At 41.5% G+C, this 72089-nt stretch overlaps 3 protein-coding genes and 1 pseudogene across 5 annotated transcripts in view; 2 read left to right on the top strand and 2 right to left on the bottom strand.

Annotated features, from left to right (window-relative positions):
- Nucleotides 1-7381, top strand: part of pank1b (pantothenate kinase 1b) — a 16288-nt gene extending 8907 nt beyond the window's left edge. For both annotated transcript variants that reach the window (XM_056253068.1, XM_056253069.1), the window contains exon 7: nt 4352-7381. In XM_056253068.1, coding sequence (XP_056109043.1) covers nt 4352-4411 — 60 coding nt within the window. In that variant the 3' untranslated portion in view covers nt 4412-7381. The remainder of the gene's footprint in view (nt 1-4351) is intronic.
- Nucleotides 7382-12294: 4913 nt separating this feature from the next.
- Nucleotides 12295-22012, top strand: slc16a12b (solute carrier family 16 member 12b). 2 transcript variants are annotated; one of them, XM_056253065.1, is made up of 7 exons: nt 12295-12453; nt 13941-14189; nt 15812-15915; nt 19030-19173; nt 19284-19878; nt 21014-21273; nt 21502-22012. In XM_056253065.1, exons 2-7 carry the CDS (start codon nt 14080-14082, stop codon nt 21732-21734), a joined length of 1446 nt encoding a protein of 481 aa, XP_056109040.1. In that variant the 5' UTR covers nt 12295-12453; nt 13941-14079; the 3' UTR covers nt 21735-22012. The 2 variants fall into 2 exon arrangements, with proteins under 2 accessions (XP_056109040.1, XP_056109039.1); XM_056253064.1 differs by having other exon boundaries at nt 12984-14189.
- A 3367-nt stretch (nt 22013-25379) lies between these two features.
- LOC130086873 (interferon-induced protein with tetratricopeptide repeats 5-like) lies at nt 25380-43196 on the bottom strand (annotated as a pseudogene).
- A 3711-nt stretch (nt 43197-46907) lies between these two features.
- LOC130086848 (interferon-induced protein with tetratricopeptide repeats 5-like) lies at nt 46908-52534 on the bottom strand. Its single transcript, XM_056253066.1, has 2 exons — nt 52413-52534; nt 46908-48722 (listed from the first exon to the last, which is right to left on the bottom strand). Exons 1-2 carry the CDS (start codon nt 52424-52426, stop codon nt 47291-47293), a joined length of 1446 nt encoding a protein of 481 aa, XP_056109041.1. The 5' UTR covers nt 52427-52534; the 3' UTR covers nt 46908-47290.
- Nucleotides 52535-72089: the final 19555 nt, after the last annotated feature.

Below are 72089 nucleotides of genomic sequence, written 5' to 3'. Positions count from 1 at the left end.
CCTTCAAGAACCACTGCCAGGTCCCATGTGGGAACACTGGTACGAGCCGCAGGTCTCATCCTCCATGCCCCACGGAGGAAACGTACGACCAACTGGTGTCTCCCCAGAGGCCCATCACTCAGAGGAGCGTGGAAAGCCGCAATGGCAGCCACGTATACCTTGAGTGTGGACGGGGTAAGACCAGTGGAGAAGCGATCTTGGAGGAACTCCAGCACTGAAGCCACTGGGCAGTTAACTGGGTCCACCTCACGCTCCCTACACCAAACGGTGAAGACGTTCCACTTTAAGCCGTACAATTTCCTCGTGGAGGGAGCTCTAGAGCTGAGTATGGTCTCCACTACTCCAGCTGATAGGCCGGCCTCTAGGTACTGTGCCCCCTCAGGGGCCAGACCCACAGTTTCCATAACTCGGGCCGAGGGTGAAATATTGAGCCCTCTGCCTGTGTCAGCAGGTCCCTCCTGAGGGGAATCTCCCAAGGAGGGCCGTCCAGGAGCAAAATTATGTCGGAGAACCATACTCGGGCCGGCCACAACGGGGCTACCAACAGTAGACTAATCCCGTCGCGACGGACTCTCTCTAGAACTCCCGGGAGCAGAGCGATCGGGGGAAATGCGTACAGACGTAGCCTCGGCCACGTCTGCACCATGCAATCCAACCCCAGCGGGGCTGGATGGGTGAGGGAAAACCACAGTGGACAGTGGGTCGTCTCTCGAGACGCGAACAGGTCCACTTCCACCGGGCCGAACCTCTGAGATATTGACTCCACGGGGTGGAGTCTCCATTCCCCGGGCCTCAGCCCCTGTCTCGACAGGATGTCTGCTCCCTGATTTTGACTCCCCGGGATGTATGTTGCTCTTAGAGACAACAGTTTTCCCTGGGACCACAGGAGGATCTGATGCGCCAGTCTGCATAGAGGGCGAGACCTCAGACCCCCCTGATGGTTTATATAGGCCACTACCGACATGTTGCCTGACCTCACAAGGACATGATAACCTTTGAGGTCCGGCAGGAAGCTCCTCAGAGCTCGGAACACCGCCAACATCTTCAGGCAGTTTATGTGCCAGGAGGCATGATGGTCCTGCCATAGGCCTGTCATAAAGCGGTCGTCCATGACCGCGCCCCAGCCCGTGAGGGAGGCGTCTGTCGAAACGGTTCTCCGGCGACATGACGCTCCCAACACTGGACCTTGGGACAGAAACCAAGCTTTCTTCCACATAGATAGGGAACGAAGGCATCTGTGCGTAACCCTGATCATGCGGAACGGGTTTCCCCTCGGGGAGAATCCCTTGGTTTTTAACCACCACTGAAGGGCCCTCATGTGCAGCAGGCCGAATGGAATGATATTGGACGCTGCTGCCATGAGCCCCAACACTCTCTGGAAGTGCTTTACGGTGATGGCTTGGCCTAGCTTTATCCCGGACACTGTGGTCAGGATGGACTCGATCCGTGCAGGAGACAATTGTGCCCGCATCGTGACCGAGTCCCACACCACTCCCAGAAACGTAGTTCTCTGGGCTGGTGTCAACACGCTCCTTTTCGTGTTGAGTCTCAACCCCAGGCTTTGGATGTGGGCGAGGACGACATCTCGATGCCGAACCGCCAGCTCTTGTGACTGTGCTAAAATCAGCCAGTCGTCGATATAATTGAGCACCCTGATGCCCTGAAGCCTCAGCGGTGCCAGAGCTGCATCCATACATTTGGTAAATGTGCGAGGGGAGAGAGCTAGGCCGAACGGAAGAACCCGATATTGGTACGCTCCGCCCCTGAAAGCGAACCTCAGGAACTTCCTGTGAGATGGAAGGATGGATACGTGGAAGTATGCGTCCTTTAGATCTATCGTGACAAACCAATCCTCGGATTGAATTTGACTCACGATAATGGGAATAGTGAGCATCTTGAACCTGAATCTCCTCAGAGAACGGTTCAGGTGCCTGAGATCTATTATTGGACGCAACCCCCCATCCTTCTTGGGAACTATGAAGTAGCGGCTGTAAATCCCGGACTCCCTGTCTGGCGGAGGAATACGTTCTATAGCCTCCTTTACCAGCAGGGAGTTTACTTCTTGTTCCAATACCCGACCCTGCTTTGGGTCAACTACAGTCCAGACCACCCCGTTGAACTTTGGTGGGTGGAAACTGAACTGTAGTCTGTACCCCAAGGGAACCAGCCTCTCGACACTGGCTTCGGGTATCGTTCGAGATTCGTTCTTGATCCCCTGAAGCGGCTCTCCGGCAGGGTTTGGTCGAAACGATTCTCGATGTGCGGACGCAAGTGCTGCCTGGCCGCAAGCCTGTGGGGCAGACAGAGCAGCGTGCGTTCGCTGGAAACCGATGTGTCCCGAAGCGCACTTACGGCGGGATACAGACAACGATTTCCTGAGGGCTCCCCAGATGGGAGGCTCTTTCGGTTTCGTTCTCGACACCCTGAAGCGGAAGACCGGCAGGGAATAATCGAAAACAGTTTCCGATGTGCGGATGCGCACACTGCCTGGCCGCAAGCCCTTGTGGCGGACAGTGCAGCCTGCATTCGCTGGAAATCGATGCGTCCCGAAACGTGTTTAACGGCGGGAGAGCAACATCGATTTCCTGCCTTGAGGAGGGGCTCTAGAAGCGGTACTCTTTCACCAAAAAATACTGTTTTAATATTATTACAGTCTCGTAATCTACACGCTGCCTCGGCAAACACGAGAATCGAGCCGTAACAATATATTTGGCTTTCATCCCTCGAGAAGAAAGTCAACAGGTGTGAGGCTGAAACATCCGACAGCGCATGGTTTATTTTGTAGGCCTACGCGTCGAGATATTTCTCAATGAACACTGTCTGCCAGCACCCTCAGGAGCTGACTGTGAATGCCTCGCACAAAACAGTATTATTTCCCATGATTGTGTGTCCCTATTGTAGACTCGTAATCTACGCGCTGCCTCGGCAATGGCGAGATTCGAGTCATTCACAATATATTTGGCTTTCATCTCTCGAAAAGAAAGTCAATGGGCGCGAGGCTGAAACACCCGAACACACGGCTGTGTGTGCGTCGAGATATTTCTCAATGAACACAGCCAGCGCCCTCAGGAGCTGACTGTGTATGCCTCGCACGTTGCACCCACACAGAATCTTTATTGCAGAGTAGACCGAATCTACGCGCTGCCTCGACAACGCGAGATCCGAGTCACTTTAGATTCTTTATTGCAATGCAGACCTCAAATCTACGCGCTGCCTTGGCAAACGCGAGATCCCAGTCACAGAATCTTTATTGCAGAGTAGACCGAATCTACGCGCTGCCTCAACAAACGCGAGATCCGTCACTAGATTCTTTATTGCAATGCAGACCTTAAATCTACGCGCTGCCTCGGCAAACGCGCGATCCCAGTCACAGAATCTAATTGCAAAGTAGACTCGTAATCTACACGCTGCCTCGGCAAACGCGAGATCCGAGCCACTATAGATTCTGTATTGCAATGCAGACCTTAAATCTACGCGCTGCCTCGGCAAACGCGCGATCCCAGTCACAGAATCTTTATTGCAAAAGTAGACCCGTCTACACGCTGCTTTGGCAAACGCGAGATCCGAGCCACTAGATTCTGAATTGCAATGCAGACCTTTAATCTACGCGCTGCCTCGGCAAACGCTAGATCCCAGTCACAGAATCTTTATTGCTGAGTAGACCCGTAATCTACACGCTGCCTCGGCAAACGCGAGATCCGAGCCACTAGATTCCATATTGCAATAATTTAGGACAATTCTTTTGGGACAAACAACACCAAATAGGACAGACAGTTTGACACAGAGCGCTTGCTGAAGAACAAAAAGCTGACATCATGTGTGTGCCGGTTCCTTATATAGCTTCCGCCTATGTGTCGTCACACATTACGTCATGACGCATCACCAATCGGAGATTGGCTTAGTTTCATTCATACTTCAGAGACGCTACGCTGAGGGGCGTTCCCCCAAAGTGTCATTCGACGCAGTTGGAGTTCCCTCGAAAGGGAACTTGCTAATTTGGTGCTCAAAAAGCTTTTCTTATCAATGTTGATTTTTATTTTTGTAGAAACCATGATACCTTTATTCAGGAATATTTCATAAAAAAAGAGAAGTATTGATGTCATATAGAAATCTTTATTCACATTATATAAATGTCTTCACTGTCACTTTTCATCAATTCAATGTATCCTTGCTGAAATAAACTTTTAATTTCTTTCCAAACAAAATTACTTTCCCCAAATGTTTGAATGTACTTTATATACAGTATGTCAAAATATCAGCCATCAATTGATCACAGGCCTTAACAGATGCCACATCATATGAAATGAGCATATATGGAAATATAATAGAATGCTCTGCTTCTGTTCCACAGGGATATTTTGGAGCTGTTGGTGCCTTCCTAGAGCTACTGAAGATGACTGAAGACTCCTGAGACACTGAAGAAACCCCAACCTTCAAACCAGAAGCTGCTGTAAGATTTCAGGAAAGCCACATCCCCTAATAAGAAAAAGCCATTTAATAATATGATTGAGTTTCCCTTCAAATCATCGACACATTGGCCTGTTGGCCTGACACGTTGGCTGGTGACAGAAGCAGGTGACCAAGAGGAAATGATGCACAACGAAAAACGCACTTTCAGTGTGTGAAATCACTTAATGTTAAGTGTGCCTCATTTCCGCTTCTATAAATCCAGCACAGCTTTGGCTTTGCCATGTATTGATATTTTGATTGGATGATGATTTAGGACACTAAATATAATGCCTGTATACTCCCTCTACACCCAGTTTGTGAGCTTTATGAAAATAATTGTAACGTATGAAAAGGGTTTGGAGGTGAGTGTTATGTTTATTAGTGGGACATTATAAAAAACAACCTTCCCCTCTAAACAAATCATGCTTTGAACTGCAAATCAGATTTATCATTAATTGACTGTCCTTAAGAGTAATTTACATGGGACTTTTCTCCCCCTGTTTTAGTCACATATGAGCATTCATCATATCTGTATTACATTAAAATGCTAAGTTGTATTATTAACCGTAGAATCATTTTGGACACTAAAGCGTGAGTCCAAGTTAAAAATTCTAACATCTTTTTAATACAGTCAGCAAATGACAATTGAATTTCAGTACTTTTTCAATTACTTACAGAATTAGCAAAAAATCGTCAGGTAGACCTGTTTTATCTTCATTGGGCCTTGTACGATTAGTGGATTGTTGACATGAGTAGCTGTAGTTTCTAAGATATCTTTACCTCCTTTTAACTGGTCTGTCTAATGAACAGTGGACATATGCACCTGAGCTGACACTGATTGTGTTGGGACCAAATTGTCAATATTGACTGGAAAACTCAGTATCTTCATCAGATGGAGAATTCTCATAGTTCACTACATAGTAAGTCCTTTCTTACCGTGATGAATTTTATTTGGTTTTACAGTCCCTAATGCCAATATTTCTCCGATCTGAATGTGTTAACAGTTTACCCTGTGTATATACACTGTAGTATATGTTTTGTTTTGTTTTTTTATTTAATTTAACATTTGCACAAACCATCTCTTGTCATATTCATGCCATTATGCAAGTTTCATTAGAGACTGCTAACCAAGACTTATATTTACTGTCAAACCTCCTCGCAAATGCCTTCATCCTTTAAACATTTTCAGCCTAAACGTTGTCTATTAATGAAAATATTTTGCCTTTTTTTCCTCATGTATCAACATGAGCATCTCTAACTTTATGCCTAAACACCTTTTAACTCTCTGTATTAATACTGTACTGCTGGGTCTGACTGTGAACTGTAAAGATTGTTGTTCAGAACCAGATGTATGTTAAATACATGCTCCTAAAGCTGGAATCATAAATTCCAAAATAGTTATTGCAGTCATTATAATCTGTCTAAATATGTATGATCAGAAACATAAGCACTTCCAAGAGAAAAAGATATTGTCTTTCCCTCACTTTGAGCCACAGTATGACAGCAATTATTTTTCTACCAATTGCATTTTCTCATTTGGCTTCAGCAGTGTAAATATGTAGTCAAGACATTAAATCCTTTATTTTTTACAGCACTGATAAAATAAGCAGTTTTCGAGCTTGTAATTTGCTGTTTTTTTTGCTGATCACCATGAATGCAAGCAAGACCAAAACTTCTTAGAGGAAGTAAAATGTACATTAAGAATAATTTCATAATGCATTTTTTATTGGAGGATTGACTGTAAAAAATATTCACCTATTGTGCATGTACTGAATCTACTACATGTTCAACAACAGACCTGTGCTGACATTAAAGTGTCTTCTATCTGCTTGTGACAACATCTGTAGCACATTACGTGCACTGCCTCTATATCTTTTCCTTCTATCTGTTGATTCATGCTTTACTTCCTCTGCTCAGTCCTTAGAATTGCCTTATGCAGTGGGGTGCCATTTTTTCTTTGGATGTCTGGATTATGCACAATGGCACCCCAACATCTCTCTGAGCCACAAAAGTAACTTCCAAGTGTTGTGGGGTGCCTTTTACTGATGGAGACAAGGCTTTATCTCTGTATCATCGCAAATGCTAAATCCAGATATCACTGTATACATCAATCCTTAACAGTATATTTGAGGTGTTTTGAATTTCTTGAGGGTGGAGGGAGGAGGGAGGAGGGTGGGGGGATTGAATGCATGTGTCGGTACATTGTATTTTTACTTGGGTAATACAAAGCATGTAAGCGATTTCTCAACATGGGTGACATTTCATTAGGCACTTGGATGGATCGCTCCATCTAATGTAGTCAAATTGTCTTTTTATCAGGTTTTGTTCTTGTAAACCAGATCTAATGTCAATGCATGTTCATTCCTTGCGCTATATGTTAAATTGTACAAAACGTTTCTGCCCTTTCATAAATATATTCTGTATCTTCCAAACTATACATGTTCGATGCCCAGTTTTCAGAAAGCATGTTCTAAATTGTAAATGCTGAGTCGCCATTACAGCTGAATTATAAGCTTTTTCTAGAGCTAAATTGTGTATTTATAAATCGTATAATTTTAGATAATTAGATGTTAATATTTCATGCTAATAATAACCCTCATCAATGACCTCAATCTCCTGACAAACTTGTCTGATGTATGTGATCTGAATGAGTGTTTAATTATATATTAAACATTATTTTAACTTCAGTTTCAGTGCACATATGAATCTCAAATAGAATCACTACACAAATTTTAAGTGTATTTCTTATGATATAACATTTGATGTTGATCGTATATGGACCCTTAATTTACTTGCTCCTCGTAAGGAATGAAATTCATGTCACTAAGAGATTTTTATATTGGTTTTGAGTTGTATCATGTGAAAACCTAACTTCATTTGTCAATAAACTATTTTGTAAATATCTAATAAATGTGTTAATTGTGGAAAATGGTTTGCTCTAATGGCTTTTCATTCATTTTCTTTCATTTAATCCAAATATCAACCCTTTACAGGATTACAGTATATTCACAAACATGCATCAGAATCAGCTTTATTGGCCAAGTATGCCTGAGCATACAAGGAATTTGTTGCCTGTTTAGAGCAAACCAACAGTGCTCATTTACACATACAGGCACGGCACAGCAGTGTTGGACTTAATGAGATATAAACTAATACAACATGATGGCAGATACTACATGACAGTCGAAGTGCAAACATCTAAGAACCGCGCATAAAGCAGTTCGGTACAGAGACTGCACACATTAACAGTGTACAACTCTATACAATGCAGGCAAGAACACAACAAAATGACAGAAACACAATACCCTGCAAACAAAACAATTAAATGACCAAGCATAGAAAGCAGTACACATGGCCTGTGACAAAGTGACATTATAGTGCAATGATTGTCCTGTTGGTTAAAAAAAAAAAAACATATGGCACAAAGTGAAAGAAATAAATGTACATTAGTCGTAAAATAAAATGTAAAAAGTCCAGTATATATTGAGGTTATGGGAGGGTGTTTGGGATCTTTGTGGCTGCCAGGAAAAAGCTATTTTGGTGTCTGGTAGTCCTTGTTTTAATCAGTTATATCGCCTGCCAAAGGGAAGGAGTCTGAACAGGCTGCACGCGGGGTGTGAGTGGTCTCTTTACATGCTTCCTTACCTGGTGGAGAAAGTACGGAGAAAGCCGGTCCACCTTCTGTCTGTATGCTCACTCGTCGCTGTCCTGGATTATTGAGTCCAATGATTGTGGATTGTATACTGAGGGTTCTCTTTCATTATATACTAGTATTTTTATTTTTTTCGTTATATAGGCTACTAATACTTCCACTTATATCAATTTAAGTCACTACTTGTTCATTTAATATAGTACTTTTTCCTTTACTACAAGTATCCAAATAGGGACATGCAACAATCGTTACTGGTAATACATTACAACTCTATGGGGATACTGTAAATAGGTAGGCCCTAGTGGTTTTTAAATTATGACAAGAAATACTAGTCATTGAAATTGATACTAGTAACTGTTTATTACTAAATTAAATAAAAATACATGCAATTTGTTAAGATTAAAAATAGTTACTTGTCACTATTGGATGGTTAGTAGCAAAGCAAATGTATGGTAGTGACAAATTTAATTTATATAGACAATGTTTGAAATAGGTACTATAAGCTGTCTAGAATACTTAAAGCGATAGTTCACCCAAAAATTACATTTCTGTCACCATCCTGTCGTTCTAAACCCATAGGACTTTCCTTTATCAAAAACAAATGCAGACATTTCTTGCTTGACGTGTGAGAACAAACCTCACTTGTGTTTGAGCTTCCACTGACCATATTTAATGTGCCATTGATCAGTGTTTATGTGTGAATAAAAGCCTAAATTAAAAATAATAACAAAAGTCTTAGTCTTATGAGTTTGAAAAGTAAATGCTAACAAATTTTTTCATTTTTGGGTGGATTAACCCTTTATTTCTGATTGGTCAGCCAGGGAATCCAGCTGTCTGATATTGTCTAATATTCCCCGTTTTCCGTGGAAAAGCTTTACCACAGCGCTCATCTGGGAAACTGAAACATTCATTTGAAGTCGACATGAAATGGAAATTGCGGAAAGTGTCTTCCCTATAGAGTGGTGCAGGTATGACATCACTTTGTAGGCCAAAACGCGGAAGTGAGTTATCATTTTAGGATTTCCGGTTCCATCGTCCCAAAGTCAATGGGTGTTTGCTTAAATGGCTGAAATAAGCTCTGCAGTGAACACAAGCTCAAGATACTTTCATATTTTATTCTGCCATATAAAATACATCAGTATCATTACCCCACTGATGATTTTTTGAAGCTTTAAGGTGTCTTGAAAAAGGCGGTTGCTAAGTGGCAAAAAATGGGACTAAGAGGCTGTTGAGGAGACTAAAGGTCATCACGCCGAACAGGTAAGCTTTTACAGCAGCATTGTTATGCTTGTAATTGTGCTCTTATAAACTATTCTAACTCAAACTGAACTCTTTCTGAAATAGCTGTCCGAAGCTTAGTGATGGTGACTTTGAATTCGTGGGACTGTGGTGTGGTTCGTTTCATAGCCTACCTTTAGCTTTTTGCTTCTGGCAACTGTATTTAGGCTTCAAAATGCATAAAAGTTGTGTTCATCTTGTGATAATTACCTTGATGGACAAAATGGACGAGTATCATAAACTTTTGTTGATCACAGAGCTTGTTTTTAACGATAATCCAAAGGCCTATGGGGAAATCCTATTGGGTTTTTGTTGAGGGAACCAGTGTGATGCTAACTGCTGATTGGCCTACAAAGTGACGTCATACCTGCACCACTCTATGTGATGTGTATAAGGCCCTGTCCCGAATGGCAACCTAAACACTTGCGGTCTTCCTCTGAGTCTGCACTTTTGTGACGTAACGCCACTTTGACTGTCAGGAAGAAGTCTGCTGCAGAGCTCGCATCAGTGTGTGGTGGCAAAAGTGCACATATTGACCGCAAAGGGGGTGCTCGCGAGCACCCTTCTGTAACCTAAAATGACAAATGGGACACCCTACGGTCTCATGGACTTAACGGACACACGCACATGGCAGCCATTGTAAGTCCACAAGACCAAAAGTGCATATGAAGTGTGCCATTTGGGACAGGGCCTATGTGACTGTGAAATGGCTTCTTGACTTGAACAAGAAAAATGTTGGCAGGGACTTAATTTTGTCCATAGGGAATTGATTAGATCATTGGATGGTGCTATTGCTGCAATCTCGTGACTGACATGTAATGTGGCTGATGGTCACATGACCGCCTTTGCGCCAGTAAACAGGCTTCATGCAGCACTACACAGACCAATGGGCGACTGACTTGAAACAGTGCATGCAGTTTGTAAATGTTGTCTGACTTGAGGCAGCAGCGCGGCATCAAAGTACTGTGAGAGCGATTCAAAAGCAGATGGCTGACTCAGCCAGCGCTAGGGATGGGAATCGAAAACCGGTTCCACTCGAGAACCGGTTCTAAATTTTACGATCCATCGATATTGTATGCCCTCGACGTTAACGAGTCCTCTTATCGATGCTCCTGCTCTGTCCCTTTTGTCCTTTATCAAGCACCATAGCACCGCGTCCAAAGCTAATCTTTGTCCTGCAAAGTCTTATTTGATCAGTGAGTAAAATTGTCTCTCTCTGGTAATGTAGATGAACCGCTGCGCTTGTGACAGGGCGCATGTTAAACTGATCGAGCAGAGAGAGAGAGAGAGAGAGAGCGAGAGAGAGCCCCGGTCGCGCGCACGCACTCTCTCTCTTCGGAGCAAGGCGAAAGTAGGCTTCACCGTCTCAAAACTAAGCGCTGTCTTCCTCTCTCCCTCGCACATATTAATCAAAATAAACGACACGATGGTAAGGTAGGGAGACTAAAGTTTTTTGTGGAGCATTCGGAGATTTGTTTTTCCTGAATTGCCGCTGGGTGTGAATTGTGCTAAAATACGTTGCCTTATCTTCTCTGAAAAGTGTTCCGCACATTCAGCTGACATAATCACACTTCAAATAAACGAAAAAAAACGATCCAGTGATGAAATGTTTTCTGTGATGACACACATCTTGTGGGATGTCCCAACTGCCGGGATAATCACACAACGAGCACACGTCCGATAATGACACGTCCAATTCGCGAACTAATTACTCATTTGAACCGATTCGTTTTAATGAATGGTTAAAACAACTGATCTTTCCAACACTGAACTCACGGGGCGTTTAATCGGTGTATAACTAATCGGTAACACTTTACAATAAGGTTCCATTTATTACATAAAAAGTACAGTTTGCTTAGTCAAGTGTAAGCTTTAAAACAAATAAAACAACTTGTTTTTTCCCCCGAAAAAGACTACTTTTTCCCTCACAGTGCTATCAGGAATCGATAAGAGAGTCGTTAAAGAATTGGATCGATAAGCAGAATCGTTAGTGGCATTGATATTGATAAAATCTTATCAATTCCCATCCCTAGCCAGCGCAGTTTCTCGAGAGCAGCTGCACAAGCTCTGATGACGACACAGCTGTTCCATGATTGGCCGAATTCACTGCATGACAATAATTAAGTGTGTTACTGTGTTTATTCTGACAACTTCAGTTCCACTAATGCTCACAAATCTGCATTTTTACAACAGTAAAAGCTCTTTTCCTGTAGTCGCGATGTTATTATTGTGTCATGTTTATCAAAACTGATAAAACCGGACCACACTTCATTGGTATTTAAATAGTAGGCCTGCAATAGGCATATGAACTTTATTCATGTACAAACAGACAGTTTGAAGTATAGAATGAAAATGTACATTTATTTACTTCAGCTGTGATAAAACAGCGAGTCACTACAGGAACCAGAAAGTGTCCGACTTCACGTCTCCGTTTTCAGCTCCTCTCCGCCGATCGGTTACGTCCAGCCGCAGCTTAAAATAATGATGTGCAAGGATAAATCATTTGTAATGAAAAGTGGAATTTACCATATAAATATAAGAGTGACCCATTTCAATTGGTAACTTTAATTTATTTATCACCTGCGATGATGAATGCACTTATCTTTTATGTGTCTATTGAATCATTTATTTAACGGTAATCAAAACAACATAAAAATAGACTGTAGACCTATTAAATGGTAGCCTATGTGAGCATGTTTGTAAACAGTGGCGTTGTTCCCCCACAACCAGTAGGGTTAACTCCCAAACAGCCAGTATTTCAAGTGAGAGTAGGAAATCCTCACGAGACCCTGCCATGCATACTTGCATAATTTTCTTTTCACGTGTAAGGGGGAGTGGAAACTGAGGTAAGTACAGCTCGCACGCTTAAACAAGTTGAAGTACCGTGGCCGTGACGTTACCGGCCGCAGCTGCAAACTTGTTCAATGGTGGAAGCCGCAGCATGATGAACATGCTGCACCAACCCAATTAAATTAATGTACAGAAGAGTTTCAGACGTCAGGACCAGTTCATGTGATTGCAGAAGAGTTGAATGGGGACCGTTTGGACCGTGTCTGCGGTTGTTCTATGAAATGGTAAGTGCCTCAATTTCCCCACTTAAGAAGTTTTTCCAAACATCTGGTTTCAACACGCGAATGATGTTGCAGTTGTGAACTTATATTCAGCTGTTCAAAGAAAAACTAAATATTAATCTTTTTCTCAGTTTTCTTTCATTATTATTATTATTATTATTATTATTATTATTAATTTTTTATCATTTGTTGTATTCTTTTAAAGACAAACGATTATTTAGCTAAATGTTAACAAATGTCAAGAATAAACCTCTAAAAAATAGTAATAATATGTTGTGTGCCAGATGCAATGTATTTGCAACTACTTTTAGATTTTCAAAAAAAAAAAAAAAAAAAAATCTCACACTAAACCCTCTAAGGTTTAACCTATTTGATAATTAGGCAAATGTATAACAAATGTTCTTTAAAACTTGCAGGGGCAAAATTAAATGAAATTATAATAATAAAATTAATGCAAATTTAAAAAACAAAACAAAAAATAAAATGCTCTCCAGTGACTCCCATATTGGTTGTTTTTTCCACCTCTCTTGTAGACAACTTCTGAAGGGAACCACTTTAAATCCACCAATGCGGTTCTTTGCAAGTCCTAGCATGTGACTTGACTTGTATGTCAAAGATCAGATTTGAGACACAGTCAGGCACATATAATTAGCAAAATACTGACAAGGCATACTTTGACTAGAGGGAGAAGAGGAGTGTATACGCCCAGAAAGCATCAGTTGTCACAATTAGACAAGCCTAATTTCAAAGAAATCTATTGAGCTGACGTGTGTTTTTCATGCTGCAGTGAAACAATGTGGAATTGGGACTGTTCCCACTTCCCACAGTCAGTTGATATCTAGACTAGAAGACTCATAAACTACAAGTTCAGTTGCATAATAAGGGAAAACAACTGGAATCATCTTATCCTGACAGTGTTGTGTATGACAAAGCACATTGCACATGACACAATTGATTGTTTTTAGCTCTTAATGGCTTGTTTGCATCAAATTTTCCACACCGGTGTCACTGATTTTAATAGATTAAAAGTAAGTAGTGTCAACATCTATTTTTTTTTTCAGACACCAAAAACATGTGGATTCCACACGTACCTAATTTGGGCCGGATCTGGGCGAATTCTATATTGCTGTCTGGGAAAGAGCTAGGCCTATGTCAAAATGATTTAAAAATCATTTTAAAAAAATAGATCAGCTTTTCAATTGGGCCAAAAGAGTCTGAAGGGTCAGGAAGACAAACTGCAAGGTCTCAAGTTAAGATGGCAACCCATCAGTTAGAATGGGCTCAGAAACACTCATGAATGCAGTCATGCAAAATTTAACTTTTCTCTGTGAATCATTTGTAAGACCAAAAAGCAGCCCCAAACCTGGAAGATGTCAAATTTTATGCGTATTTACAGAAGACGTGCATCACCCATCGTGCCTGTTAATCATTTTAGCTGAGCTTGTTACTTATTCCTGCCTGTTTTGCTGTGTGTGTCATCTTGCGCTCAGCGGACTCACTGACCGGGCCTCACATCTGCAGAAGGAATTCCATGACCAGTGAGTGTGGCGGCAGAGAGGTGCAGCGTGTGTTTGGGACTGGGAGTTTTGGAGTTTGAAGGAAATAAAAGTGGTGGGAAGGACAGACTCCATGGCTCAGGAAAGGAAGAAAGGTGGGGTCCTTCCTCCGGATGGAGGGTGGGGATGGATGATCGTGGCTGGCTGCTTTGTGGTAACTGTTTGCACAAGAGCTGTTACGAGGTAAGGTTTTTTTTTTTGGAGAGTGTATTTAGACTTTTTCTAAATAGAACTAGAACATGTTGATATAGGGATAGGTGTTTTGTTTTCAGCTATAATTAAACCACAGGTTTTAACCTGCCCGGTTTCTTAATAAAAATTAATTGCTGAAGAATATTGTTGCTCTTAAACTTTCTTTTTTTAGTGACCAAAAATTTCTATTGAATTTAAATCTAAGAAATAAACAACCTAATAATGCAAATATAAAGGAAACATACAATAAGAACAAACAGTCTCGTAAACCTTCTGTCCCTAATAATGTCTGGATTTGTTCCTCAAATGGGTTTAACCTGTCAAATAGTACATACTCTTGTATAGTACAGTACATGTGGCACAACAAAACGCTATATTTAGTTCACACTGAGAATTGCCTAGAATGAGTCATTGGTTCACAAAGTGACAAGCGCTATCTGGTGTTTCTGCTGCAGCCTTCGAGGTCAGGTTACATTTGACTGACTTGTAAACAACTTTCAGGCGTTCGCACTTGGATATAGATAACACAGTGTTGTTTTAACATCTATTAGCCTCTTAGAAGTGTTTTTTACTGCTTTGACTGGTTATGTTAACACATTTGTGTGTTTATTTTGTAATGTGCTGTTGTAAGTGTCATTTGTTGCTACAATCGAAGTTTTTTCTATATACAGTACTATGTGGCGAGAGGTAAAGTTTTCCTTTTACACTGCTTTAGACAAGCTGTTCCATTTAGCAGTATTTTGACATTACCCCTGGGGTGGTGAATGTATTCTGCCGACTATGCTGTTTAAACCCTGTAATTATTTCATCATTAAATTTAAATGTGCAGGTACATCATCTGACATATAAAGGTGTGAAACACGAGAACCTGAAGAACAGGTCTGCAAAGCTGCTTGACGTTTACTAGGATGAAATTGCAAACAGGCTGGCAAGAACGAAACAGTTCATTCGACCTCACCTCTGAAACAAGCATTCTTTTGACCATTTCTTAAGTCCTGCTGAGATAAGTGGTAATAATCAACCCGAGGATTACCAGATGATGAAACTCTTTTTGAGCTTAAAGTGCATCCAGTGGTTTTCAGATGGAAAATGTGCCTTTTTAACCTCTTTTTTATCTTATGGATATTCTGTTCTCTGCCCTCAACCCCTTAAAAAGCTCTTATCATTCAAGTATGTGTGTGTTATTCAAGTCCTAAAGTAAGATTTTACCCTTTAAGTCTGCACCTTGGCTAAGCCAATGGTTGCCTGAAGGACATCTCCTTCTTTAATGGCCGATGGCCAGACACGTCTGTCTCAGTGGCGGAAGACGTGAGAGTTGCTGGCTGTCATAACCACACTGAATGCTCTGACCCGAGTGACCTGCCTGGTGATCTAGTTTTGTTTGTTCAGGTGCTGAACAGGCACTGCAGAGGCTTGTGCCTCATTACCCCGTCTCAGCCTTTCATATCCAGACACCCACGATCTGCGCGGCTGTTCATAGTAACTGGCTGTGAATGGCACTGGACTTTAATGTGTGTTGTTAGTCTGAAGTGTCACAATATGGTCCTTTAAAGACCACAAACTTGTTTGTGTTCTGTCTGATCAGAGTTGTTTTGTCTTTTTCTCTTTTCCAGATGCATCTCTATATTCTTTGTTGAGTTTCAGATGCACTTTGGAAGAGATTACTCTGGGACGGCATGGATTCATTCATTAGTGGACTGCACAACCATGCTGTGTGGTAAGGAAACGTCATACTTGACACTAAAACCATCACACATTAGCGCATCCCAATCATCATCATTGGCCGGTCTAAAATAGGGTTTCCATCTGCAGAACTCAGTGAGAAAGTTTTTGCACATCTGAGACAATACTGTTGCATAAGAAACTAAGCAAGACCTGCAGCCTGTGGGAGGCTCAAAACGTTCTCTTGAAGTCAGCAACACACAGCGAACATCTTGAGAGGACACACCAGTGTCGCAAGCTTGACCCAAAAAAACAGGCCTGTTTGCTTTCCTATACACCCGGCGCTGTCTGCTGTTGACAGTGCAACAATCTTAAGAATTACATTGCAAAGGAAAGGCCTTCTTAAAGCTGTTGTAGTAAACAAAAGACGTAAGAAATGCTGTTATTACATAAAGCTTTCCAATTTCATGTTTGGCTGACATGTTCTCTTTTATCACAAGGCTGATTTGTTTTGTCAGGGCCCAGGGTCTGTGGAAGCACATAGTTTGCAAATCATATACAGTATGTTGTAATACTGTATGTTGTCATGTAATAGGAGAGAGCGGCTTAATAATAGCGGTACTAGTGACCAATTATCTGATCGAACTTTGTAATATTTCTAAATTTGTTAAAAAAACACTACTGTTCAAAAGTTTGAGGTTTCAGTAGCAATTATTCCAGTATTCATTGTCACACGATCCTTCAGAATTTATTATAATATGCTGTTTTTGTGCTCAAGAAACATTTCTTATTATAAGCAATGTCGAAGACAGTGGTGGTGCTTAATATTTTTGTGGAAACCATGATACTTTGTTTCAGAATTTTTTGATGAATAGAAGTTCAAAACAACAGCATTTTTTGTATGAATAAGTCTCTTTACTTTTGAACAATTTAATGCATCCTTGAAACTTCCCCAGCTCAAATGTTTGATTTTGTCAATATTTTTTTCTGTAGAAAGACAAACATTAATAGTGATGAAAGCCAAAATATTAAATGTCCTGGATGTATATTTACTGAGTAATCCACTATTTTGTAGAGGGGGTAAAAATGACAATTTTCACCTGAGATTTGGAGCCAAATTACAGTAGTGTATAAATGACTTTAGAAAGATGGAAGCATCATTATTTTATTTTTTACACAGAGATTGCTAGGTCTATTAGTAAAATCTGTTGACTTTAGCAATCTTTTTTTGCATTATATGCCAACTGTGACAGTAAAAAAAACACACTTGTGTTTTTTGCCTCAAGTCTGCATGCCTGTAACTCAAGAAGTATTAAAGATATCTTAATATCCTTTTAGATTCTGGTTCTTAACAAACTTTCCTTTTGGTATCTTCATTTTAAAGGCCCTCGATGGTTCAATCCCAGAGATATGAAGATCTTAATGTGGCTCCATGAGTAAATTGTACAAATTTTCAGTGGTCAAAAACCAAGCTTGTCACTTTGCACACAGCTGATTCTTTTTTTCTTTTAAACCGATTGTTCTGGTAGAGGGAAACAAGATTAATTTCTAGTTTAAACATTATTTTTTCTTCAGACATTCCTCTTTAAAGGTGAACTAAGTAACTTTTTTACCTTAACCGAACAGCTTTGGAGTCATTGTAATGTTTATATTACTGATTTTGTGTTGAATGGTGGTCGTCTCGCACCCCCCTGGTGCCTGTGAGCCGCAAAACCACCCTTGCAACTTTGGGCCGGCGAGCCGCCGGCCTCAGTGTTAGGAAGTATCGTGTGATATCAGGTTTCGCGAGGTAACGAATTGCTTTACGGCAAAAAACAGATCTGATAAAATTCTGATAAAATGAGCATCAAACAGAAATAACCCAGCGCCGTATACATGTGGTGTTCGAGGCGCAGGGCGCGCGCAGCTCTTAAAGGGGCCATACCTTATTTCCACTCGTTACAGCGTCCATCCTACTGTACAGGTACCGGTGTACAGGGGGAGGGGATCCGGCCGTGAGTGCGAGCCATCTCTGCGTGAGTGCTATTCACGACAGTACAAGTACTCCACAGCGACTCTAGGGGTCGCTGTTTGACAAAAACGGAAATCAGCTGTGTGCAAAGTGAACCACATTTGGTTTTTGATCACTGAAAATGGGTAAAATTCAGCAATTTGAACATGGAGCTGCTTTGAGATCCACATATCGATGGGACTGAACTATATATATAGGGCCTTGAAAATGAACATTTCAAAAGGATAGTTTATTAAGAATTAGAATCTAAAGGATATTAAGAAATCTTTAATACTTTTAGAGTTACAGGCATGACAACTTTGGAAAAAGAATATCTATGGCATTCAGACAGGTATGTTCTATGCAATTGAGCTGATGAAAAAATGTTGACACAATTATAATTTTATCATTATTTGCTCTTTAGATATTCCTCTTTAAAAGAAAAAAAGTATCAGCTTTATGCAAAGTGACCCATGTTTGGTTTTTGACCACTGAAAATGTGTACAATTTACAAATTTACTCTCATGGAGCCACATTAACATGTTAATATCTCTGGGATTGAACCATCGAGGGCCTTTAAAGTGAAGTTACCAAAAGGAAAGTTTTTAAAGAACCAGAATCTAAAAGGATATTAATATCTTTAATACTTCTTGAGTCACAGGCATGCAAACTTGAGACAGAAAACACAAGAAGTGCTTTTTGTCATTTTTTAACTGTCACTGTTGACATACAGTTTAATGCAACAAAGATTGCTAAAGTCAACAGATTTTACTAATAGACCTGTCAATCTCTGTGTAAAAAAATAAAATAATGATGCTGCCATCTTTCTAAAGTCATTTTACACCCCTGTAATTTGGCTCCAAATCTCAGGTGAAAATTGTCATTTTGACCCCCCTCTACAAAATAGTGTATTACTCAGTAAATATACATTCATGACATTTAATATGTTGGCTTTCTTCTTCATTTATATATTTCTTTTACCAGACAAAAAATGATCAAAATCAAAAATTTGAGCCGGGGACCTCTGGTTGAGTTGACACGGAATGACACAGTAATGTTTACAAAGTAGTGTATGTGGATGCAAACCCGGCTTACCGTAAATATTATTTAAATATGACTTTTATTATTTAGAACATATTTTTCAATATGAGCACAACATTTATTCACATTACTTTGCAGCTCCACTCGGAAGCCTGATTGGGAATCAGTTGTCATGCCGTGTAGCTGTAATAGTAGGAGGATTCCTGGCCTCAGTAGGACTAGTCCTCAGCTCCTTCGCCACCAGTCTGGAATATCTTTACCTTACCCTGGGAGTGGTAACTGGTAAGAGCCACAAGATCCCTAAAACACTGATCTACAGACCCATGCGCGGCACTTAGTGTGTAGCAAGTTCAACATGTTTACCGTTTTAATTTATATCCTTCTTTTTTTAGGGCTTGGCTTTGCCCTTTGCTATACTCCAGCCATTGCCATGGTCGGGATCTATTTCTGTGAGAGAAAGGCTTTGGCCTATGGCATTGCCATGTCTGGCAGTGGCATCGGGACCTTCATCCTGGCCCCAGTAGTGCAGCTGCTAATCGAACACTATTCATGGCGTGGGGCCCTCCTCATTTTAGGGGGCTTTGTGTCTAACCTGTGTGTATGTGGAGCTCTGTTACGGCCCATCATTCTAAAGGAAGAGGAGGCCTGTCCTCTTCCAGTGGACTCAGAGTGTGGGTATAGCATTAAGTCGCCTGCGGTAAATGGCGTACATACGGGGAATGCTGCAGGCGATAAATTAGAAGTGAATGCTAAGCAACGCTTCCTTCAGTCCATGCAAGAATACCACTTCCTGCTCATGCCTGACTTCATGGTGTTGTCAGGCTCCTTCCTGCTGCTGGCCAGTGGGTGCAGTCTTCCATTCGTGTACCTAGTGCCCTACGCACTGGATGTAGGTGTCGGTCATCAGCATGCTGCGTTCCTGATGTCCATACTAGGGGTTATTGACATTGTTGGCAACATCACATTTGGCTGGCTCACTGACATTAGGTATGTTGTTTTGTGTTAATATTGCATTAGTCAAAAACAGGAATAGGTAATTTATTGACTAAGGCAAATGTTTTTTTTTTGGTTTTTTTCAGATCTAATTATCTGTTTTTTTCTAATAACCGATTTTGTTATCCAATAAGCAACTGTGTCATTGACATGACACAATTTTGTTTTTTGTTTTTTTAGATCTCAATACATTGACATTAATACACCTATTCTAAGATTAATTAAATCATTGGGGGGCATAAGCCTAGTAGTTTAGCATCATCGTTTATGATTATTTATTTAAAAAAAAGTTTTAACATAAAAGCTTAACTTCTTTTTTATATTTGAAAAACGTCGAATTGCCTCATCAAAGTCATGTGGTACGACCAAGCAGAAATAAATACAAAAAAGGAAATTATGTCATAGAGAAGATCCCTGCAGACCCTCATGATTATCTAAATAAGTCTCTTAAAATATCAGGTTGTAAAATGTCATGTTGTGTGACTCCCCAAAAACTTATTATAAATATTATAAATATCAGGCAGAGAGAGAATGGAATTATTAATAAAAAGAGCATATTTGTAAAAAAAAAAAAAAAAAAATTACCTTAAAAAAATACTTTAAAAAGTTGAATAATAATGTTTAAGATGTGTATACATGTTATTCAAGGTATAGGGAAAATATGGTGACATTTTTGACATTCATTAAATTGAATTTTTAAATGGTGTAAAAAGTTTTCTAAAACATGAAACGACCATGAATAGTACATTTCTAATAACTTGGAACACATGTTTTTAGATTTTAAAAGATTTGTCCTTTTCTTTATCATTGACCCAGCTGTCCGTTTAGAAAGAGGGTGTACATGTCATGGTTTTTCGCCAGATGAGTTATTTGAAGAGGTCAAAAAGCAACAACAAAAAACACCCTCAGGTTTTAGGAAACCAAACAGAATGTTGATTGTTTGCTTATGGGGATGGTTGCATAAACCTCTAAGACTAGTTTTACAAGTTAGACATCAAAGTTTTTTCTTTAACACTGTTCATATTTTTTTTAAATCAGTAACATAAAAACATAACGTCTTAACATAATGGCTATGTTTATGCAACCGGCCCCAGATCATGCTGACTAACCCTTTCTGTATCTCTCCCAGGTGTCTAAAGAAGTACAGGAATATATGCTACATGTTTGCTGTGGGAATGGAGGGACTATGTTGTCTTTTTATCCCCCTTTTACGCACATTTGTCTTGCTGGTACCCTTCTCTGTGCTCTATGGGTACTTTGATGGAGCCTATGTTGCCCTAATTCCTGTGGTAACATCAGATGTTGTAGGGACAGCATACCTCTCTTCAGCTCTCGGGGTTGTGTACTTCCTCCACGCTCTTCCCTATCTGGTCAGCCCACCCATTGGAGGTAAAGGCCTCAAATTATTTTATTTTGATAGGTTAATAACTATCTGGAATGTTAAAGAAAAAAAACATTAACCATAATTGTCGCTTTGTAATGACGTGCCCAATTAAAAGCCCAATAAGTGGTAAACTGTTAATGTACAGAGACATGTTACCCAACCAAACTGTAGGATACATGCTACTTTCAAAAAGCTGTCAGGTAATCATGTGATTTTTTGTTGTTGTTGTATAGGTTGGTTGGTTGACACCACAGGGACTTACACGGCGACATTCTTTTTGAGTGGGTTCGCCCTGATCGCAAGCTCTCTCCTGCTGTTCTCAGTTGCCGTCATTCGGCATTGCCGGAGAAACCGAAAGAACAGCCTGAGCAAAGACCCAAAATTGGTGTCATGCGAAGGCAAACAAGTGGACTATTATAGTTCTAAAAATAAAGACTTGATGACAATTATACCAGCAACTTTATAGCGTTGGAATAACAATTTTTTTAATGTTATTTTTTTTTAAATGTCTATTTCTTTGTTTAATCAATTTTATGAAATACTGTTAGATATCAATGAAATGAAATTTTATGAAATACTATTAGACTCTATTAATGTATAGAGTCATTAATAATGTTTAATTGAGAAAAGAATTGTTTGTGTATAAAAGTTTTCTCATGCCTTTTGTTGACTTATTGTTCAAAAGCATTTATTCTCATCTACAGTTGCAAGCTTTAAAGAAAGTGGGTTACAACACAAGACTTACATTTTATTTATTTTATTTATGTCTCATATTTTATAATAATGTGTCAGTATTCAGTGAGTTTTTCTTGTGTATATTTTTTTTCTGTGGACATAGAATTACAAATGTAGGTTATTATACTTGAAGCTCCAGTTGCAGTACGTTATTTAAGTCAGTAGAGGACAGTGCTGAACCCTAGATATCTGGACAGTCTGAGCTGCTGTATAATTCAGATATCAAGGGTAGTACATTTGTATGAAGGACTAAAAATGACATAAGGAAAAATAAATAAATAAATAAAAGTAGAAATAAATAAATAAATGCAGAAATATAGTAAAAAATAAATACATTTTGGTCATATGGCTATTTCTGTATTTTTACATGTATTTATTTATTTATGCATTTCTATATGTATTTATTTATGTATTTCTACATTTATGTATTTATATATTTATTTCTACATTTATTTATTTCTGTATTTCCACATTTCTACATTTATTTATTTCTGTATTTCTACATTTATTTATTTCTGTATTTCCACATTTCTACATTTATTTTTCCCTCCGCCTGTATGCTAATTAAGTGGGGGGTGCCAACATCAGTCTGAAGCAGGATTGGTTAGAGAGATGTGATCGAATCTACTACTACTGCCTTGATTTCACTGGTACAAGGAAGACTACTCGCCTCGGTGCTTGGGTTAATATAAGCTGTTAATAGAACATACAGGATGAGAGACTGAGGACAGAGATAATTAACCCTTTCTACATGTTTACCTTACACACAGGTGTACTGATAATTATAAAGTATTGTATTTTTACTCGCGAAGGTTTTATTGCACATAAGGAGCGTAGCTGTCGGCAAATTGAGTAGTTTGGAGCTAACTGAACTTCCCCGTCTCCACAGCGACGAACCGGCGTCTGCGTCTCTGCAGGGCGCTGTGTGCGCGACAGAATGGAGGGGAAGCTGCAGCCTGTTAATAACAGTCCCGAGCCCGTTTAATACCGCGTTTCGGTGCCATCATTAGAAACAGTAGCAGTATCCGATAAGCTCGGACCTTATTGATTTTAGAGAAAGTTTGGGTGCTTTCAGAACCGGGTCTCGATCCCCATCCTTAATAAAAAACTATACTGAGTAACAAAAGAACGATGGTCTACACATCATTAGTTGACAGTGTATGGTTTAATTTCTCTAACATTATATTCAATGCACAAATTCTTCCGTGTGGGTGCATTAAAGTCTGAAATTAAGCAAAATGTTCTTGGATCCGCTGATGGATGTCACCATATATTAAGAAGATGTCAATCAGTAGAACAGGTGTTGTGCCTAATTTCGACCCCCTGCGAAATTATTAATACAGAAATAAATAAATGTAGAAATGTGGAAATACAGAAATAAATAAATGTGGAAATACAGAAATAAATAAATGTAGAAATAAATAAATATATAAATACATAAATGTATAAATAAATGTATAAATACATAAATAAATACATATAGAAATGCATAAATAAATACATGTAAAAATACAAAAAAATAGCCATTTATATTACCAAAATGTATTTATTTTCACTATATTTCTGCATTTATTTATTTATTTCTACTTTTATTTATTTATTTTTCCTTATGTCATTTTTAGTCCTTCATACATTTGCCCTTGTTCTGCAAATGGTTTGTAAAGGTCTGATATTTGTATTCAGCAATGCCTTTTTTATGATCATGAGTTTGCTACAACTAAGCAGTTCTTCAACGTTTCTTTGGAAAGTGATTCGAGTTTCTTGAGACTAATGAGTTTCTTGAGACTTATGCAAGAGACTGAAGATATAATGGATGCTACTGAGGCATGGGACTAATATATAACCTTTAGAACTTGATGTCAACAGTCTGAACTAAATGTAATGTTTTAGTAATAGTGAATTTCATTGGGTTAAAAAAAATAGACTATATAAAACATGAAAAAATATATTGGTAATGTTCCATTTTTAATTTTCAAGAGTATAAAGTGTGGCTTGCATCATCTCACAATTCTGCAAGTTTAAGTGATATTAGTTACTGGTAAAAACAATTTTCTTAACACACAATGCACACAAAAAGCAGTGTTTTTATTTGTCAAAGATATACAGGTTTAAAAATGTATAGCTATAATGTCTGTCACGGGTCTTAGAATCCAAAGATACTTGAAACAGGATATCTTGCAAAATAGTCCTAATAGCAAACTCGAATACTCAGGAAGGGAGCCAGTAACATAAACACAACTAACATTGACAATGACCGATATTGAACTGAACCAAACAGGAATTATTTATACACCAGGGAAATTAGCTAATTAAATGACAACAGGTGAATGAAACGACTATTAAACGAACTGGGAAATTAGGTCAAGACAGACAAACTGAGAACAAAGAGAACTCATGACAACCAACTGAAAGTCCATAAACATAGTCGGTGGGGTTTCTTTGTCCATCATTCTTAGAAGAGAAGGTTCTGCATAGAAGCTGACGAAACACATAAAACACAATTTTATCCATTTATCCATATTCAACAGCTCGTAAACATACCACTAGAAAAATTTAAATAGCCCATTAAACATGAAAAATTATGCAATCGTTTAAGACATTTCTCCTTCTTGGATAAAGGGCTCTTTAAAATTGAGTCTAGAACCCTAGGGTTCTATATAGAACCAAATGTATTAAGACCACCTTCAATTAATTTAACAATAAAAGAGATTCTCCATTTTTAACAAAGATCTGGCGACACGTTTTTTAATATTTTATAACATTCTGTTCAGTAAGACAACCGACTTAACAGTCTTCCCCACAGATGCACATATTCTACCATTCTAACAACTGAGTAAATTAAACAGATCTGTAAAGAAAAAAGTAAAAAATCAGAGGTAACTAACCACTATCGTCACTTGTTATTGAGTCTCCTTCACTCTGCACAATCTGTGTACGAACGTTTTGTTTTTAAATCACTAATTATATAATACACAAAGATTACTGAGGAATTCATGATTTTCATCATTGGCTGAAGTCTCTGCATAACTCTCCGTGTCAAGGAACATCTTTCCCTTTTCTTTATAAATAAAATCCTTGTTTGCCTTGTTTGCCTTCCAATCATCTAGTTTACCCTTGATATGTTTCTGGGCACTTTTCATAAGTTTCCACGTTCTTATAGTTCCCTTTGTCAAACACTCCTTGGTGCATGATAGCTAAATCCTCACATCTGATACAGTACTGCTGGAACTAAGCATAGGTTAAATACTATCTGCAGATGTTTAATTATCTCTGTAGCTGTCTGAAATGTGTCAAACAGTTTCTCAGCCCTGAGCAGATCATGTCTCTCTCCATACTGAAGTGCGAGCTCACTCATGGCAAGTAATTAGGGAAGCATCTATTTGTAGCATCTATCAACCAACTTCTCAGACTCATTCATCAACTTCTTGGAACATAACAAAAGTGTAAGTGTCACAGGTCGGGGTGGGCACCAGATGACCGGTCACACCCCTAACTTGCACCCCACCATGAGGAGCCGACACCACAGGTACACAACAGACAGACAGAAAACCGTGGAGTACAGTATAAAGTTCTTTATTAATTTAAAACTCTGATTGTAGAACAACTCTCCGTGGGCAAGTTCCTTCGTGTCAACCGGAAGGATGGCCAAAATAGCCGTATTCCTCGGGACTCAGGCAGAAAGAGAATGGAGGTAGGTTGCTCACCAGCGTAACTGTTCGCTTCGGGGTTCAGGCAGAGAGAATGGAGGTAGGTTGCTCACCAGCGTAACTGTTCTCTTCAGGGCTCAGGCAGAGAGAGAATGGAGGTAGGTTGCTCACCAGCATAACTGTTCTCTTCGGGGTTCAGGCAGAGAGAATGGAGGTAGGTTGCTCACCAGCGTAACTGTTCTCTTCGGGGCTCAGGCAGAGAGAATGGAGGTAGGTTGCTCACCAGCATAACTGTTCTCTTCGGGGCTCAGGCAGAGAGAATGGAGGTAGGTTGCTCACCAGCGTAACTGTTCTCTTCGGGGTTCAGGCAGAGAGAATGGAGGTAAGTTGCTACCACCGCTGCTTCAGCAATGCATTCTCCACACTCGTGTTCACTACAATCCACACAGGGAAACACACGTGAATAAATACTATCAAATACTGTGAAACACTTCACTCACAAAGGTAAGGCTTCAGCGCGGCGTTTCATCCATCGCTCATCGAGATAATCCTGGTCGTGACAATGGGGAAATGTAAGCCACTCACTGCAACGACAACTTCCCTTAAGCAGTCAGCTTCACATCATAGGTTTTTGAAACAGTTACGAGAATCATCAATAATGTCATAATCTAACTCAGAATATCACTTATCTCTCTCTCCTTGATAGACCCCGCTCATGGCTTCCATTCGTCTGTCGTGTCGGCAACCCGGAACCAAACCCCTCGCTGAGCACCGACCTCACCGAGCAACAACGTCACCGAGCAACAACGTCCCCGAGCAACCTTAACTCCGAATATTCGTTCCGTCTTCTCAGCGACTAGTCACCCGGCCGTGACATAAGTCCAAGAAGAACTCTCAGAACATCATCATCTGGGTTGTCGTCAATGGCCAGTCTCAGTTGTTTGATCGCAGGCGAATCCCCAGTGCAAAATGTACCAGTTTCAGAATGATAAAGAGCATTGGCATAACCAGCGTTCCACTTGCTATTTTCTGGTTCCAGTTCCACAGCCTTCTGGAAAACTTCTACCGCTCCATCATAATATTTGTGAGAAAATTTAAAATAGGTCAATCTTTTCTCACCCAGCACCTCTGGAACAGATGAAGACTCGGTTGGAAATGGTTCATTAATCTTTTGAAACTTCATCAGGTAACTTTCACACTCTGAGTAGTCCTTCATGTGGTACAGTAGTTTATCCAGGCTAAATTTCCATAGGTGACAATAAGAGTCAAGGTTTTCTTTAATGAGTGTCTTAGATCTCAATAGGTGATACTGTTTTTTTTTTCTGACCATAAGACTGTTATTTTAAATACTAACTTTTCTTGTGGTGCGCCGGGTAATATTGGTTCTTCCTCGGTTTCATCTCGCATACTCAATCCATGCACAGCTAGTAGTTTTTCAGCTGTTTTAATGCCTCACCTTTTTTTCATTGATCGAGTCACACTCTCCCTGTACAGGTTTAGAAGAGTTGGTCGATCAGTTTAACTCTTCTTGTTTAGAGATTTTAGATTTTGTGGCTCCTGTCAAAGTCAGGGGGAAAGAAGTCAAATCGCAGCCCTGGTTGAACAGTACTACCCGTGCTTTTAGGCAGGAGTGTAGGAGGGCTGAACGCAAATGGGTTAAAGATAAATTATAAGTCTCTTATGAGATTTTGAAGAACTGTTTGAACGAGTATCAAAGAGCTGTTAAATTGGCTAGATCAAATTATTTCTCTGTCGTCATCTCCAGAAACTGTAATAATTCTAGAGTACTTTTCTCTACTGTAAATGCTGTTCCCTTTCGTTTTTTATAACAGTAAACACTCTTTTCATGTAGTCATGATGTTATATTGTGTTATGTTTATCAAAATAAAACTGATTGAAAAATGTCAATCCACTTCATTGATAGTAGCTATAGGCTTATTTTGAACTTTATTCTTGTTCAAACAGATGCTGTATGAAGCAGTACATAAAATATTGAATGAAAATGTGTCTGAAACATCTGTGTATTTGGCAAATATTAAATTTATTTCACTTCAGTTGTGGTAAAGTATACAAACTTTAGTGAGCGGTCACTACGGGAACCATAAAGTGTCCGACTTTACGTCTCTGTTTGCAGCTCCTCCGAGTAGTATGAAGCTGCTGACTCGGAGCCTGCTTCTACAGTCCCGCACCCAGAGTCCCGCATTCTCAGACCCCTCATTTTTCGAGACAGCGCCTCCTATCAAATCGGATCGGATAAACATGTGAAGAACTTAAGCTGAAACGTGAGTATCGTCAATTTTATTTAGCGAATCTTTCGATTTCTTTTTTAATCAAACTACTTTATAGCTCATCGATACACCAACATAGTCCATTTAATATTTATAAAGATATTTTGTAACAAAATTTGAGCCGTTAATGTATGTTTTTTCGCCTTTTTCCCCCGAAAATATTTTGACGCAGGATGTTATTAATGGGAAACCATCTAAGTGGTTCCCCCTAAAGCCACGTGTGCCAGTCTACATGGACAGTGAGCAGCAGCAGTGTGCCATTCTTTCTCAACACCTCAAAGCTCTGCTGGATAATTCTAAAACTCAACTGAACTTCACAGATGAAGTGGAGTTCATTTGTAGTTTTCTTTTTTCTGAGGTAGGTCCGAACATGTTTGTCAATTGGATTGTTTCTATTATTGCCATATATGCAATGTTTTATATTTATTTATTTATATGGACAGGCCATCATTCATGGCCTATGTGAGATGCAGGCATTATCCTGGCAGGAAGCTGAGGAGGTTTTCCTCCATGGCCCTACTTATCACCCTAAGTATGCTTGTAATTTGCATTTGCAAAAAATATATATATTACACAATATTTTTGACAATGGCATTCATCTTTTATTTTAGTGAAGTCGAGGAATTTGACAGCGATTGCAAAAAGAATGAAAAAAGAAGGAACATTCGCCTACCAGAAAGTAATTATTTTACCTTATGCATTTACTTTACATTTTACATGACGCTTTTATCCAAAGCGACTTATAAAAGTTTTTTTTAATGCAATTGAAGACAAAAAGTAAAGTCACTAATACAATTCTTTCTTCCTTTTTTCTTTGCTTTGTCCTGTTTACAGCAAGATGATGTTTAGGTGATTGTTAAATAAAGTACAGAATTGTTTATTATGGTGTTTTGTCTATTCTTATTTGAGTTTTGCTTCGCATTCAAAATATCAAAAAACAGGTTTTGTAATGTTAGCATGGTATAATGTTAATTAGACCAAGGTTGAACTGAAAGAAAAATTGGAATTTGAATAAATAAAACATTGTAGCAATATAATATCACATAATATTTTTCAGAAGATAGTTCAATCTGTAATTGTATCCCTTCCATCGGTAGGCTAATTTTCTTTCAATTAGGCTACACCCACGCTAAAAAAATAACTACTGGGAAATTTGTTAGTCAGAGAATACAATTAGTTTTTTTGGCACATGCATTAAGCAGGGAACGCAAATATTTATTTGGATAACTTTAAATAAAACATCCTATTGCATCCTATTGTTTTCAATGGCATTTAGCAGGAGGTGCGGTCTCGAAAAACAAGGGGTCTGAGAACGCGGGACTCTGTGTGCGGGTGTTATACGATCTTCCGAACAGCAGGAGGCGCTGTCTCGAAAAACGAGGGGTCTGAGAATGCGGGACTCTGGGTGCGGGACTGTAGATGCAGCAGGCTCCGAGTCTGCAGCTTCATAATATTGGCTCCTCCCCGCCTGCACACGGCAACTCTCACCGATCGGTTACATCCAGCCGCAGCCCATGTCGAACACACCTCTTGATTGGTGCTATGTCTTTCGTCATGTGACGGTGATCCAGAAGCTATAAAAGGACATCGGAACATAGCCGCGTCAGCTTTCTGTCTTCAGCAAGCGTTCTGTGTGACTGTATTGTCTTATTTGGTGTTGTCTGTCTATCTCAATATATATAGAGAATATAGAGAAACGACTCAGACGGTGTGGGTCCCCTTGCCCACGCTATTTGAGCTAGGATGACACGCACTCGTTCTGTGTTGTTTGTCTGGGAGTGGAGCATGCACGAGCAGTGCTCAAGGGCGCTGTCTGTGCAAACTGTTTTCAGTTACCTATGAAAAAGCTCCGCTCCCGTTTGAGCCTGTTCGATCAAATAGATCAGGCTCGCGTTTCCAGTGCATCGGGTCCCGCATCTGTCGAGGCAACGCGCCGCTTGTATGCACGGGATTCGCACGTGGGGCTGGCATATAATACTGAGGTTGCGACCCTTTCTCAGAGTTATTAACCTGCTTCACTGGTTTCGCGCACGGTTCAGAAGCCCGCGTTGTATGGAGTTATTATCCTGTCAAATGTCGAGAGCGCATTATTGTAGCGCGAAAGTACATTAATATAATGCGCGAGCGCGAATCTCTCTGCTCGCGCGCGGAATATGATGTGCCGAGCGCGAATCTCTCTGCTCGCGCGCGCTCTCAGATGCACGCTGCTCTTGTAAGAATTGTCTCTGGGCTCGCTCAGAGAATATGCCTGCACTTAAAACGTGTTCAGTGCAATCGCGAATCTCTCCTCTTCGCTTAAAGTAAGCGTGTATGTGCTTAGACTGTGTCCCGTGCGTTCGCGCATGCCTAATTACTCTTCTCTTCGATTTCTTTCTCTTTGCTCTTGGCATAAACGCTGTCAAAACGGCAACAACCAATCAGAAATTGCTATTCCATATGTTATGTAGGGTTTTTTTCCCCCTTTTTTCTGCTGTTCTGTAAAGCACTTTGGTAAGCCAGTGGCTGTTGTAAAAATGAGCTATATAAATTAAATAAACTTTAACTTGTGAATGTCATTGGTTGTTTTTGGTCATAATCCTTGTCCTTGTGTTCCCATTGTCTCTTGTCTAGCTTTGTTCCCTGTACCATTGTTGGTGATTCTATGTTTAGTCCAAGTTTATGTTCATGTCAATTTCATATTGTCACTTCAACCCAAATCGGTTTATTGGAATAAACTATACTTGGGTTCAATTCAACTCGACTTCAGTGGACTACATTACACATATATTATAGACATGATTCTTTTTTTTTTTTTTTGTCTTAATCTGAAAGTTCTTGTTTTAGGTTCTTCATATAGGCCTATTATATAGGCTACCTTGTTATATAAAAAACATTAAGAAAGGTTTTAATAATTATTAAAACCTTTCTTAATGTTTTTTTTTTATTGAATGAAACGTTTTTCATTATCTTAGAAAAACATTAAGAGAACGTTTATATAATGGGAGAATTGAACGTTTGAATAACGTTCTTATAACCAAGCAAGAACGTTAATACAACGTTTATATAAAGGGAGAATTGAACGTTCTAACGTTATTATAACCAGGAAATAACGTTAATACAACCAACGTTTATATAACGGGAGAATTGGACGTTCTTATAACCAAGAAATAACATTAATACAACGTCTAAAAAACTGGACGTTTTGAAATTCCCTAGAACATTCAGAAATAACGTTTTTATAACTTAATGGGAACGTTATGAAAACGTTCTTATAACCTAAAATTGTTAGCTGGGGAAGAGGAGAGATTCGCGATTGCACTGAACGCGTTTTAACCCTCTGAGGTCTAAGGGCATTTTTTCACTTTTTCCTTCGATTTTACAAATCTTATTAAATTCACCTTTTAAAGGCAATTATATAACATAATCCCACATGTTTTATATCAAAATGTGCAGAGAAAACCCAGCTCTCTTACTGGTGAGTTCACCACTTGTCCTGGAGAATTGTGTAAAGAGAGAGAGAGGGATAATCTGTCTCTAAAAGGTGAAAAATTTAAGTCCGATTTTTGAAATTCTTCAAATCTCTTGTGGAAACATACCATTACTCATGTGGACGAATTATTTTGGTCCTTGAAATGGGTTTCCCAAAGTCTTAGGGTCACAAAAGGAGTGTAATATATGAATAAAATAGTAGATAATGAATAATAATTGTCTAAAGTGACATTTTTGAAAAATCGTTTTTTAGTACAAGTTTTGTCTGTGACTCTACCTTCACCAAATGTTAGAGGGACTGAGATAAAATAGGACTAAAATAACTTCCTACTACATATCAAGCTTTATGGGATGTGTGCAAATGAAAAAGTAGCATTACAACAGGTCTTTCTTTCAAGCAAAATGTTTACTTTGTGAAAAAACTCACTACTAACAATATTCACAAAATGTACACATTTTCATGTTTTACATGTCAAAAAAAAAATTCAAACCAAAGATGAACTATATATTAGAAATATATATATATATATATAACACAGAAACTTACCACTATTTACAATATTTACACAATGTGCATGTTTTCATGTTTCAGTTTTTCAGCTGTCATGCCATGCTGCAAAACAGTTTCTGTCCAGCTGCATGCAAAGCGCAACACCACACTCCCTGCATTTCCAAGGTGTGTCCTTTCTCTGGCCTTGGCTTTGGCAATGCTCACACCTGCTGCGACCTGTGGTGGCTTTTGTGGAAGAATCTGCTGCATGAACGGCAATTGGCACAGGAATATGACCTGCAGGTACCAGGACCGGAGCAGTGTGAAGAGGCTTACCACAGAGTTCAGCAGTCAGCTCCTCCATGAAAGCTCTGTGTGTCATGGGTGTTGTTTGCTGGGCCAGACAGAGTTCCTTGTGGAGGATGTAGCTGTTGGTGGTGGCAATGTCCAGAAAATGGTAAAACAGGTGTCTGTACCAGCGCATTGTTTTGTGTTGTGCAGAGTAATATTGAATGAGCTGGTCTGAATGATCAACTCCCCCCATGTGTTCATTGTACGCCATAACTGGTGTGGGACAGGGGATTGATGTCTTTGTCCAAGAGCCATCTTGTTGTTTCACCCTCCTCTGAACAGCGTTACCAGAGTGTGCTGTGTGAAGTGTGGAGCAGACTGATACTTCTCTCGTGTCCATCCATTTCACATAGATGAGGGGGCCGTCCCGGATCCATCTTATGGAGCCTCTTTCTGATTTTTTTGTGAGGGCGTTATTTGTTGTCCGAGGGCAGTCCTTGCGGTTCTCCCTGTAGGTCCCACAGGCAGCAAATTTTTGCTCATGTAGAGCCCTGAAGAGCTTGGGGCTTGAATAAAAATTATCCATGTAAATGTGGTAGCCTGTGCCAAGGTAACCTGGTTGTACCAGGGACATCACAACATCATAGGAAAGGCCATGTCCAGAGGGGATGTCACTTTTGCCGGTGTAAACGGAAAAGTCCACTGTATAGCCATTCCGTGAGTCTGCCAAGACAAACAACTTGAATCCCCACTTTATCGGTTTTGCCTTCATGTACTGCGTCATCCCAGTTTTGGCCTTTGATGCAACCATTCTTTCATCCACAGCCACATCTCTGTGAGGATGATAAAATGACTTGCAGGCATTTTTGATGGTGTTCATCAGGGGTTTCAGTCTGAAAAGTTTGTCATGGTCGGCTGTGCCCTTTTTTTTGTCGTTCTGGACATCCTCTTCAGGGTCGCTAAGGTGAAGGTTCCAAGAAAGTGCTCTGTATCTGTCCCGTGGCATGATCTGTACTGGAAGTGGCAAAGAGAAGAAGTGATTCTGTCTCCAGTAATCTGCAATGCTGTCGAGTTTCACCATGGCCATGTACAGAAGCAGTCCAATGTACTTGTAAAACTCCCCTATGTTCACATCTAACCATTTATATTTCTTTCCCTGTGCCATTTGTTTAGCAGCCTGCTTGTTTGTGTTTTGGCACAGTGTTTGTATGATTTGTACAGGGAAGAAAAGTTTGAAGAGGTCGAGTGGTGTATATGTGGAAGTGGAGCTGAGCTGTGGCCCTGGTGTTCGAGCTGGTTGAAACCTGGAGACAGGGGGAGCGATGTCTGGGTCTTTTTCCGTCTTCCAAGACAGTGGGGCTGGCTGCTGTGTAGGTGGGGGTGCTGGTTGATGCTGGGGGTTACGGGACCTCTTGGCTGGCCGGGTTGCTGATGATGGTTGCTGTGTAGGTGGGGGTGCTGGTTGATGCTGGGCGTTACGGGACCTCTTGGCTGGCCGGGTTGGTGATGATGGTTGCTGTGTGGGTGGGTGTGCTGGTTGATGCTGGGGGTTACGGGACCTCTTGGCTGGCCGGGTTGGTGATGATGGTTGCTGTGTAGGTGGGGGTGCTGGTTGATGCTGGGGGGTACGGAACCTCTTGGCTGGCCGGGCTGGTGAGGATGACTGCGGTGTAGGGGCTGGTGGTGACCTGGTGGCAGGCACAGGTGAGGCTGCCTGTGTTACACTGGGCCCTGGTAGCTGTGAATCCTCTCTGAAAAAACACAAAAACAAATAAGTTAGGACTTGCATTATCAATTTCATTGAAATAAAGTTTACACCTCTCTCTCTCTCTCTCTCTCTCTCTCTCTCTCTCTCTCTCTCTCTCTCTCTCTCTCTCTCTCTCTCTCTCTCTCTCTCACACACACACACACACACCAATCTCCACCTAACAAGAATGTGGAAGATGTGTGAGGATTTGACACATCCTTCAGCTAATCTTCTCTTTATCTAACGTTATTCCAATTTATCACATGTGCTAGCTGTCCTGTCCACCCCAAATCACAGCAAATAACACCTGAATGAGATGTGGGAATACTGTATCTTCCATTTCAAAACTCCACAGAGATTTATAATTTTACATTCAGTAAAAATATAGGCCTACTAAACATAAATAAAATTATATGAAAGATCAAGCCACATCTATACAAGTATAAACAATATGATAAAAAAGGTCAATGGCCAAAACATATCGATTCATCACTACAAGAGATAGGCCTAATGTTATTCAAATTGTGAATTGAGGTGAAGAAATATTACATTAGTTATTATAAGGAGACCAGCAAGAACAGCCTACAACGTTACTATTTGTAGGTGTACCCCGGTTTTACACAAGAAAATAACTTTTACATAAAGTAAACACTTTGCTAAAGGCGCAGTCAATTTGTCAAAGCAGCACAGCGCAGCTTATTTTAGCCAAGATGGTCACCATGCGAACGAGGTTTTTATAAAATAAATACGCTTACCCGTCTTCAACTGGATCTCTTCTGTGATCATAATCCTCATCTTCATCAGAAGAAAATCCATCAGGCTCGGAAACTCGCCTTTCATCCTCGTCGCTGCTATCCAAAATCGCCGCAAGTGCGTCTTTCAATGTCAATGTCTTCGCCATTTTTCTCTCCTCGTCTTCTTCTTACTTTTCCTCTTCTTTATATATATTTTTGCCATGTTTTTTTCGCGGACTTTTTCTTTCGCGGACTTTTTTACTCTTTCTCTCTCCATGTCAGCTGGTATTTTCCTCACTGTGAGGAGATGGGAGGGTACTTAGGGATTTCAACCGCATCTATTGGTTGGTTTCACACAAAATGCAGACAGGCAAGCTAGCCCACCAATCACGCACGGTGAATGACCATCTTGTCTTCCCTCTTGCTCTCTGTGTGAGTCACATATGATCTCGCGAGAATAAGGACGTTGAAGCTGAGAATCTATCGATTACGGCAAAATCAGAACCATTTATGTGTGCTGCACAATCGCGGAGATATTAATAGAAACATTTAGTAAACATTGAGTTGACGCGCCCGCACGTCATCCGACCTCAGGGGGTTAAGTGCAGGCATATTCTCTGAGCGAGCCCACTCAGCCCAGAGAGAGAATTCTTACAAGAGAAGTGTATCTGAGAGCAGCAGAGAGATTCGCGCTCGGCACATTATATTCCGCGCGCGAGCAGAGAGATTCGCGCTCGGCACATCATATTCCGCGCGCGAGCAGAGAGATTCGCGCTCGCGCATTATATTAATGTACTTTCGCGCTACAATAATGCGCTCTCGACATTTGACAGGATAATAACTCCATAGCGTTGCGGCTTCTTCCGACCGTGTTAAAGACCCCGGTGTTTGATTTATCTGGCTCCGAGGAGTTAGATATTTTCAACACCAAATCACGTGGATATGGGGATTCGCCAGCCCATATTCCCATTATTGAGGAGTTGCTGGAGATTGTAACCAGGGCAGTGGCTAAATTTAATGTTGAATGGCCATTTAATAAGCAGACCCAGTCACAATCTTCGTGTAAGAGCCTTCCCTTTTTCACTGATCTCCATACTGAGGTATCGAGATCGTGGAAAAATCCATGTTCATCTCAATTATTTTCCCCCATCTATCTATTTACATCCATTAGGGAATCTAATAAGAATGGTTAGGAGGTGATGCCCCGGGTAGAGGAATATTTTGCGAAATATTTTCTTCCCGACATTGCGTCACCCCTGATAGCTCAGACACTTCCCTCCAAATCTCATACATCGAATTTGTTAGGGAAAGCATATGGCGGTGGGTCAAGCCGGTGCATGCCTACACACGATGGGGTTATTACAGGCATACCAGGCTGACCTCCTCAAAGAGGTGGATGATAACTGGGAGGTCTCACTCGACGGTATTACTGAATTTCGTGGAGTGGCTGACTTATCTCTCCGTATTATTAAAGAGACGGCCCGTACCATTGGCCGTTCAATGGCAGCACTAGTAGTCTCAGAGAGACATTTATGGCTAAACCGTTGTCGAGAGGCTTCAGGAGGCAGAGGGACAATCAGATATCCCCAGTTGTCAGTCCATTGTCTCATGGGGTTGCTGCCAGGGGGCAGCCTTATGGGACAGCCGCCAGCTGCTCATTTTTTTTGAGAAGGTTGCCTCTCGTGCACCCCCATATAAGGCTTGGGGCCAGAGGAAACATTCTCGCACGAAGCCGTTTGGCCCTCCATACCGAAGACAGGTCTGAGGACTGTCAAGATGACCCTGACCAATAGGTCTTGTCGTAACATGCGGACCCTTATGGGCGTTCCCCCAGTACAAGAGTCTTGCCCCCTTATGCAGCCCTTAGGAAATCGATGTTTGTTTCCCGCCGCCGATGGCGCCTCGGGACACATCGGCTTCCAGTGAACACAAATCGCAGTGTCTGCCCGAAGACGTTGCGGCCCTGTCGAGTTCGCCGCCTCTCAGTAGGTCTGTAGATAGCATATTTCGGTTAGTTCTTGCCAGTTAGCTGCTTCAGGTCACCGAAGCCGTTTGGAAATTTATAGCCGAGGCCAGTCTCGAGGGACTGGTCTCCATAATGGCATATCTAGACACCCTGAGGGGTCTTCAAAATACAGCCTAGGGGGTCCTTCTTACAGTGGAGCTAATATAAAAAATATTATTTACTAGGGGTGGTTCACATGTTGGCCAGCCCCGAGCAGGGTCAGTTCTTGGAACAGGAAGTCTAGTCCCTCTTAACACAGGAGACCTCAACTTGGGCTCTTCTTCGGTTACGGGAGCCTGGGTTCTACAGCCGGCACTTCATAGTTCCTGTGAAGGGAGGGGGAGTTAGGCCTGGTTTTGGATCTCAGGGTACTGAATCAACCCCCGAGGGGGTTTAGATTCAAGATACCGAATCTCAGTCAAACCAGCTCCGAGGACTGGTCTGTCGTGATAGATCCACAAGCTCCTTAACTCCTCGTTCCCTTCTAACCCCATCACATGAAGTTTCCGAGATTCGCTTTTGGGGGGAAAAGCTTGTCAATATACGGTTCTTCCTTTCAGCCTAGGCTTATCTCCTCACACCTTTACTAAATGTACGGATGCTGCCCTTGCTCCATTGAGACTTCAGGGGATCCGTATTCTAAATCATATAGATGACTGGCTCATTCTGGCTCAGTCAGAAGAACTGGCGATTCAACATCGAGATGTTGTTTTGCGTCATCTGAGGTGCTTGGGGTTTACACTCAATGTGAAGAAAAGTTCCTTAACTCCTCTTCAGAGGACTACGTTCCTGGGAGTAGAGTGGGACTCAGTCACGATGCGGGCACAATTGTCTCCTGTTAACTCTTAACCACAATAAAGAGTATTAGGTTAGGCCAGGCCATCACTGTCAAACACTTTCAAAGAGCTTTTGGGCCTCATGGCTGCAGCTTCCAATGTAATTCCTTTTGGTCTGCTCCGCATGAGGGCCTTACAGTGGTGGCTCAGGACCAAGGGGTTTTCTCCGCTGGAGAACCCCTTTCGCATGATCAGAGTTACGCGCAGATGCCTTCGTGCTCTTGTCATGGTACTTCGAAGGACCATCATCTTTCATGGCATATTAATCGCTTGGAGATGTTGGCCGTATTCTTTGCCCTGAGGCACTTCCTTGTAGACCTCAAGAGGCCATCATGTTCTCATTAGGACTGACAATATGTCGGTGGTCTCTTATATCAACCGCCAAGGAGGCCTGAAATCACGCCCTCTTTCTAGACTGGCGCATCAGATTCTTCTATGTTCCCAGGATAAATTTCTCTCTGTTAGATCTATTTATATTCCTGGGGTTGATAATGTGGGAGCAGATATCCTGTCGAGGCAGGGGCTGAGGCCCGGGGAATGGCGGCTCCACCCTGAAGTAGTTGAGCTTATATGGAGAGAGTTTGGCCGAGCAGAGGTTGACCTGTTCGCCTCTCATGAGAACACTCGTTGCCCGCTCTGGTACTCTCTCTCACATCCAGCTCCTTTAGGCCTGGATGCCATGGTACAGATGTGGCAGAGGTCACGTCTGTACGCTTTTGCCCCGATCGCTCTGCTCCCTGGGGTTCTGGAAAGGGTCAGGAGGTACGGCGTGAGTTTTCTCCTTGTAGCTCCGTACTGGCCGGCCCAAATTTGGTTCTTGGACCTTAAAAGTCTCCTGGAGAGTCCTCCCTGGCGAGTCTTTATTAGGAGAGATCTTCTTTCCCAGGCCGGTGGTACAATATTTTATCCACGGCCGGAATTATGAAGACTATGGGTCTGGCCCCTGAGGGGGACCAACCCATAACTAGGTTGCCCTTTCCATCAAGGTGGTTAGGTCATCCATTCTAGAACCCCACTCTACTAGGAACTAAATATTTTTAGGAAAGTTAGGTACGACATTGAACCCAGTTAAATACTGCCCACTGGCTTCAGTACTGGCGTTCCATCCTGTTCTCTAACGGGACCTCCCGTTCATGCTGAGGGCCTCTGTGGCGGCCTTAGTGCCCTCCGCAAGCTTCTAAGGGTGAGCTCGTAGGGACATTCCCACTAAAAAAACTCCATGTTTCTGTAGATTGGAGGATGAATCCTGTCATCTAGCCTATTGGCATCAGGCTGACGGGTTATCCCTGGCACCCGTCATGTCCTGTGGATGAGTTATATAAGAATATATATAAGAATCTTGAGTCTGCTTCCTGTTCGTCCTACTCCCTGGAAGAGCGGTGGTGTTGCCCCCTCTTACTCGAGGGCGTGGGAGCCACTCTATCTTATTTCTGCCTCGACACTGAGGTCCCTGTAGGCAATATCATTATTCTCTGGGTATTCATCATATAAGAATCTATTTGAGTCTGCTTCCTGCTCGTCCTGCTCCCTGGAAGAGTGGTGGTGCTGCCCCCTCTTATGTGATTACATGGCAGCCATTCTACCTTGTTTCTGCCTTGACACTGAGGGAGGTGCCTGTAGGCAGTATCATGATTCTTCAGGTAATCCACCCTCCATCGCATGTGTCGGATGGTCAAGGTCGTAGCCTTGGAGGCCCCTATGTTAGGCCTCGGGCTGGGAGGAGTTAGATCTATCTAGATATGTATCAAGGGCTAGGAGCTATCCCCCTTTTTTCAATTAGACAGTTGGTTATCTACGGAAACCTCTCATAACTGATGTACGAGGTGCGCTTTTGCCTTCACCTCTCATCTAATATTTCTTTACTGTCTGGGGTTCCCATCCATGGGGTCCATTGAGCCACCGGCTCCAGACCTCCCCTTCTTACACCAAATCTCATTCACTCCTTCTGCTGACATGTGTGAAGAGTTCTTAAACTTTTTTAATGGAATTAGATCTCAGATTTCATCTGTTGGCAATGATTTTATTGCTTCTGTTGAGCCTCTGAACCAATTAACCAGTTTTATGCCTGTTTCTTTACAGCAGCTTAATGATATAACTGCTCATATGAAGCCCACCAGGTCTCCTGGTGATGTGTTCCCTTTTTCTCTGTTTAAGAAGGTAATTGATTCAATTGGCCCAAGCATTCTGTCTATTATGAATATTAGTTTGTCATCTGGTGTTGGTCCAGTTAGTTTTAAGCATGCGTTTATTAGGCCCCTTCTAAAAAAAAAACGGCTTAGACCCCTTTGACATGAGTAGATTTTGTCCGATTTCAAAATTGCCTTTTATTTCTAAGATACTGGAAAAAAATTGTGAATGCACAGCTTAAAGGGTCATGAAACCCTAAACCAAATTTTCTGAGATTTTATCAGAGGTATGTGTGTTGAACACCATTGAAGACAATGTTAGCATCTGTTAGATTTAATAGTAGGGTGAAAATGGTTAAATTTTAGTTTCTTTCTGCTATTTTCGTCTTCCGGGTTTAAAATCTTCATCGCAGGCTGTGACGTGGCAGAGCACAGTATAGTGCGTTGATGACTCATCGGTGTCTCATAATTATTAATGAGTTTTCATATCCTATGAGAAGACACGGTCTCTTAATTATTCATGACACCACGTGGATCTTTCCAGTGACATGTCAAACTGTGATATCGCGTAGTAGATGAGACAGGCAATCATGGGACGCAAGTGTTTGTTTTCGTGGTGCAAAAGTCCAATTGGTTTGAATGTTTCCCCGCGATGCTGCCCGGGCTAGACTCTGGCTCCGGGCGGTTTTCCATCAACCGGCACGGACACATCTAAACGTGTGTGCCGCAAACATTTTTGAGCTTCGAGAATTGGAGAATGGTGGACTTCGCCTTGTTGACAACCAATGCAGGTTGCGTCTTGCGAGTGATGCGGTACCAAGTCCCAAGGACTTTTCTATCCCTTCAGAGGTGTGTGTGTGTGTGTGTGTGTGTGTGTGTGTGTGTGTGTGTGTGTGTGTGTGTGTGTGTGTGTGTGTGTGTGTGTGTGTGTGTGTGTGTGTGTGTGTGTGTGTGTGTGTGTGTGTGTGTCTAAAATGAGAAGTCATCCACCTCCACAGAGCCATCTTTATTATGGAGGTTCAGGGGGCGCGTAGATCTAGGCTGTGCACGGAACGTTTTTTTTAAGCGGAAAATTAATAATTTTCAAATATATGTATAGAGTCTATAAACAACTATATATTTTATAATGACATTATAATTATACATGTAGCCTACATTAATATGTTCTCAATAAATTTACAATTACTGTAGGCTTACTAGGCTAATATAGCAGGGCATTCAGTTACTTTTGAAAGGACAATAATAGTGTCGTATTTCATAAGACTTTAACTTTGCCAGCCTTTAAAAAAAAATCTAGCATTTCCTCACGTTTTACCACTGCTTTTAGTGACAGTCGATATGCATGGGATACTGGCGATGACAGTGATGGCCTTACCACACCCCTTCTCACAGTCATCCACGCCCATTTAAGTTGCAATTTTCAAAAAGATTGTGAGCTAGACTTGAGCTGAAAGAGGGGGGTTTCATGACTCTTTAATGACTTTTTAATGAGGAATAACATTTCCGATAGATTCCAGTCAGGCTTTAGAGCTGGTCATAGTACAGAATCTGCTCTTTTGAGGGTCTCTAATGATATCCTACGAGGTGTTGATTCTGGAAACCGTGTTGTTTTGTTTTTGTTTTATTTATTTATTTAAACCTTTATTTAACCAGGAAAAAACTCATTGAGATTTAAAATCCTGGCCTGGAGTGTCCTGGCCAAGACAGGCAGCAGTACTAAACCACATATACAGTGCATACAAACATAAAATATGCAACACCAGAAACATAAAACAACTGACACAGCAAATATTTCAAAGTCAACCAGAATCATAAAAACACGTTAGGTAAAACATCTGCAGCCAGATGTGTTAGATCTTACAGCGGCATTTGATACAGTTGATCATAACATTCTCATTGATCGTCTTAGGGATCAGGTTGGTATTCAGGGCTTAGCCCTGAAATGGTTCTCTTCCTATTTGAAGGATAGGACTTTTTCAGTCAGTTTAGGGGATTCTTTTTCTTCCGTTGCCCATCTTTTGTGTGGGGTTCCACAGGGCTCTATACTGGGACCAACTTAATTTCCCCTTTATATGCTCCCTCTAGGTTTGATTTTTGAGAAAATGTATGCGGATGTTTCTCAAATTTATTTACCACTGAAACATGGGCATGAATGTGCCATTCAGTCTCTTCATGCATTATTGGCCGAAGTTAATTGTTGGCTTGCGAATAACTTTCTCCAATTAAATGAGGATAAGACCGAGATGATTTTATTTGGAAATAAGGGGTGTGTGGATGATGACTGCCTGGGGTTGTTTCCTGGGAAAAAAACTGTCTAGCGTGAGATTTGACCAGCAAATCAATGCTGTTGTTAAGAATAGTTTCTTCCATCTTAGATCAATATCTAAATTGAAATCTATCCTTTCTTTTAACGATATGGAGAAGGTTGTTCATGCCTTTGTGCCATCCCGTTTGGATTATTGTAATGTGTTGTATCTGGGTGTGAGTCAGGCTTCCCTCTCCCGTTTGCAGCTCGTTCAGAACTCAGCTGCAAGACTTTTAACAGGTACTAAGAAGAGAGAGCACATTACTCCGGTGTTAATTAAATTACATTGGTTACCCATACGTTACAGAATTCAATACAAAGCGTTGTTGTATGTTTTTAAGTCTCTGCATGGCCTAGCACCTGAGTATGTTACTGATTAAACAGCCGCTGTCAATCCAGCAGATCTCTGCGCTCTAATGATCAATTGCTTCTCATGGTTCCGCGATCCCGTTTAAAATGTAAAGGTGATCGGGCATTCTCTGTTGCAGCTCCTAGGCTCTGGAATGACCTTCCTCTGTCTGTAAAAATTTGTCCTTCATTGGGTGTTTTTCAGAGTGCTCTTAAAACTTATTTGTTTTCTTTAGCATTTGATAATGCTTTGTAAGTTGTGTATGTCATATGTTTGCATTTTTTTATGTCTTTGTTTTTATTTTCTCTTTGGTTTCACTTTATTTGAATGGTCCCTTTAACACATTCAGTTGACTATAAGTAACGTTGCACCTACATCTCTACTAACTCTCAGTAGAGTGTTAGTAGAGTATTAGTAGACTAGTAGGGTTAGGGATAGAATAAGTTGACATGTAGTTGCAAAGTTACTTATAGTCAGTAGAGTGTCTGTTGGAGGAGCATCACAATATAGAGTTGGCAGATATTAAGCAGACAGTCTACTAATACTCTAATGAGAGATAGTTGATATGTAGTTGCAAGGTTACTTATAGTCAACAGAATGATTTGAAGGGACCATCAAAATAAAGTGTTACCTTCTCTTTTATACCTTCTGTACAGCACTTTGGTTCCACTTGTGGTGTTGAAAGTGCTCTATAAATAAAGTTGAGCTGAGTTGAGGTGTTTAAGTGCTTCTTCTTTGAGTCCAAGAAAGAATCGGACATATCCCATAGAGCATTGCGCTCGTGCAGCACCTTCCTCCCTCCCTAAATCCAGCTTGTTCTGTTCACAAGTCTGGTGAGGAGGTTAATTAAGTCTACATCGCCTTTAAGGTTCCAAGTGAAATGACACTCCAGCTGATCCAGTACCATTGTATACTGTCCTAAATTGAACTGACAAGGTAAAATAAATTAGATAACTGAATAAAGATTTAATATGAGACATGTTAGGCTAGTCATATCCAAACTTTAATCGAGGATAGTAAGAATGCAAGGGCTCTAGATACTGCTTTGGTTGCGACTAGCCTAGCAAGCTCTGTACATTGCTCAGTTCCGTTTACAAAGCCCAACGCAGCAGGGCAAATGGATAACTGTGAGACGACATAGTCGCGGGACAAAACACCACTCTTCCATTCCGATTAAAACAACAAACAGGTTCTCCCCACTCAGTGATGCTCCCACTGAGAAACCTGTTGAAACCCTAGTTATTGGCAATTCTATAGTATGGAATGTGAAAATAGAGACACCAGCCACCATAGTCACATGTTTGCTGGGATCCAGAGCACCTGGCATCAAAGCAAATTTAAAAATGCTGGCTAATACTTATTCATAAATACTCTAAGATTGTTATTCACGTCGCACTAATTTAGCCTGACTACGTCCGACTTCGTACTTCCGCTCATTTCATTTCGCTTCTGTACTTAGTCTGAGACATCGACATGTCTCTCAGTTTTCCTCCGGCCTGAAAACAGCCGGCCAATCAACGAACAGAGGGCGGGCTGAGAGCCGTGGTGTAGACGCTAAGCGCCGAGTTTAAGATTGGGGAAATCGAACATATGGAGACACGGGATGCAATTCGCTCTGTTGTGGAGAATATTCCTGGCATTTCCAAACTGAAGCCCGAACAAGAAGAGTGTTTGTTAAACATTTTGAATGGAGGTGATGTCGTGGCCCTACTCCCGACAGGTTTTGGTAAAAGTTTAATTTATCAAATATTACCGATTGTCAGCGAGAAACTGGGGAGGCCAAAGGCCGGCAAGGCGATAGTTGTGATTGTGTCCCCCTTGGTTGCACTCATGGAGGATCAGGTTAAGGAGGCAGCAAAACCCGGTCAGCCATGTTCACTCCGGTATTTCGCTCGATGGTTTCGTTTTCGCATCATACATGTGTTTACAGTGGAAGTTCGATGCGGCTGAGCTGGCGAATAACACACGTCATATCCAAACGTTATGTGATTGGCTTACGGGTAACCAATGATTTTATACTTCAGACAAGCACTTTTCAATGATGACATGCCAGACTCTGTCTACGAAGCAAAGCGAAGTAGCAGAGTTTGATATTACCAGGCTAGCACTAATTATGTCCGACTTCGAAAGTCTGAGATCACTAAAATAACATTAAAGGGGTGTGTGAATTTGCCAGTACGATGTAAGACACTGTAATATGCTCTGGCCCCCTTCGCCGGAGTGACGAGATACGTAGCAGACTGTAGTCACTCAATGGCTGGCTGGCTGTCTAAGTGGAGTCCGCAGAATAATTTCGAGTTTATAGACAATTGGAAAAGTTTTTGGGGCAGACCTGACATGTTGAAAAGAGATGGTCTTCATCCCTCCTGGGGTGGTGCCACTCTTCTCTCTTGTCATATGGCATATAGTCTTAGAGTTGGCACTTCACTAACTGGGGCCCAGGTCATGAACCTGACAGACTGGCTAAACCGACCTGTTTGGCATCTAAGCTAATATTAGTCTGTCTTATCCTTATCCTGAGATTTTTGTAGTCAGCCGGATCTGGACCATATCCAGATCAGACAGTGGACCTGCACCTAGACACGACCAAAATTCAGCCCTGAATCCAGCCCTGAATGTCAGCAGAGACTAGACAATCCCCTGTGAAGGCCTCGTTGACAGGATAGCCATCGGCACAGATCCTCAGCAGAGGCCACGAGAACCATACAGGTCCTCGGCAGTGGACCCTATGGCCAGCTTCGGCTCCATATCGGTGTAAACGTGATTAATGGATCTTCAAGCAAAAGGAACTGGACGAATATTTGAATGCAACCGATCCTAAACTAAATTCTGACTTGTGATGCAGCCTGAATCATAATGACACCGTTTCTGTCAGGACCACTATAGTCAAAGATGATTGACAATTAGCATATAGTTATATATGTATAGTTCTGTTTTGGGCAAGAATTCCCTGCCTAGCATGAATAAGAGCAGGGAGAGCAGCGATAAGCAGGGCCATCTAAAGGGTATTCGTCTGTTACCTCTGTCAAATGACTAAGACTGAAGAGTTTCTGAGAGCTCTGAGCGATATGAACGAGTAACTATAATTAGAGTAAAGAGTTAAATAGAATAATCAAATGTCTAGATAAATTATTATATAAATGGCCAAAAATCAATTGGCATTCTAAACTAAATTCGAGGTCATGATAAATTGTATTGTATTGTTTATATTAAGCATTTTATGTACTGATTCCATTTATATTTCTCCCAGTGGCTTATATTATTGGCAGTTTAGTGTTAAGTGATTAATTTACACCAACACAAAAGATTACATATATGCCTATGTCACACTAGAAAATCTACATATCCCAGCTACCACAACATCAAGCTCTGTCAATGGGACAACTCATTTTCAAGGATTCTTTGAAGGTAGCCTTTGTTTCACATCCTTTATTCAGACTGTTTTGAAGGATGCATGTGTGTCCTTTGTGTCCTCAAATCACCCACAATCCTTTGCACACATTCTAATTCACAAAAATGAATTAGCAGAAAATAAATTGGAACTGAGATAAAGGCATTATTCCTTTGTTTTGTTGTAAATGAATCACATAATTCTAAACTGTGTGTAGTAAACCACTAGGAACTACAGATGGTTGTCAAATACCTGTGCTGTAGGCAGTTAATATAAAGGCTTTTTTAATATAAAGTATTTTTCAAATTATAATTTTAATTGTATTTTTGTGTCGTTATCATGGGGTGGAAAGATTAATGACGTAGCCATGTGCTCCGTGTGTAGCGTATATTGCCTCATTATATCGTTTAATGCTGAGGAGGACTCTATAAGCCTCCAGAGGACTCTGCTCCTGTTCTTCAAAAGTTTTTTATGGTATTTTTGCTCATTGATTGAGGTCAGTAATGTGTCATGTTCAATTTAATTTAATAATACAATACCAACAATCAGTCTGACAACCAACATGATTGTGATCAGTGTATCATGTGAAACAAACCCTTTTGCTCAAATAAACTTACAGAATCAGACATGACATCAAGTGACATTATTTATTGGTAAAATCAATACAGGAAGGTCATTATGTAAATTTTCAAACACAAAAAGCACACAAAAAGATTTTGCATCAAATATTTTATGTAATGTATTTGTAAAAGTAATACAAGTTTAATGCATAACTAAAGCCCAATTTAACACAAATTATAATTGCACTTATGATACATCCAACATTCCTACAATGTGTTCCCTACAATGACACATTCAAATACTCATTACTGTATACTCAAAACCATATGCATTCAAATGACATTCTAATGAAACAGCATAATGACCTTAAGAAACAACTTGTCAAAAGGGAGGAATAAATGTAGAACATGTATAAGTGTAACAGAATTTTGATGAAAATTAACTCTACAACATATAAAAAATTGGATTATAACATGCAAAAAATAGGCTAACAAAATAAATGAATAAGGCGAACTGAACATTTAACCATATTTTAAAGATTTTTTTCTACATTTTCTTAAAACAGTTTACAGTTGAAGGAGTCATCATCTCTGACTTTGAAGTTTCTGATTGGACACTTATTGCTGTTTTCATTTCTTTTTTAAAAGTCAATTATAAAATAATCAGTGAATGTCATTGTCAATTTATTAATGAATTTGTGTACAATTACTAAAGGTTAAATGCCCCACTTTACTTGAATTCACCATGTCTTTATCTGCTTTTGAAAATGCAATGCTTTACTCAAAGATCTTCCTCTCAAGCGGAAGTGAGCATGCATGAGAAAGGGAGCAAGCTAGCAAGAAAAAGAGAGATGTGAGACTATTCACAATGCCCTTATATGGACATAGTTTGGGCATGTTTTATGCAAATTACTAGCTGTGGGGACACCCTCAGTTGGAATCACCTGGATTCATCATGAGGACTCACCAGGATTTCATTAGAACGAAAGTAAGAACAGATTTATGTGTCTATGCACATGTTTTGTGCACAATTAAGACCCATTAGTTTTTTTAACCATTAATTGTGCATCCTTTAAGGCACTCACTAAGATTACTATGGTATTCATCATCCTCTTCATTGTCTGAAGTGGCCAAATAGCTCTTGGTGCCCTCAAAGTTTCGGTAAATTAATCCCAGTATTTCATTGGCCTTCCAATCATCTGGCTTAAACTTGATACATCTCTGGGCAATGATCATCAGTTTCTTTGCACTTCTTCCCCCCTCACTAGAATGTGGATTCATTTTGAAACACTCCTCGTAGTGCCTGATTGCTAAGTCCTCACATCTATTACTATACTGCTGGAACTCAGCATAGAAACAGTGGACAACATGGACACTATCATTTTTCTCTCTAGCTGTCTTAAATGTTCTCTGAAACAGACTGTCTGCCTTGGACAGTTCACCTTTCTCTCCGTATTGTAGTGCAAGCTCACTCATGGCAATGATAAAGTTAGCTTTCAGAGAAGTTGCCTTTTCTAAGTAGTAGATGCACTTATTTCGTACATTGTTTACCTCAGTCTGGCTTCCTCTGTCTAGTCGTTTTTCTTTCTGTAAATTAATTTTCTTGGTCTTGTAGCACATTGCCAACTGATGATGTATGAAACCTGAGTCTGGTGATATTTCAAGTGCTTTCATCAGCAGTGCAATGGACCTGTCTACAGATCCTTGATTCCTGAAGTATTTCCCAACATACCTTATGACATGTGGATCTTCTGGAGAGCCATTCAGAGCTGTCACCATTAGTTTCTCAGACTCATCCATCAACTTTTTGGAACAAAACAAAAGTTTAAGTCCTAGAAGAATTCTCGAAGCATTATCATCTGGGTTGTCGTCAATGGTCAGTCTCAGCTGTTTGATTGCAGGTGAATCCACAGTGCAAGATGTACCAGGTTCAATGCGATACAGAGCCTTGGCATAACCAGCGTTCCACTCGCTATTTTCTGGATCCAGTTCCACGGCCTTCTGGAAAACTTCTACGGCTCTGTCATAATATTTGTGAGAGAATTTAAGATAGGCCCATCCTTTCTCACCCAGCACCTCTGGAACAGATGAAGACTGGGTTGGAAATGTTTCATTAATCTTCTGAAGCTTCATCAGGTAACTTTCACATTCTGAGTAGTTCTTCATGTGGTAATTTATCCAGGCTAAATTTCCATAGGTAACAATTAGAGTCTTGTCACAGTTCTCTCCAGGGTTTTCTTTAATGAGTGTCTCAGATTTCAACAGGTGGGTAAGGGCCCCTTCTTTGTGCTCAAGAAGGAATTCCAAATATCCTAAAGAGCAATGAGTTCGTGCGACTCCTAACTCCCGTCCTAGACCCATCTTGACCTGTCCCTCAAGCCTATTCAGGACATCTGTTAATACTAGATCAACTTTTTTAATGTCCCAAGTGAAGTGACACTCCAGCTGATCCAGTTTTGGTTGTAAACTCTCCTGGATTGAACTGACAAGAAAACAAATGAATCAGCAACTCATTATGAAATGAACAACTCATTAGAACATCATTATGCCTCCTAACAAAATGCCTTAAAGTAGGGAAAACATCTATTTGAATGTTTATATACAGGTCCTTCTAAAAAAATTAGCATATTGTGATAAAGTTCATTATTTTCCATAATGTAATGATACAAATTAAACTTTCATATATTTTAGATTCATTGCACACCAACTGAAATATTTCAGGTCTTTTATTGTTTTAATACTGATGATTTTTGCATACAGCTCATGAAAACCTAAAATTCCTGTCTCAAAAAATTAGCATATTTCATCCGACCAATAAAAGTGTTTTAATAAAAAAAAAAAAGTCAACCTTCAAATAATTATGTTCAGTTATGCACTTAATAGTCAATACTTGGTCGGGAATCCTTTTGCAGAAATGACTGCTTCAATGCGGCGTGGCATGGAGGCAATCAGCCTGTGGCACTGCTGAGGTGTTATGGAGGCCCAGGATGCTTCGATAGCGGCCTTAAGCTCATCCAGAGTGTTGGGTCTTGCGTCTCTCAACTTTCTCTTCACAATATCCAACAGATTCTCTATGGGGTTCAGGTCAGGAGAGTTGGCAGGCCAATTGAGCACAGTAATACCATGGTCAGTAAACCATTTACCAGTGGTTTTGGCACTGTGAGCAGGTGCCAGGTCGTGCTGAAAAATGAAATCTTCATCTCCATAAAGCTTTTCAGCAGATGGAAGCATGAAGTGCTCCAAAATCTCCGTATAGCTAGCTGCATTGACCCTGCCCTTGACAAAACACAGTGGACCAACGCAGCAGCTGACATGGCACCCCAGACCATCACTGACTGTGGGTACTTGACACTGGACTTCAGGCATTTTGGAATTTCCTTCTCCCTAGTCTTCCTCCAGACTTTGGCACCTTGATTTCCGAATGACATACAAAACTGAGCAACAGTCCAGTGCTGCTTCTCTGTAGCCCAGGTCAGGCGCTTCTGCCGCTGTTTCTGGTTCAAAAGTGGCTTGACCTGGGGAATGCGGCACCTGTAGCCCATTTCCTGCACACGCCTGTGCACGGTGGCTCTGGATGTTTCTACTCCAGACTCAGTCCACTGCTTCCGCAGGTCCCCCAAGGTCTGGAATCGGTCCTTCTCCACAATCTTCCTCAGGGTCCGGTCACCTCTTCTCGTTGTGCAGCGTTTTTTGCCACACTTTTTCCTTCCCACAGACTTCCCACTGAGGTGCCTTGATACAGCACTCTGGGAACAGCCTATTTGTTCAGAAATGTATTTCTCTCTTACCCTCTTGCTTGAGGGTGTCAATGATGGCCTTCTGGACAGCAGTCAGGTCGGCAGTCTTACCCATGATTGCGGTTTTGAGTAATGAAACAGGCTGGGAGTTTTTAAAAGCCTCAGGAATCTTTTGCAGGTGTTTAGAGTTAATTAGTTGATTCAGATGATTTGGTTAATAGCTTATTTAGAGACCCTTTTCATGATATGCTAATTTTTTGAGACAGGAATTTTGGGTTTTCATGAGCTGTATGCCAAAATCATCAGTATTAAAACAATAAAAGACCTGAAATATTTCAGTTGGTGTGCAATGAATCTAAAATATATGAAAGTTAAATTTTTATCATTACATTATGGAAAATAATGAACTTTATCACAATATGCTAATTTTTTTTGAAGGACCTGTATAGCTTTAGCAGCAATGCTTTAAAGTCACAGCTTTCAACAATAATTAATTACATTTATATACACTTTTCTCACACTCAAAGTGTTGCTTGAAGATCGGATCCATCACGCCAGTATGGAGACGAAGCTGGTCATATGATGGGGTGTACCTTGTCCACAACAACGTTTAGGTAGGTTTCACGTGTCAACATGCCACATGAATGGTCGGACCCAGGGTTTCCCAGCAGAACATTGCCCATAACAATTTGGCCTACATGTGTCAACTTTGCTGAGTACTTTAACCGCCCATTTCTCCTGCATCCATCACGTTGATTACAAGAACTGATTGTTTGCTTACCATCTAATCTAACCAGACCTTAATATGTGGCCTTGTTAGGAGATGATCAACGATATTCGCTTTATCTGTGATGGGCCATAGACTCATAAAGTATCCCACCACTATACTAGTGAATTTGGTTGCAAAGAGTGTGCCCCCTGCTGACCTTACTAATATTTCTTCCAACAGTGGCCTTAGTTTTGCAAGAAGTTTGCCATTAAGAGATTTACCCAAGTGGTGCTCACTGCAGAGTCAAATGTCATCCAGCTCCACCTCTCTGGACGTCTAATGGGGTGGAGGGATAGAGTTGTGGGTAGGGTTAAGGTGTGGTTGGATATTGTATATCCACCCATTAGGACCAAATTACATTCGCTCCTCCTCGCTGGATGTCTAGTGAGGGGGAGCTAGACATAAGCTCAGCCCATGCTCTGCAGTGAGCAGCCTCTGATTTACCAGCCCTGCTTATCTTCAGTAGAAACCAAGAGAAAGCTGAATTCACCGTCATAGCTGCTTATTATGGGAAAGAGTCTGTCTGATTGCCATTAAATTTCTTGGTAACACTTTACTTGAAGGGGTGTACATAAGACTGACATGACACCTTCATAACCATGACATGACATATGTCATGAATATGAAGTAGTGTTTATGCATGTTTATGACAACTGTCATTAAGTGTCTTTCGCTCAATAATGACATTTTGAATGCAAATATGACATTGTTTAAGATGTCTTTGTTATGACACCTTGACATAAACCATAACATCATAACCTGTCAGTGTCTTTGTCATGACAACTTGACATTAAATTAAGTTAAACTGTCATGTGGTTGGTTTTGACATTGGCTGTCATAAGGCCATTATAACTGTGTCATGAATATTTTTCGTGACCTCAACTACAGTGGTACAAATTGAATTTGTCATTAAACAGTTATAATGGCTTCATGACAGCCAATGTCAAAGCCAACCACCTGACAGTTTAATGTAATGTTAACCAATAAAGCTAAGTGGTTTCTTAAGTTTGATAATTAATCTGCTATGTCATGTTTATGACAGGTTGTGTTGTCTTAGTAATGTCAAGTTGTCATGACAAAGACACTGACAGGTTATGATGTATTGGTTTATGTCAAGGTGTCATAACAAAGACATCTCAAACAATGTCATATTTGCATTAAAAATGTCATAATTGAGCGAATGACACTTAATGACAGTTGTCACAAACATGCATAAAACTTCCTTCATATTCATAACATGTGTCATGTCATGATTATGAAGGTGTCATGTTAGTCTTATGCACACCCCTTCAAGTAAAGTGTTACCAATTTGTTCCTTTTTTTTAAATGTTTTTTTATTTCTTTTTTTTACATGGAGCCTAGATGAAAAGTTTATGTGGTTATATCAAAGTAAGATTCAGATGATACCATTCTTTTATTTAACCAATTTAACAACATAATTTTAAACTTGAAAGGAAATTATAATTTCGTACCACATATTTGGTTTTGGTCTTGTAAATCGTATTTTTAAGTCAAATAAGGCTATGCCTTTTTTGTAACTATCTCTCCCTCGGTCCCCTCGACCAGATTTCAAAACTTTCCAGACTGTTATTAATTAACCTTTATTGCATTAACCTTTGTAATTTAGTTTCATAATCAAGACAAATAATATAGAAACAGTATTCACCTCATCTCTGACATTCTTTTCCTTGTAGCTTGCGGGAAATGATACGGGACAGCTCTCTGATGCACAAGCTTAAGTATTCTGCGTATCACTTTCGGTTCCTGAAAGAAGCGTCAGGCTCGTTCAGTTTCCTGCTTGTGTCCGTGCAGTTTCGGAGGCAGAGCAGAGGGATGTCCCGGGTGGCACTGGACGCCCCTGACATCTGATTGGCCACCCCGGGTGTCAAGTCAAAATTGAATTCGACATACTGATAGTTTGATGCTGACTCTGAGTGAAATTTCATTAAACCTCTTGTTGAAAAAAGTATCTTTTTGACTTGCGACCGCTGCGTGCCGTGCTATTTTAAGATTGTTCGTCACACTTGTACGAAAAGCGCAGATCTGTTCAAAATTCTGCAGCGCCAGAGTGCTCTCACAGTTTCCCATTAAGTTACATTGTAGGCTATTTGTACCAAAATGGTGATTATCCGTTTAATTACATACAAGAAAATGTGAGGGTACGCTGCAGATTAGTAGCTACTGCAAACGGCGCCATCTGCGAGACACCCTTTTTTGTCAATTTTGACAATGCATGGTTGTGGGAATGTGATGTGGCTTAGTGCGATCATCAAATCGCTGTTGCAATAATAAATATAGTCTGACGCGCAGCATGTTTCAGCACTGTGTTCAATTCACAGTAAATGCTCGGTGTGTTTGAGTCGCGATTTGCATTTGGGAACACAACATGCGCAAATCATCTTCCCAAGTTCGCAATGAGAATCGTTTAGAAATCTGTTGTCAACAGAGAATAGCTCAATGGTTTAACGTTTGAAAGCAGAGAAATTAAACTTTAAATGTTAGTATTGTAATTTTACTGATGTTCTGTAAAGTAAAATAATAAAAAATAATAATGATAATAATTATTGTTATTATTATCATTAATAATGGTAATAATAATAATAGTTTCTAGTTTTATTATAACATATATTGTTATTAAATATTACTATTATTAAATTCTCTATTTTTTATTTTACAGTAAAATGTTGTAGTTGTAAGATATTTATTTATTAATTTAATACAATCATATGTTTAATAGTAATTGTGTAGGAGGTCAGTTTTTTCTTCTTTCTTTTTTTATGCAATAAGAAAATAAGACAAACATAGCTCATCTGACTAAACTTCAGCAAAACTATGATGCGGGACGAAGGCAGGACCTCACAAATGCAACTCTTTGTTATTGCAAATGTCCTTTAATCACGATGTGCCTGCAAGGCCTGGGTCCTTATCAAGTTTTCATGGAAGTTTTATGGGTGCGTGGAATACCGTGGAGTAAAAAAAACATGAACACTCTGGAGAGCTGCTTTATAGTAGAAAATTCTGTTCTACACAATTCAATTCAATTCAAATTTATTTGTATAGCGCTTTTCACAATACATATTGTTTCAAAGCAGCTTTACAGAAAGTGCATTTCAGAAATGTACATAGAAAATACAGTTAGTTAATCATGTATTAATTTAGGGCATAACATATCGCCGGCGTTGAGTCGTCTCTTCACAGGCGTCGAGTCATCTCATCTCAGGTGTTGGGGCATCTGAAGTCTCCGTGAGAGACTGGATACAAACTGGAGCTGACAAACGCTATTTACCTGGGGCCTAGCGTCCCGAGATCAGCAGAAAAGCAGATGGGAAATAATTAGCATAGCTGTTGTTCATACTATTAATGCATTCGATCTGATTCAACAGTAGTATAAAAGGTAAGCATTATGTGAATGCTTGGCTAGAGAGATGCGTCTTTAATCTAGTTTTAAACTGGGACAGCGAGTCTGAGCCTCGAACAATATCAGGAAGGCTATTCCAGAGTTTAGGAGCTAAATGTGAGAATGCCCTCCCTCCTTTAGTGGACTTAGATATCCTAGGAATGACCAGAAGCCTTGACTTTAGTGATCTTAAAGAACGCGATGGATTGTAGGGCGATAGAAATCTACTTTCACTAGTTCACACTTACAAATAAGTTAGATAGAATAAATGGTATGCATATTTGGCGTTCTGTCCGGGGAGAGGGCTCCAGGCTCGGATATTTGGCCCGAACCCAAAGTACTCCCCCCGTATTGCTGGTTTAAGTAGTAACCAGGTGAGTGTGAGGAGACGGGGTGGTGGAGGGATGCTGAAAAACTGTCGAAGAACATTGGTGAGTCAAATGTGTGTATATATATAGGTCTCCAACTCGAGCTGAGTGGATAGACATGTTGATTACTGATGGTCGACAGCTGGTTGGAATGATGTGATAATTGGATCAATTATTTGAACGTGCTCCTCCCGAACTTTGTTAATAAAACATCATTTCACTAGTTCACACTTACAAATAAGTTAGATAGAATAAATGGTATGCATATTTGGCGTGCTGTCCGGGGAGAGGGCTCCGGGCTCGGATATTTGGCCCGAACCCAAAGTACTCCCCCAAAAGTTGCAATAAATGTGGGACAGCCGCCAGAAATGATGTTGATGACCCCCCAAAAACTTGCAGAGTGTAAGCTTATGGTGCCAATCGTAGGGAGGGAATTTTGTCGCTGGATGGGGAGGTCTTCTTGCATCGTCGGAAGGGAGTTGATTGTCGTGGCATCGGATGGGTGGCCTCGCTGATGACGAATTGGATGGAGAATTGAATAGTCGTGGGGACGGAGGAGGAAACACTGCTGCGGCAGTGAAGGCGAGTTGGATGGAGAAATGGAGCTCCTGAGGGAGCGAAGTAGATGACACTGCTGCGGCAGTGGACAAAACTTGCTTTCGATTTGCTTTCCAACAATCCTTTGGACAGAGAACTGAGCTCCTGCGGGAGCGGAAGAGAATGCTGCTGCGGCAGTGGAGCAAGTTTGGACGGAGAAACGGAGCTCCTGCGGGAGCGGAGTAGATGTCACTGCTGCGGCAGTGGACCAAACTTGTTTTCCGACTATCCTTTGGACAGAGATCTGAGCTCCTGCGGGAGTGGAAGAGAATGCTGCTGCGGCAGTGGAGCAAGTTTGGACGGAGAAACGGAGCTCCTGCGGGAGCGGAGTAGATGACACTGCTGCGGCAGTGGACCAAACTTGCTTTCGATTTGCTTTCCGACTATCCTTTGGACAGAGATCTGAGCTCCTGCGGGAACGGAAGAGAATGCTGCTGCGGCAGTGGAGCAAGTTTGGACGGAGAAACGGAGCTCCTGCGGGAGCGAAGTAGATGACACTGCTGCGGCAGTGGACCAAACTTGTTTCCTGAACTGTCCAAAGTAAGTTGGACTAATAACTGGGCTCCTGCGGGAGCAGAAAAGATAACGCTGCTGTGGCAATGGTGCAAGTTTGGACGGAGTAACGGAGCTCCTGCGGGAGCGGAGTAGATGACACTGTTGCGACAGTTGAAAACTTGCTTCCGACTTGCTTCCAAGTATCCTATGGTGAGGTGAATGGAGAATTGAGCACCTGCTGGAGCAGAAGAGATAATGGTTCCGCGGGAATGGAGCGAGTTGGAGTAAGAAACAGAACTCCTGCGGGAGTGGAGATGACGACACTGCTGCGGCAGTGGGTCAAACTTGTTTTCTGAATTCAACTGTCCAAAAGGTAAGTTGGACATGGAACTGGGCTCCTTCGGGAGCAGAAAAGATAATGCTGCTGCGGCGGAGGATCAAGTTTGGATGGAGAATTGGAACTCCTGCGGGAGCGGAGTAGATTATGCTGTAGTGGAAAGACTTGGTTCTGACTTTCTTTCAAATTATCCAATGAGCCATTTGGCTGGAGAACGAGCTTCTGATGAAAAGGAAGAGATGATACTGCTGCGGTGTTGGAAGCAAACTTGCCGCAGTAGTTGTAGATGTGCAGGTAGTGATAACGTTGTCTTGAGCATCCCCGGGAGTTAAAATTATGGCAGACTTGATCACGAGATTTGGAGGTGGATTTAAAATCTTTGGATGGTGAGTCGAAAAGTACTGGTCGTGGGATGTAACTGGTAGATTTTCCCTGGAATGCAACTGGGCAATGGGGAGATGAAGGGTTAACCGGAGGACAGTTTATGGTGGAGTGAGCGAGTGATCTGTATACTGCACAAGAGATGTTGCGGAAAGTAACTGAAAAAATCGCCTACTTCTATTTGGCGATCTGAAGCGGATTGAGGAAGTAAAGATAGCAGGGAAGATAAATCAATGTCTGCACCTGAGAGGATCTGTGTTCTGATGTTGTTGGCTACTGGGGTTGGTTCCAAGGCTGTAGCGTTTGGAGGGATGGGCATCGCTGTTGCGTCCATGCTCACTGGACGGGAGAGAGTAGAGATAAGTACACAGTACGTCAGCTGGGAGACCAATGCTCACTGGACGGGAGAGAGTAGAGAAAAGTACACAGTACGTCCGCTGGGAGATCCATGCTCGCTGGACGGAAAAGAAACATAAGTGCTCTACCGGAAAAGTTCTCGCTACGTCCGCTGAAGCTGCTGAAGTTGCTGCCCCTATACGGAAGGAGTGACTTGAGAAATTCTTTGCTGGAATTCCTGACTGTTGTAGAACGGATTTGAGGTGTTTCTGGAACCAAAAGCGTGTCACAGGTTTATTGGATTCGTCTATGAACAGGGGTTCCAGAGGACATTTAGCCAGAGAACTTCTCCGTTGCAGATATGCCAGAATGGACTGGTATGATTGGATTGGTGATGAGAGGTTAAAAATGTAGATGAAATGACCTTTTTGGTTTGGTCGGTCTTACTTTGCTTAATCAAAAATAAGACTGTTTCACCATCTAGTACTGACTGAGTCTGAGATGGTGGGGTGGATTTTTGGGTCGAAATTGGAAGTGATGCCGAGTTCCGAGCATCTAAGAAAACCAAAGGCTAGGATAAACATAGCGTAGAGTGTGCGGGCAGTATTGAGGGGCTGGTAGCCTGTGCGGAGGACATGAATACATTTGGTGAGAATGTCTAGCGTTATGGGTTGTCTGGCGTCGGGATGGGTGGGCTGGGATCTTTGAATCCCTTTGATCAGGAGGGAGGTTTGTGAATTGTTTATCTCAGAGGAGGGAGCGCCGTACATCAATTTATGGAAAAACTGAATGCCGCTCAAGTAACCTTGATGGACCCGACTTGTAGGCCCTTAACGCTATTAAGCTAGGAAATAAATGAGGTGATCGAAAGAAGAGAAAAATCGGGGAACGGCATGTTATAAGAGACATGGAATGCTTTAAAACATCTCCAAGCGGTCAGGTAGGATTGGAGGGTCCTGGGAGAAACTGCTTGGAGGATGGTGTTGAGTGATGCGTCGAGGAGGGGTTTTAACGGGTGGGTTATGGGAATATCAGTTCTAAATAGCGGGGAATTGGAGTTGGGAATTGGTCCATCTCTGGAGCCAGTGTCCTGGATTTCTGAGAGGATCTGAGCGCGGATGCTTTGCGACGCTGGTGGTGGTTCCATGGCGACGGCGTTGGACGGAACGAGCATCGGTGTTGCTGTGAAGAGAGAATGTTGTGGTTTAGTTTGAATGAGAGAGCTGGGAAGGGTATAAGCCATGGCTGTGAATGTCGGCGGCGGCCTCACACTTAGATTACCATGTGTGGCTTGGAAAGGGAAATTAGTTGGAGGATAGAAAAGGAAAAGAAGGATGATAGAATGAAGTGTGGGCTTGTGCTGCAAGCCGAAGCGGGCTCACGCTTATTTGAGCTACTGGAGCTGCAGGCCACGTGAAGTGGGCGGGGTTATAACCTGTTGGATAAAACTGTTGAAATGGTTGGGCCTGTGCTGCTAGCGGCGATAGCCTCGCGCTAGTGTCTGCAACGGGAGCTGGAAGCAACTGAAAAGAAAAAGGGTTATGAACAGCGGGAGTATAAAACTGAGAGCTGTGGGGAGGCCGCTGGGTCCAGCTGCAAGCGGCGCTGTGGCCGTAGAAGCCGCGGTGAAGGGCTGGGCCTCGTCAAAAGGTGGGAGTGGATCTTCCGCGGCAAAATCTGGGGCGCGGCCCAGGCTCGCTGAAGGCCTGTTGCTGCAGCTCGATGGGCGAAGACTGGCCTTGACATCTTGGCACGCGCAGGGCTGTTCTGGCAGGTGTGCGGCCGCGTGAAGAAGCCTGGGGCTCAGGTGCGATGTCTGGTGTTGGAGGAATAGTCCTGGGGCCGGTGTTCTGATGATTCGGATTCATGCTACCCATCAAGATGTGCTACTTACTGGTTATGCACATGTGCAGACTCAGTTTTCTTCTGCGTTACCACGACCATAAATCTATGCATCCTTGCTGTGGAGACTTGTAGAAAAGGTGTACTTTGACAGGTCAAAGATGACTATTTTATGATAATTTTTTATACCGTTTAAAAATAAAAACAGTACAGTATACAGTACTCATACCTTTATAAATTTTACTATAATTGTATTTCATTTAATATACAATAATGTCATTTTTACTTATTTTCAAATGTGATAATTGCTAGTTCATTTAAAATATCAAATATGCTACCCGTACACTTACCCTGTTTTAAATGAAATAACGAAGTCATAATATTGTGAGATTTACACCATTATGGAAACAATAGAGAATGAATCGACATTTTCTGTGATCGATTCGCGCTTGGGTAGCATTTCCGACAAGGCAGCACAAATCGTCAGAACACCGGCGAAAAAGCAACGGAGGATCCCTGGGGATGTTTGTTTCCTCGTCAGATGAAGAACTTTGGTGTGACATGGTAGCAAAACGGCGAGCCAAGATGCTGAAAAACTGTCGAAGAACATTGGTGAGTCAAATGTGTGTATATATACTGTATAGGTCTCCAACTCGAGCTGATTGGATAGACATGTTGATTACTGATGGTCGACAGCTGGTTGGAATGATGTGATAATTGGATCAATTATTTGAACGTGCTCCTCCCGAACTTTGTTAATAAAACATCATATAAAGAAAAGTTCAAATTCTAATAGAAAGGAATACAGACACTTTTTTTTTCTTTTCTTTTTTTTTTTACTGTAAAGCCTCGTACACACCGGGACGAATATCGGCTTGCGTTATTCGTTAGCGTTTTTCAACGCGTTTTTTGTGTTCACACCCAAGCGATTTTCGCTGACGATGAGCCGAGTGAACATGCAAATTCATTACCTGACATTAGATGGAACTTAATGTAAAACAGAAATACCCCGGTCCACAAAGTGGCGCTGCGCAACTACGCTTCTGACACTCGCTTGTCACTCAGAAGAAGAGAGCAAGTTTGTCGTGTTTGTCATATAGTTCTTTATTGTCGTTGGTGTCTCTTTATAAAGACACCAACAAGACCAGCAGCTCTACATTCATCTAGCCTTGCATCTTCCTCGTCTTATTTCTTCCCGGCAGAGTGTAGACGCTGTATATCTTCTTCGCCATTACGTATGTGTGCTCGGCAAGACCGTTTTGTGTTTGAGCGCCCCCAGTTTTACTGTAACTTCAGAAGCTCCAGACACGTGAGCAAAAGCGCCAATCTCATTGGTCGGATAGTTTTTGACGCGGCGCGTCAAACCAAAAAAACGAACCAGAGGCGTTTTTTGAAAAATGACGCTTTTACGCGTGACGTTTTACGCGTCGGTGTGCACACTCACATAGGCGCCCTTTGTTTAGTCACGAGGCGTTAAACGTCGGCGAATAACGCGTGCGAAATTCGTCCCGGTGTGAACAGGCCTTAAGGCTAGGCCTACTTGCTTTTAAACAATCTATTGTATAAAGTGACGTGACTTTACTGGAATGCAGAATTGCAGAGCTCGTGGAAACATCCACATCACTATGATCAGATGTTTTCTTCACTACCGTTTTCTCACCGGTGTCATTTTTGTGCTTTTTCTTTTTCTTTTTTTTTCTTTTTTTTAAGGAAAGCGCAGAACAGCAGCCGAGACGGCGTCACGATGCTTGCTACTGCTGCTCACGTATTTCAAACTTCTTTTTACCCCCAAAGCAAGGAACGAAAAAGAACTTTGCCGTGAGTATATCTGAGCATTAACCCTTTAGTCACTACAGTGCTTAAAGGGGTGGTTCAGAATTTTGGACATAGGGCCTCATTTCCATGTTAGCCTTAGTGTTATTTATCAGTGGAGACAGTTTTCAAAAAATTTCATCCAGTTATTCCAGTTGCATAGTTCGCCGGTTGCAGGCGGCCAGGGCGGAGCGGGATGAGAAGACGGCCAGGGCGGAGCAGGATGAGCAGGCGGCCAGTCGTTCGCGGGATGCTTAAAGGTGTGGTTCAGAATTTTGGACATCGGGCCTCATTTCCAAGTTAGCCTTAGTGTTATTTATCAGTGGAGACAGTTTTAAAAAAAAATCATCCAGTCATTCCAGTTGCATAGTTCGCCGGTCGCAGGCGGCCAGGGCGGAGCAGGATGAGAAGACGGCCAGGGCGCAGCAGGATGAGCAGGCGGCCAGTCGTTCGCGGGATGCGCGGGCGGCCAGGGCATGAGGACACCCCCCCCCCCCCCCCCCCCACCCACCCCAATGTCAAAGCCAACCACCTGACAGTTTAATGTTAACCAATAAAGCTAAGTGGTTTCTTAAGTTTGATAATTAATCTGCTATGTCATGTTTATGACAGGTTGTGTTGTCTTAGTAATGTCAAGTTGTCATGACAAAGACACTGACAGGTTATGATATATTGGTTTATGTCAAGGTGTCATAACAAAGACATCTCAAACAATGTCATATTTGCATTAAAAATGTCATAATTGAGCGAATGACACTTAATGACAGTTGTCACAAACATGCATAAAACTTCCTTCATACTCATAACATGTGTCATGTCATGATTATGAAGGTGTCATGTTAGTCTTATGCACACCCCTTCAAGTAAAGTGTTACCAATTTGTTCCTTTTTTAAAATGTTTTTTTCCTTCTTTTTTTTACATGGAGCCTAGATGAAAATTTTATGTGGTTATATCAAAGTAAGATTCAGATGATACCATTCTTTTATTTAACCAATTTAACAACATAATTTTAAACTTGAAAGGAAATTATAATTTCGTGCCACATATTTGGTTTTGGTCTTGTAAATCGTATTTTTAAGTCAAATAAGGCTATGCATTTTTCTATCTCTCCCTCGGTCCCCTCGACCAGATTTCAAAACTTTCCAGACTGTTATTAATTAACCTTTATTGCATTAACCTTTGTAATTTAGTTTCATAATCAAGACAAATAATATAGAAACAGTATTCACCTCATCTCTGACATTCTTTTCCTTGTAGCTTGCGGGAAATGATACGGGACAGCTCTCTGATGCACAAGCTTAAGTATTCTGCGTATCACTTTCGGTTCCTGAAAGAAGCGTCAGGCTCGTTCAGTTTCCTGCTTGTGTCCGTGCAGTTTCGGAGGCAGAGCAGAGGGATGTCCCGGGTGGCACTGGACGCCCCTGACATCTGATTGGCCACCCCGGGTGTCAAGTCAAAATTGAATTCGACATACTGATAGTTTGATGCTGAGTGAAATTTCATTAAACCTCTTGTTGAAAAAAGTATCTTTTTGACTTGCGACCGCTGCGTGCCGTGCTATTTTAAGATTGTTCGTCACACGAAAAGCGCAGATCTGTTCAAAATTCTGCAGCGCCAGAGTGCTCTCACAGTTTCCCATTAAGTTACATTGTAGGCTATTTGTACCAAAATGGTGATTATCCGTTTAATTACATACAAGAAAATGTGAGGGTACGCTGCAGATTAGTAGCTACTGCAAACGGCGCCATCTGCGAGACACCCTTTTTTGTCAATTTTGACAATGCATGGTTGTGGGAATGTGATGTGGCTTAGTGCGATCATCAAATCGCTGTTGCAATAATAAATATAGTCTGACGCGCAGCATGTTTCAGCACTGTGTTCAATTCACAGTAAATGCTCGGTGTGTTTGAGTCGCGATTTGCATTTGGGAACACAACATGCGCAAATCATCTGCAAGTTCGCAATGAGAATCGTTTAGAAATCTGTTGTCAACAGAGAATAGCTCAATGGTTTAACGTTTGAAAGCAGAGAAATTAAACTTTAAATGTTAGTATTGTAATTTTACTGATGTTCTGTAAAGTAAAATAATAAAAAATAATAATGATAATAATTATTGTTATTATTATCATTAATAATGGTAATAATAATAATAGTTTCTAGTTTTATTATAACATATATTGTTATTAAATATTACTATTATTAAATTCTCTATTTTTTATTTTACAGTAAAATGTTGTAGTTGTAAGATATTTATTTATTAATTTAATACAATCATATGTTTAATAGTAATTGTGTAGGAGGTCAGTTTTTTCTTCTTTCTTTTTTTATGCAATAAGAAAATAAGACAAACATAGCTCATCTGACTAAACTTCAGCAAAACTATGATGCGGGACGAAGGCAGGACCTCACAAATGCAACTCTTTGTTATTGCAAATGTCCTTTAATCACGATGTGCCTGCAAGGCCTGGGTCCTTATCAAGTTTTCATGGAAGTTTTATGGGTGCGTGGAATACCGTGGAGTAAAAAAAACATGAACACTCTGGAGAGCTGCTTTATAGTAGAAAATTCTGTTCTACACAATTCAATTCAATTCAAATTTATTTGTATAGCGCTTTTCACAATACATATTGTTTCAAAGCAGCTTTACAGAAAGTGCATTTCAGAAATGTACATAGAAAATACAGTTAGTTAATCATGTATTAATTTAGGGCATAACATATCGCCGGCGTTGAGTCGTCTCTTCACAGGCGTCGAGTCATCTCATCTCAGGTGTTGGGGCATCTGAAGTCTCCGTGAGAGACTGGATACAAACTGGAGCTGACAAACGCTATTTACCTGGGGCCTAGCGTCCCGAGATCAGCAGAAAAGCAGATGGGAAATAATTAGCATAGCTGTTGTTCATACTATTAATGCATTCGATCTGATTCAACAGTAGTATAAAAGGTAAGCATTATGTGAATGCTTGGCTAGAGAGATGCGTCTTTAATCTAGTTTTAAACTGGGACAGCGAGTCTGAGCCTCGAACAATATCAGGAAGGCTATTCCAGAGTTTAGGAGCTAAATGTGAGAATGCCCTCCCTCCTTTAGTGGACTTAGATATCCTAGGAATGACCAGAAGCCTTGACTTTAGTGATCTTAAAGAACGCGATGGATTGTAGGGCGATAGAAATCTACTTTCACTAGTTCACACTTACAAATAAGTTAGATAGAATAAATGGTATGCATATTTGGCGTTCTGTCCGGGGAGAGGGCTCCAGGCTCGGATATTTGGCCCGAACCCAAAGTACTCCCCCCGTATTGCTGGTTTAAGTAGTAACCAGGTGAGTGTGAGGAGACGGGGTGGTGGAGGGATGCTGAAAAACTGTCGAAGAACATTGGTGAGTCAAATGTGTGTATATATATAGGTCTCCAACTCGAGCTGAGTGGATAGACATGTTGATTACTGATGGTCGACAGCTGGTTGGAATGATGTGATAATTGGATCAATTATTTGAACGTGCTCCTCCCGAACTTTGTTAATAAAACATCATTTCACTAGTTCACACTTACAAATAAGTTAGATAGAATAAATGGTATGCATATTTGGCGTGCTGTCCGGGGAGAGGGCTCCGGGCTCGGATATTTGGCCCGAACCCAAAGTACTCCCCCAAAAGTTGCAATAAATGTGGGACAGCCGCCAGAAATGATGTTGATGACCCCCCAAAAACTTGCAGAGTGTAAGCTTATGGTGCCAATCGTAGGGAGGGAATTTTGTCGCTGGATGGGGAGGTCTTCTTGCATCGTCGGAAGGGAGTTGATTGTCGTGGCATCGGATGGGTGGCCTCGCTGATGACGAATTGGATGGAGAATTGAATAGTCGTGGGGACGGAGGAGGAAACACTGCTGCGGCAGTGAAGGCGAGTTGGATGGAGAAATGGAGCTCCTGAGGGAGCGAAGTAGATGACACTGCTGCGGCAGTGGACAAAACTTGCTTTCGATTTGCTTTCCAACAATCCTTTGGACAGAGAACTGAGCTCCTGCGGGAGCGGAAGAGAATGCTGCTGCGGCAGTGGAGCAAGTTTGGACGGAGAAACGGAGCTCCTGCGGGAGCGGAGTAGATGTCACTGCTGCGGCAGTGGACCAAACTTGTTTTCCGACTATCCTTTGGACAGAGATCTGAGCTCCTGCGGGAGTGGAAGAGAATGCTGCTGCGGCAGTGGAGCAAGTTTGGACGGAGAAACGGAGCTCCTGCGGGAGCGGAGTAGATGACACTGCTGCGGCAGTGGACCAAACTTGCTTTCGATTTGCTTTCCGACTATCCTTTGGACAGAGATCTGAGCTCCTGCGGGAACGGAAGAGAATGCTGCTGCGGCAGTGGAGCAAGTTTGGACGGAGAAACGGAGCTCCTGCGGGAGCGAAGTAGATGACACTGCTGCGGCAGTGGACCAAACTTGTTTCCTGAACTGTCCAAAGTAAGTTGGACTAATAACTGGGCTCCTGCGGGAGCAGAAAAGATAACGCTGCTGTGGCAATGGTGCAAGTTTGGACGGAGTAACGGAGCTCCTGCGGGAGCGGAGTAGATGACACTGTTGCGACAGTTGAAAACTTGCTTCCGACTTGCTTCCAAGTATCCTATGGTGAGGTGAATGGAGAATTGAGCACCTGCTGGAGCAGAAGAGATAATGGTTCCGCGGGAATGGAGCGAGTTGGAGTAAGAAACAGAACTCCTGCGGGAGTGGAGATGACGACACTGCTGCGGCAGTGGGTCAAACTTGTTTTCTGAATTCAACTGTCCAAAAGGTAAGTTGGACATGGAACTGGGCTCCTTCGGGAGCAGAAAAGATAATGCTGCTGCGGCGGAGGATCAAGTTTGGATGGAGAAATGGAACTCCTGCGGGAGCGGAGTAGATTATGCTGTAGTGGAAAGACTTGGTTCTGACTTTCTTTCAAATTATCCAATGAGCCATTTGGCTGGAGAACGAGCTTCTGATGAAAAGGAAGAGATGATACTGCTGCGGTGTTGGAAGCAAACTTGCCGCAGTAGTTGTAGATGTGCAGGTAATGATAACGTTGTCTTGAGCATCCCCGGGAGTTAAAATTATGGCAGACTTGATCACGAGATTTGGAGGTGGATTTAAAATCTTTGGATGGTGAGTCGAAAAGTACTGGTCGTGGGATGTAACTGGTAGATTTTCCCTGGAATGCAACTGGGCAATGGGGAGATGAAGGGTTAACCGGAGGACAGTTTATGGTGGAGTGAGCGAGTGATCTGTATACTGCACAAGAGATGTTGCGGAAAGTAACTGAAAAAATCGCCTACTTCTATTTGGCGATCTGAAGCGGATTGAGGAAGTAAAGATAGCAGGGAAGATAAATCAATGTCTGCACCTGAGAGGATCTGTGTTCTGATGTTGTTGGCTACTGGGGTTGGTTCCAAGGCTGTAGCGTTTGGAGGGATGGGCATCGCTGTTGCGTCCATGCTCACTGGACGGGAGAGAGTAGAGATAAGTACACAGTACGTCAGCTGGGAGACCAATGCTCACTGGACGGGAGAGAGTAGAGAAAAGTACACAGTACGTCCGCTGGGAGATCCATGCTCGCTGGACGGAAAAGAAACATAAGTGCTCTACCGGAAAAGTTCTCGCTACGTCCGCTGAAGCTGCTGAAGTTGCTGCCCCTATACGGAAGGAGTGACTTGAGAAATTCTTTGCTGGAATTCCTGACTGTTGTAGAACGGATTTGAGGTGTTTCTGGAACCAAAAGCGTGTCACAGGTTTATTGGATTCGTCTATGAACAGGGGTTCCAGAGGACATTTAGCCAGAGAACTTCTCCGTTGCAGATATGCCAGAATGGACTGGTATGATTGGATTGGTGATGAGAGGTTAAAAATGTAGATGAAATGACCTTTTTGGTTTGGTCGGTCTTACTTTGCTTAATCAAAAATAAGACTGTTTCACCATCTAGTACTGACTGAGTCTGAGATGGTGGGGTGGATTTTTGGGTCGAATTTGGAAGTGATGCCGAGTTCCGAGCATCTAAGAAAACCAAAGGCTAGGATAAACATAGCGTAGAGTGTGCGGGCAGTATTGAGGGGCTGGTAGCCTGTGCGGAGGACATGAATACATTTGGTGAGAATGTCTAGCGTTATGGGTTGTCTGGCGTCGGGATGGGTGGGCTGGGATCTTTGAATCCCTTTGATCAGGAGGGAGGTTTGTGAATTGTTTATCTCAGAGGAGGGAGCGCCGTACATCAATTTATGGAAAAACTGAATGCCGCTCAAGTAACCTTGATGGACCCGACTTGTAGGCCCTTAACGCTATTAAGCTAGGAAATAAATGAGGTGATCGAAAGAAGAGAAAAATCGGGGAACGGCATGTTATAAGAGACATGGAATGCTTTAAAACATCTCCAAGCGGTCAGGTAGGATTGGAGGGTCCTGGGAGAAACTGCTTGGAGGATGGTGTTGAGTGATGCGTCGAGGAGGGGTTTTAACGGGTGGGTTATGGGAATATCAGTTCTAAATAGCGGGGAATTGGAGTTGGGAATTGGTCCATCTCTGGAGCCAGTGTCCTGGATTTCTGAGAGGATCTGAGCGCGGATGCTTTGCGACGCTGGTGGTGGTTCCATGGCGACGGCGTTGGACGGAACGAGCATCGGTGTTGCTGTGAAGAGAGAATGTTGTGGTTTAGTTTGAATGAGAGAGCTGGGAAGGGTATAAGCCATGGCTGTGAATGTCGGCGGCGGCCTCACACTTAGATTACCATGTGTGGCTTGGAAAGGGAAATTAGTTGGAGGATAGAAAAGGAAAAGAAGGATGATAGAATGAAGTGTGGGCTTGTGCTGCAAGCCGAAGCGGGCTCACGCTTATTTGAGCTACTGGAGCTGCAGGCCACGTGAAGTGGGCGGGGTTATAACCTGTTGGATAAAACTGTTGAAATGGTTGGGCCTGTGCTGCTAGCGGCGATAGCCTCGCGCTAGTGTCTGCAACGGGAGCTGGAAGCAACTGAAAAGAAAAAGGGTTATGAACAGCGGGAGTATAAAACTGAGAGCTGTGGGGAGGCCGCTGGGTCCAGCTGCAAGCGGCGCTGTGGCCGTAGAAGCCGCGGTGAAGGGCTGGGCCTCGTCAAAAGGTGGGAGTGGATCTTCCGCGGCAAAATCTGGGGCGCGGCCCAGGCTCGCTGAAGGCCTGTTGCTGCAGCTCGATGGGCGAAGACTGGCCTTGACATCTTGGCACGCGCAGGGCTGTTCTGGCAGGTGTGCGGCCGCGTGAAGAAGCCTGGGGCTCAGGTGCGATGTCTGGTGTTGGAGGAATAGTCCTGGGGCCGGTGTTCTGATGATTCGGATTCATGCTACCCATCAAGATGTGCTACTTACTGGTTATGCACATGTGCAGACTCAGTTTTCTTCTGCGTTACCACGACCATAAATCTATGCATCCTTGCTGTGGAGACTTGTAGAAAAGGTGTACTTTGACAGGTCAAAGATGACTATTTTATGATAATTTTTTATACCGTTTAAAAATAAAAACAGTACAGTATACAGTACTCATACCTTTATAAATTTTACTATAATTGTATTTCATTTAATATACAATAATGTCATTTTTACTTATTTTCAAATGTGATAATTGCTAGTTCATTTAAAATATCAAATATGCTACCCGTACACTTACCCTGTTTTAAATGAAATAACGAAGTCATAATATTGTGAGATTTACACCATTATGGAAACAATAGAGAATGAATCGACATTTTCTGTGATCGATTCGCGCTTGGGTAGCATTTCCGACAAGGCAGCACAAATCGTCAGAACACCGGCGAAAAAGCAACGGCGGATCCCTGGGGATGTTTGTTTCCTCGTCAGATGAAGAACTTTGGTGTGACATGGTAGCAAAACGGCGAGCCAAGATGCTGAAAAACTGTCGAAGAACATTGGTGAGTCAAATGTGTGTATATATACTGTATAGGTCTCCAACTCGAGCTGATTGGATAGACATGTTGATTACTGATGGTCGACAGCTGGTTGGAATGATGTGATAATTGGATCAATTATTTGAACGTGCTCCTCCCGAACTTTGTTAATAAAACATCATATAAAGAAAAGTTCAAATTCTAATAGAAAGGAATACAGACACTTTTTTTTTCTTTTCTTTTTTTTTTTACTGTAAAGCCTCGTACACACCGGGACGAATATCGGCTTGCGTTATTCGTTAGCGTTTTTCAACGCGTTTTTTGTGTTCACACCCAAGCGATTTTCGCTGACGATGAGCCGAGTGAACATGCAAATTCATTACCTGACATTAGATGGAACTTAATGTAAAACAGAAATACCCCGGTCCACAAAGTGGCGCTGCGCAACTACGCTTCTGACACTCGCTTGTCACTCAGAAGAAGAGAGCAAGTTTGTCGTGTTTGTCATATAGTTCTTTATTGTCGTTGGTGTCTCTTTATAAAGACACCAACAAGACCAGCAGCTCTACATTCATCTAGCCTTGCATCTTCCTCGTCTTATTTCTTCCCGGCAGAGTGTAGACGCTGTATATCTTCTTCGCCATTACGTATGTGTGCTCGGCAAGACCGTTTTGTGTTTGAGCGCCCCCAGTTTTACTGTAACTTCAGAAGCTCCAGACACGTGAGCAAAAGCGCCAATCTCATTGGTCGGATAGTTTTTGACGCGGCGCGTCAAACCAAAAAAACGAACCAGAGGCGTTTTTTGAAAAATGACGCTTTTACGCGTGACGTTTTACGCGTCGGTGTGCACACTCACATAGGCGCCCTTTGTTTAGTCACGAGGCGTTAAACGTCGGCGAATAACGCGTGCGAAATTCGTCCCGGTGTGAACAGGCCTTAAGGCTAGGCCTACTTGCTTTTAAACAATCTATTGTATAAAGTGACGTGACTTTACTGGAATGCAGAATTGCAGAGCTCGTGGAAACATCCACATCACTATGATCAGATGTTTTCTTCACTACCGTTTTCTCACCGGTGTCATTTTTGTGCTTTTTCTTTTTCTTTTTTTTTCTTTTTTTTAAGGAAAGCGCAGAACAGCAGCCGAGACGGCGTCACGATGCTTGCTACTGCTGCTCACGTATTTCAAACTTCTTTTTACCCCCAAAGCAAGGAACGAAAAAGAACTTTGCCGTGAGTATATCTGAGCATTAACCCTTTAGTCACTACAGTGCTTAAAGGGGTGGTTCAGAATTTTGGACATAGGGCCTCATTTCCATGTTAGCCTTAGTGTTATTTATCAGTGGAGACAGTTTTCAAAAAATTTCATCCAGTCGTTCCAGTTGCATAGTTCGCCGGTTGCAGGCGGCCAGGGCGGAGCGGGATGAGAAGACGGCCAGGGCGGAGCAGGATGAGCAGGCGGCCAGTCGTTCGCGGGATGCTTAAAGGTGTGGTTCAGAATTTTGGACATCGGGCCTCATTTCCAAGTTAGCCTTAGTGTTATTTATCAGTGGAGACAGTTTTAAAAAAAATTCATCCAGTCATTCCAGTTGCATAGTTCGCCGGTCGCAGGCGGCCAGGGCGGAGCAGGATGAGAAGACGGCCAGGGCGCAGCAGGATGAGCAGGCGGCCAGTCGTTCGCGGGATGCGCGGGCGGCCAGGGCATGAGGACACCCCCCCCCCCCCCCACCCCCCCCCAATGTCAAAGCCAACCACCTGACAGTTTAATGTTAACCAATAAAGCTAAGTGGTTTCTTAAGTTTGATAATTAATCTGCTATGTCATGTTTATGACAGGTTGTGTTGTCTTAGTAATGTCAAGTTGTCATGACAAAGACACTGACAGGTTATGATATATTGGTTTATGTCAAGGTGTCATAACAAAGACATCTCAAACAATGTCATATTTGCATTAAAAATGTCATAATTGAGCGAATGACACTTAATGACAGTTGTCACAAACATGCATAAAACTTCCTTCATACTCATAACATGTGTCATGTCATGATTATGAAGGTGTCATGTTAGTCTTATGCACACCCCTTCAAGTAAAGTGTTACCAATTTGTTCCTTTTTTAAAATGTTTTTTTCCTTCTTTTTTTTACATGGAGCATAGATGAAAATTTTATGTGGTTATATCAAAGTAAGATTCAGATGATACCATTCTTTTATTTAACCAATTTAACAACATAATTTTAAACTTGAAAGGAAATTATAATTTCGTGCCACATATTTGGTTTTGGTCTTGTAAATCGTATTTTTAAGTCAAATAAGGCTATGCATTTTTCTATCTCTCCCTCGGTCCCCTCGACCAGATTTCAAAACTTTCCAGACTGTTATTAATTAACCTTTATTGCATTAACCTTTGTAATTTAGTTTCATAATCAAGACAAATAATATAGAAACAGTATTCACCTCATCTCTGACATTCTTTTCCTTGTAGCTTGCGGGAAATGATACGGGACAGCTCTCTGATGCACAAGCTTAAGTATTCTGCGTATCACTTTCGGTTCCTGAAAGAAGCGTCAGGCTCGTTCAGTTTCCTGCTTGTGTCCGTGCAGTTTCGGAGGCAGAGCAGAGGGATGTCCCGGGTGGCACTGGACGCCCCTGACATCTGATTGGCCACCCCGGGTGTCAAGTCAAAATTGAATTCGACATACTGATAGTTTGATGCTGAGTGAAATTTCATTAAACCTCTTGTTGAAAAAAGTATCTTTTTGACTTGCGACCGCTGCGTGCCGTGCTATTTTAAGATTGTTCGTCACACGAAAAGCGCAGATCTGTTCAAAATTCTGCAGCGCCAGAGTGCTCTCACAGTTTCCCATTAAGTTACATTGTAGGCTATTTGTACCAAAATGGTGATTATCCGTTTAATTACATACAAGAAAATGTGAGGGTACGCTGCAGATTAGTAGCTACTGCAAACGGCGCCATCTGCGAGACACCCTTTTTTGTCAATTTTGACAATGCATGGTTGTGGGAATGTGATGTGGCTTAGTGCGATCATCAAATCGCTGTTGCAATAATAAATATAGTCTGACGCGCAGCATGTTTCAGCACTGTGTTCAATTCACAGTAAATGCTCGGTGTGTTTGAGTCGCGATTTGCATTTGGGAACACAACATGCGCAAATCATCTTCCCAAGTTCGCAATGAGAATCGTTTAGAAATCTGTTGTCAACAGAGAATAGCTCAATGGTTTAACGTTTGAAAGCAGAGAAATTAAACTTTAAATGTTAGTATTGTAATTTTACTGATGTTCTGTAAAGTAAAATAATAAAAAATAATAATGATAATAATTATTGTTATTATTATCATTAATAATGGTAATAATAATAATAGTTTCTAGTTTTATTATAACATATATTGTTATTAAATATTACTATTATTAAATTCTCTATTTTTTATTTTACAGTAAAATGTTGTAGTTGTAAGATATTTATTTATTAATTTAATACAATCATATGTTTAATAGTAATTGTGTAGGAGGTCAGTTTTTTCTTCTTTCTTTTTTTATGCAATAAGAAAATAAGACAAACATAGCTCATCTGACTAAACTTCAGCAAAACTATGATGCGGGACGAAGGCAGGACCTCACAAATGCAACTCTTTGTTATTGCAAATGTCCTTTAATCACGATGTGCCTGCAAGGCCTGGGTCCTTATCAAGTTTTCATGGAAGTTTTATGGGTGCGTGGAATACCGTGGAGTAAAAAAAACATGAACACTCTGGAGAGCTGCTTTATAGTAGAAAATTCTGTTCTACACAATTCAATTCAATTCAAATTTATTTGTATAGCGCTTTTCACAATACATATTGTTTCAAAGCAGCTTTACAGAAAGTGCATTTCAGA

The sequence above is a fragment of the Rhinichthys klamathensis genome, unplaced genomic scaffold (genome assembly GCF_029890125.1).
Source record: "Rhinichthys klamathensis goyatoka isolate OS25496 unplaced genomic scaffold, OSU_Roscu_1.1 h1tg000101l_1, whole genome shotgun sequence".
NCBI classification, from domain to species: domain Eukaryota; kingdom Metazoa; phylum Chordata; class Actinopteri; order Cypriniformes; family Leuciscidae; genus Rhinichthys; species Rhinichthys klamathensis.
Note: the sequence above shows the minus strand (reverse complement) of the source record. Positions and strands in the feature narration are given on the sequence as shown.

Excerpts from the sequence above, each read along its gene's own strand:
- slc16a12b (XM_056253065.1), top strand. The coding sequence starts at position 14,080 with ATGGCTCAGGAAAGGAAGAAAGGTGGGGTCCTTCCTCCGGATGGAGGG. Across the intron at positions 14,190-15,811 it reads TGCACAAGAGCTGTTACGAG|ATGCATCTCTATATTCTTTG; the intron begins GTAAGGTTTTTT and ends TCTCTTTTCCAG. Across the intron at positions 19,174-19,283 it reads TACCCTGGGAGTGGTAACTG|GGCTTGGCTTTGCCCTTTGC; the intron begins GTAAGAGCCACA and ends TTCTTTTTTTAG.